The 72,089-nt window shown below is 35.8% G+C and overlaps 1 protein-coding gene and 2 long non-coding RNA genes across 3 annotated transcripts; 1 reads left to right on the top strand and 2 right to left on the bottom strand.

Moving 5' to 3' along the window:
* Positions 1-25,549: 25,549 nt before the first annotated feature.
* On the bottom strand, positions 25,550-26,672 carry LOC110699965. Its single transcript, XR_002507053.1, has 2 exons — positions 26,070-26,672; positions 25,550-25,734 (listed from the first exon to the last, which is right to left on the bottom strand). It is a non-coding gene; the product is annotated as an uncharacterized LOC110699965 (long non-coding RNA).
* Positions 26,673-28,667: 1,995 nt separating this feature from the next.
* LOC110699966 lies at positions 28,668-29,773 on the bottom strand. The gene is made up of 3 exons (XR_002507054.1): positions 29,535-29,773; positions 29,365-29,431; positions 28,668-28,888 (listed from the first exon to the last, which is right to left on the bottom strand). It is a non-coding gene; the product is annotated as an uncharacterized LOC110699966 (long non-coding RNA).
* Positions 29,774-45,214: 15,441 nt separating this feature from the next.
* On the top strand, positions 45,215-57,216 carry LOC110699943 (phosphoglucomutase, cytoplasmic-like). The gene is made up of 18 exons (XM_021877434.1): positions 45,215-45,476; positions 47,139-47,220; positions 49,197-49,252; positions 50,445-50,558; positions 50,639-50,701; positions 50,802-50,921; positions 51,359-51,462; positions 53,347-53,406; positions 53,503-53,602; positions 53,691-53,848; positions 53,920-54,015; positions 54,380-54,443; positions 54,611-54,692; positions 54,784-54,959; positions 55,251-55,327; positions 56,420-56,552; positions 56,659-56,775; positions 56,864-57,216. The coding sequence occupies exons 1-18, from the start codon at positions 45,396-45,398 to the stop codon at positions 56,933-56,935; spliced, it is 1,755 nt and encodes a 584-aa protein (XP_021733126.1). The 5' UTR covers positions 45,215-45,395; the 3' UTR covers positions 56,936-57,216.
* Positions 57,217-72,089: the final 14,873 nt, after the last annotated feature.

Below are 72,089 nucleotides of genomic sequence, written 5' to 3' on the forward strand. Positions count from 1 at the left end.
AGATGCTAACTGTATGGGAAAGTATTATTTTAAGAAAAGTCAAATGATGGTGACTCTTAGGCTAGGTAAGCTAATAATACAGGGAGCAAGCCCCCAAGTCTAGCTCTAAATGGATAGGGATGAGCATAGGAGATCCCTTGATATGATCAATTATGAAGGTAAATATGAATGCATTTTTGTTACGGTCGCACCCCAATGGGAGGTTGCCTACGTATCTGTTAAGAATCAGGCCAAACGTAGCTCTAGCCAAACCTCGCACAAGTATGTGTATACCTCAAAGAGGTCCTTTAAGGGTTGTAACGTGGTTAGGCTAACGGTTGAAGAAGAAGGGGATAAAAGGCTCAAAACCCCAGATAAGCCCCCAAGGTGTGCAACCTTGGTTTTAAATCTTTGTATTGTATGATTGAGGTTTTCTTATTTTTGAATTCGCTTTTTATATTTTTGCTCTTTTTTTTCGCTTTATCATTTTTTTATTTGGATAAGTCTGGTCAATCCAAATCATGTGGTCTATCACTCACTTGGCATTCATGTTTCTCATACACGGTACCTAGTACTCGATAAGAGACACAATCTGAGACATGTTCTTATCAAAGACATCTTCATGTCAATTACATTAGAACACTTTCCCTTTTGTACACTTTTATTATTTTTGCTTTTTTGAAAAATCACTCAAGCTTTTATTCTTTGAAAACTGCATAAATTGCACACCATCCCATCCCAAGGTTAGGTATATGTGGGTCGAAGAAAGAAAGGTCTATTGTTAGACGAAGCTCGAAGTGGTTTATCAAGAAAGGATTATATTCTTTGAAAGGGTGAAACTGATATGATAGGCTACCAAGGGTGCCTCAAATGATTAGTATATCTTGTGCTTAGTTCGACATGGTTTTTTTTTTTGTGCAATGCAATGATCATATGCAAGGAAATAAATGCTCATTTTATTAAAAGAGAAAAAGAAAAAACCTACAAAGTAAATATAAGAAAAATGCAGGGTGCCTATGATAGACTTATTGGGGAAAGGAAGAATGAAAAATAAATAGAAAAAGAGGTCATGAAATCTTTTTGTTGAAGCCCGCCTTGTGTCTTGTGCTTATCATCACCCGGTCTTCTTGCTAACTAGAGGCAATGGGATCTTGTTTGCTTCTATGAGATCTTGAATGAGATTTTAAAATCTGTAACATTCATCGGTGGTATGACTATTTCCTTGATGGTACTTGCAATAAGAATTGGGATTCCATCTTGAAGATCGCTTTTCTGGCATCGGATCTTTCGTAGGGCTGTAGGCGTCGCTCAAAGTGCGCCTACGTTAAAGCATGTGTGAATATGCTTGACACTCATAGGAAGTGGGAATTGACATTACTATTAGGGACAAGGAAAGTAGGGAGCCGCCAACAAGTTTTTAAGGAACTTTTAAACCGTTCACGGATCATAAAAGGCAACCACGATAAAGGGACAACGAAGACAACAACGATTGACCCGTGAAGGTTACACCCCATTCATAATCCATGAGATTACTAACTCCATATGGTTTGGAACCACAAAAGGAGGATCGGGGATGATGGTACGAAGTGAGTCATGGAGTCACATTCGCCCGTATTGGCCTCTACTCTATTCTTATAGTGAAAAGTGATTCCTACGATCTCAAAGGCATACAAACAGATATTCAATTCGCTCCAAACTATTATTAAGCTAAATTGGTTTAATATTAATGCAACATATAATCTTAACATTAAACCAATTTAGCTTAATAATAGTTTGGATCGAATTGAATCTATGTTTGTATGCCTTTGAGATCGCAGGAATCATCTTTCACTATAAGAATCGAGTAGAGGCCAATACGGGCGAATGTGACTCCATGACTCACTTCGTACCATCATCCCCGATCCTCCTTTCGTGGTTCCGAACCATATGGAGTTAGTAATCTCATGGATTATGAATGGGGTGTAACCTTCACGGGTCAATCGTTGTTGCCTATCGTTGTCCCTTATCGTGGTTGCCTTTTTATGATCCGTGAACGGTTTACAAGTTCCTTAAAAACTTGTTGGCGGCTCCCTACTTTCCTTGTCCCTAATTGTGTCCCTAATCGTATGTCAATTCCCACTTCCTATGAGTGCCAAGCATATTCACAACATGCTTTTACGTAGGCGCACTTCGAACGACGCCTACAGTATCATGCCTAGGATCTTGCTAATATTATTATGCTTTGAAATTGATTATGATGATGATGATGATTTGTTGTATCAATATTATTAATATTGTTTTTTGATAGTATATATTATTGTTATTGGTTGATCACGCCCTTTCTTGCAAGATTAAAGGGAATTTGTACTTGTAATCACGCTTAATAAGGTAATTAATAATTTTATTTAGGCCAATGTGATTTTAATTCAAGTGATCGCCAATAATAGTTTTTTTTGTGCATTAATATTCAACCAACATAGATTAAAAAGATTTAGAATTAATTTATTGATTATATGGTAGTTAGAAGCGCACATGAATATGAGAAGAATAAAGTAGAGGCCTATTATAGGCAGATTGAATCTCTTTATCCAGTCATGGTTCCTGACCACTATGGAGTTAGAAATCTCATGGATCGTGAAGGGGTGTAACCTTCACCCAGTGAATGGTTTACAAGTTCCTAAAACTTGTTGGCGACTCTTTTGCTCTAGATTCCTTCCCTTTGGACGCCACCATGCTTAAGTGTATGATCACAGTGGGGCTCGAGTGTGGGATGCTTGAAATATTCTCTACACTAATCATATTTTGGTATGCAGGGTATCGCTTGGGTACCAACTGAAGGAGTTTATAAGTACTATTAAGCGAAAAATCATGAATCATATTCAATTAATCACCTAATCCCATGATCGCATGCATAACACACAATACACATAATCATACCTTTGAAGCGTGAATTCCACGTATCAATTCGACAAGAAAATCAGGGAGAGGATAGAGCCCTAAGCGTTTCTCCTCTACTTAGTCCATGAGCTTCAAACAAGCCGTCCACCAATACTAGATTGGTCGAGTGATTGAGGAAAACCACGATCACAACCTTTAATGGACTAACCGACCACCACGAACCACCACCATGGCCACCACAAACCACCACACTGGCGCCGAGGGAGGAGAGAGTGTCGTGAGAGAGAGGAGAGTTTGAGAGGGCTTGGTCTCGTGTTTTCTAATTAGGGTTTGATCACACTAATTAGTTAATTGCTTGTTACATGCAAACCCTAGGCACCTAGTCTATTTATAATCATATTATAATTAGAGTAGGGTTAGGAAGCCCAAAACCCTCAACCTTACTCCATATGACCGACCACACTAGGGGATGAGGCCCATCATGGGCCTCGTCCTCTCGTGCTCGATCTAGGCCCTTTTTGTGGCCTTATAGGATCCGTCTAATTAGGCTTTGGACTTTTTTACTAGCCTAAAGATCGTTAGTACCCCTAACTATGATAAAACAACAACCCAAATATCCGAACTTAATTATCTCTATAATTTGATCCATTTATACATCTAGTAATTGCACACGACAAAGACATAAATCCTTCAATCTCCCACTTGTCTGAGACAAGTGTGCAATATTCAAATTCCTTAAGTCAATATGTGTCGATTTGATAATATGATTGCATCACATGTCGAGATCATATTAATCTACAAATCGTTTCTTGGAATCTGAGTTAGAATTACAAAACCAAATGATTATTGAGTAATAATGCATTTAAACGCGGCCACGTATTTTATGAATTCTCCCTCTTTAAGCGGCCATGACACATTTCCTAATTTATTAGGTAGACTCAATCCAATCTTGTTTCAACAAGGCTCCCGTTAAACTTTTGAAATACCGAGGAAACACCCTTTATAATCTCTAGTTACGGGTAGACGTTTGAGTGTACCACAGTCATAACATCCATTGAATTAAATCAATGTTCCACTCATGTCAAAGGAATCCACTAATATATCCAGAAGCTCTTTACTTAAACTTCAAAGTAGGTCATTAGTTTGATCATGCATCATTCATGCGTATCCAAGTGATTAACCGAGCATCACTATGCCCCTATAGCCCATGAAACTGCGTTATCCAATCAATCTTACATGCTAGTCCATTTATTGAAATCATTTATGTCCACTTTAATGATTTCGAACTAGGAACTTAAATAATATATGAATTTTGTTCACCTGTGGGTTTCATTCACCAGGTCATCAACCCAATGAGCCCATCAATTCATAATTATTTTGGACATTTTATTAAATTTCCAAAACCATAATTAAGTAAGAGAAATGATAATTTCTGTTTTAAACATAATTCTACAAATTGATGCATTTCTTATGTAATATGTTTTCTCAAAATATACACAACTTAAATTACATAACTTGCTTCAATCCAAGTCTTTGATATGACTCTCATATCTTAGTCTATGAAAGGGGTTTAGTGATTTCTCACTCATAATAAAAACTTTGCATACCACGACATCCCGCTTGTCATTGATCTCATAAATGAGGTGATATCTCATATTTGTGATGTGACCCTAGCTCCTTTGTTTTGCCAAAGGTATCCTTTTATTCATAGGACAATTTGATCCAAACTTCCTCCTTAACTACTCTTGTTGTAGCTAAATACACATATTCTGATTTTGGGTATGCAACAGTGCTCTACTTTGAACTCTTCAAGCTTACTGTATTTCTCCATTCATACACAAAAATGTATTTAGATCAACATCTAAAGTCATCTTGCCTGTTTTTGAAAACTTGCATCTGTATAATCTTTTGACAACTTATTCACTTTTAATACCATAAACTAGAGAAATTCCTTTAGTTCTTCTCAAGTACTCAAGGATTTGCTCTTGGCAACTTTCAGTATGCTTATTATGAATTTACTTCAAACTTTCTACACATACACAAGTCATGTGTAAAATCTTGCTTTGTACATGACATGGACCCTTTTGCAAAAGCATAAGACACATTATCCATACAACTCAACTCTACTAGCTTTTGAAAGCACTGAGTTTTACTGAGCGTAATACCATGAACCATGGGAAGACATCCTCTCTTAAAGTCTTGCTTTATGAACTTGTCAAGATCCTTATCAACATAACTCTCTCGATGTTGTCCAATAATTCTTCAAGGTTCACTTCGTGGATCTTGATTCCCAATATGTACTTAACATCTCCTAAGTCTCCCATATAGAAACAACTCTTTAACCATTGCTTGAGTGATTCAAGCATTGATATGTCATTTCATATGAATTATGTCATCTACATACAAGACTAAGAAGACCAATTGCTCCCACTAAACTTCTAGTCTCTACAAGATTCATTTTCGCTCTTTGAGGAAGTCAAACTGTTTGATTGCCTAATCGAAACGAATGTTCCAACTCCCTGATGCTTATTTCTGAAGTTCGAAAAACTTTCTAGGATTTCTGGATTTCAAAATTCTTAGGTTGTATCATATACATATCCTCCATCTAGAACATTTCAAGAAGGTTATTTTGATATCCAATGCTAAACTTTGTAATTGAAATCAAAAATCACTAGAAGAATCCAAATAGGCTTACGCACTAATAGGTTTGACCCCATTAGTAAGACTATCATGGACTAGCACATCTTTACAGACATGGAGTCCATACTGGATTTCCTGGCTTTAAGCCATTTCCTAAGTTACACTTATCCAAAGCTTGCTTCTAGGCATGAATTTCAACCATTCCAATAGGAAAATTTTAGACTCTACCTTTTCTCATAATTTCAATAAACTGTTCATTTTGATCCTAAGTAGCCTACAATGGGTATGAGCAACAATAGAATTATTTTCTTCAACTCTTTGAAGCCTTTCATTCAAGTTGGGACGATAGAAGCCTCGCTAGTGGAATTAGCTTGCTTTGACACATAGTTTATCAAATTAGCTAATTTCATATGCCTTCAACTTTGATGTAGTGTTATCCACATCCATTTGTTTCTCGTCTCGAATCTCATCGAGATCTAACTTTATTCCCACTTGGCTTTGTAGGAAGAGAATTCTTTCTATAAAGACACTATCGCAAGCAACAAACACTTTGTTATCTTTGCAATTGTAGGAATAAAACCACTTAGTTTCCATGGGGAACTATTTGTCTGATTTAAGGTGAATTATGTTATCTTTGTAAACATTTTACATTGATTTTATGACCCTTAATCCTATTTGGAAAAGATAACTTTGGAACATTTCCAAATCATAACTTTTATGACATCTTTTCTACTGCTTTGGTTAAGTTTCTTGTTTAGTATATTTGCAATTGTTGCTGTAATATATGTCCTCAAAATGATATTTGAAAATCAATAAAGCTAAGCTAGGATTGAACCATGGAAAGCAAAGTTTGATTCCTTCTTGTAACATACATTTTAATTGTAATGTTTCTGGATTGTGAACTAATTCAACAATTCCTTTTAGATGATAAATGTTTTGAGTTAAATATTTATCACAACAATCATATTGTGGTGTTAAATTGTTTATCTCAAACTGATTTTATATTTCATTTTGGAATTTTGAACTTTTTAATGATTCCAAGCTTTAATTCATTAAGTAATTATCGATATATTTACTTAAATCGTTAGTAAAAACAATGAAATAGTTAAATCTCTTTGCTAATTCTTGAACTTATTGGTTCACACACATCATATGTTTGTGTTCCAAAAGGTCATTTTAGCTCTTTTACCCTTTTGAACTAAAAGGCAACGTGGTCATCTTACCTTATCAAGCATGACTTCTAATTCTCAAGTAATTCATAATCATATAAGAATAAGAGTCCATCTAATGTAACTTTGGATGTGCAAATAGTTTATATGTGACCTAACCTTACTTTGTTATAAGTAAGTTTATCTTTGAATCATCTAATTTTACTTTTGTGATCTACATATATCAATGTCATAAAGCAAAATAACTCATATCTAGCAAAATGAAAACAATTTATTACCTTGGTCATGGATCAACACTTGTCCAAGCCAAGTAAACCAAATCAGTATTCAAACAAAAAGCCAAAAAATTGTCTCATCTAACACTAGAAATTGTTCTAAAATCATGATAAACTGATCAGAAAATAAAACTATGAAGCTATTTTTGGCCACTCAAACACTTCTAGTGGCACCTTCAAGCTCCATTTCCATGCTATCCTGACTTGTTTGTAGTTCCCGTGTAACATTAATAATGTTAAGCACTGCAACTTGGTATCACATACCTAAGTGAAAGTTTAAAATGTTTGTGACATAATACATGAGGTTGATGCTCCATTCTTCTTGAGGAAGTCAAGGTATTTCTGGCAATTGTGTTTCCAATGCCCCTTCGTGCAGTAAAAGCATTCACTTTCACTGGCAGCATTGGGTTTATGATTTGCCTTAGGCTTCTTAGGAGCCTTGGCAGCTTGTTTGCCTTTGCTCTTGGCACTAGCCTTTTTCCCTTTCTTCTTGAACCCCTTTCCCTTTTGAACCATGAGAACCTCTTTCTTAGGTTCCTTAGGGATTTGCTTTTTATCACTAACCACCATTGCGTGCAATTGATTCATAGTCTTTGCAGTAGCAGTCATGTTAAAGTTCATGATAAACTGGTTGAAACTTTCTGAAAGTGAGTGGAGAATGATGTATGTTGTCATCTCATCACTGTATGGGTGCCCCAGTTTCTCCATACTTTGAATAAGGTCGATCATTTTGAAAACATGATCATGCACTATGACACCCTTCTCCATTCTACAATCTAGAATCTCACAATGAAGCTCATACCTTTCAACTCTAGCTTGTTATTTAAACAAAGATTTGAGTTCTTGCATGATTGTGTACGCATCCTGATCCTCAAATGTTTTTGAAGACTAGGCTCCATGGTAGAAATCATCAAGCAAGTGATAGGCACATCTCTATCATGAGCTTCCTTGTGCTTCTTGTCTTCTATTGTAGTTGCAGTTTCTGACAGAGGTCCTGGCAATGGGGTGTCAATGACATCCTCTCTACCTTCAGATTTCATAACGAGCCTTAGCATTCTTTCCCAAGTGGAAAATTTTTCTCCTGTCAACCTATCCTTCTCAAGGAATGGTAGAAGATTGTAAATGTTGTTGTCATTGTGATTACGGCTACCCATCTATGTCAAAATAAGACAAAGTTTAATAATTATGTTTAATTTAACATTAAGGAAAAATACACTTTATTAATCCCAACTTGAACCCGTTTACTTTAATTAATCCCAACTTTGGAATATTCCTCAATAATCCTAACTTTAAGGTGGGTTATCTTTCTTCAACCCAAAAAACTGGTAACCTGCTGAGTAAGTGAATGTAGAGTCAACAAACCTACATATTGACTTTTAAGTCCAATTCCCTCCTAATATGATGTCCAGTCAGCATCTTCTCCCAACCACTTCCCCTGCCAAAAAATAAATCCTGCCATTAATAATTCTCTCTATTCAATCTTCAGTTTCCCCCCAATTACAACTCATTGTACTACTGTCAGATTACAAAAATCGCAGAGGGAAGGCGTAATTGTGTTCTAGGGTTTCCATTTGACAAAAGGAACAACTCAGTTGATGAAAGCGAAGTAGGAGACGCTTGGAGCAAATGGAGGTAACCCTTAAGCCGTTTTTTATTTGAAATTTTTTGGTTAATCATCAATTAAACTCAAGTACGACATATAATTATGGTTTTGAGGTGAGTGAATTCATGTTTAAGAAAAGAAATTGCAATAAAAATCAAATCCTGAAATGTTGTTTGATTTGAAATTTACTGCTGTTTCTGAATGTGTGTTGGTTGAATGTTTGTTTGATGTTGCGTTTTGTGTAGTTGTAGTGTAATAGTGTATGATTGTTTCCAAATTGAAGTTTGGTACTGCAATTGTTTGTTGTAGGTTGAACATGGATAGTTTTTTTGATAAGATCGGGTTAAAGTTTTGACATTATGGATCTTTTAGTACTAGGTCTAATGGTGAATTGGTGTATGTGGGAGGGAAGGGTAAAACAAAGCAGGTTGACCCAGATGAGTTATGTTTATGGGACATTGTAAAGATAGGGACTGACTGTTGTGATGGGAAATCTGTGGAATGTGTGTTGTATTTGATTCCTGGACTAAGTCTGAGTAATGGTTTGAGGAGGATTAGTGGTGATGAAGATGTGAGGGAGGTAATTGAAATAGGAAAAAAATATAGAAATGTGAAGTTGTATGTACACCATGGTGCTGAGTCACCACTGCTGGACCCCCACAGACCCACCTGTTGTGCAAAGATATTTTCAATTCTTACCTCAAGAAGAGGAATCTGATGAGTGTGATTCCTCCAAACCTAAAACTCAGAAAAAAAAAAAAAAAAAAAAAAAAAAAAAAAAAAAAAAAAAGGGGGACCACCTAAAGGTAGTTTGACTCTAAATACAAAACAAAAAGCTACCACCCCCTCACATTTAATAGGTAAAGCTATTCCCATACTGAAAAAAACATTTTCTAGCTCACCTAAAGTTAACTTTGTTTCTAAGTAAGCCAATCTCCATCCCTCCACTACTTGTAATCTTGATCTAGGTTTAGAGAACCCTCTTCCTTCTCAACTTTCATTCCAAATAGAACCCCTAGTATATGAAGATTACAATTGGGTTGATGACAGACCTGATTCTCCAATTCCCTTAAATGAGGGAGTAGGAGGTTACACTGATAGTAGTGAGGACATAGACCCTCCTTATGACCCTAGGACTGACAAAGGTAAGGGAGTTGCTAGTAGCTAATGATAGGAGGGTGTTTGGTGATGTGTACACTGATGAGGACAGTGATGAAGAAAGTTATGATGAAGTGAATCCTGGTGCTACAGCTGCAGAAGAGTTGGATGTAGGCTTGGATTAATTAGATCCAGAGCTTGAGAAAGAATATGAAGATGCAATATTTAATAAGACATTACAGAAAGATTATGATGTGAATGATGAGGAGTACAACACAGCTAGGGAGAGGGTTAAGGCTTGTAATACACAGTTGTAGACACCCATTTGTGTCTCCCCAAAACCAAACCCGGTGATGAGTACCTTTCACGTCGAATCATAATCGAATGAAGTGAAAGTGTGGAAAGTCTAGTGATTGCGGATAGTTTTAATTTCTTTTCTCTTCTCTCTGTTTTTGAAAACCTATTTTAAGAAAACATCCAATCCAGTTTGGTTGGTCCATGATATGAGTCCATTAATAGTGTAGTTGGATGGGGCTTGAAAAAAGCTTTCCAACGATATATTATAAGCCCAATTTCAATGAACATTGAGGAAGTTATGGCCAAATTACTAAACTGGGCCCGGTTTGAGCCTTATATGCGGCCCAATGATCTAGGGGAGGGCCTAATATGGATTTATCATTCCTAATGCAATTAGGAATGGTTTTAGTCTTCTAGATTCTTCTAGAAGGTTCTTTTCATTCCTAATTCAATTAGCATTGATAAATTGACTTTTGTTGACTTTTGGAATTTTAATCTGAATAAAAGAGTGTTTTTGAGGAAAATACGATTTTATCCTCCTGTACGGTTAAATTCTATCTGATTTTAGAAAACGCGTAAAAAAACTAATTAGCGCCTAACGCCAGCATTAGCGCCTGGCGCTAAGCTTGGCGCCTGGCGCTAGAGTTAGCTTCTGGCGCTAACTCCATTTTTTCACGTCAGAACTATAGTTCGATTTTCTATCTTTTTGGCTGATTTTCTCTATAAATAGCCTCCTAAAAACTCCGTTTTGAATCATCTACAATCATCAATTCCTTAGTTCTCTAATTCTCTTCTCTCTCGAAGCTAAAGCTCTCTCTCCTCTCTTTTCTAAACCACCCTTTATACAAAATCCGCATTCACAAGACCTAGAAGCACCTAGCCAAATTCGAAGTTGCCTTCGCCCTAGACGTGAAAGGTTTTGATTTCTGAGGGTTTGGTCCCAAATCTCTCTTTCAATTATTTAATTTAATTGTTTGATTTATTATTTCCTTGAAGTTAATAACGCATGTATTTTGTTATTAGAAAGAGGTACGAGGCATCCAAGTAAGTGCTTTAATTGTTTACATTGTTATTATGATGTAGGAATCATGCTTAGGTTGTTATTATGATTCCTAGTGTTATGTTAGGGCGTTTTGATCTTCCTAGTATCATGTCTAGGGTAACTTTAATATCAAGTATGATTAAAAGTATGCTTCCTATTCTTTCCTAATATTTTTGTTAGTATCATGTTAGGGCTAAAGCTTTGATTTTTATATGTTTAGTGACATGCTAGGATTTGTTATTAATATTTTAATATCATGCCTAGGATCTTGCTATTATTATGCTTTAACATGATGATGATGATTTTTTAATATAATTATTATGATTATTTTTATTATTATTTTTTATGATGATTATTATTTTGATTATCATGTTGCTTGATTTATATTTATTGTTATTGCTTGATCACGCCTTTTATGCATGTTTAAAGGGAATTGGTACTTGTAATCACGCTTAATAAGATAATTAATAATCTTGTTTAGGGTTAATATGATTATAATTCAAGTGATCGCCAATAATAGATTTATTTGTGCATTAATATTCAACCAACATAGATTAAACACGTTTAGGATTAATCCTATTGATTGCATTATAGTCAGAAAGTGCACATGAGTACGATCAGAATAAAGTAGAGGCCTATTATTAGGGCAGGTTCAATCTCTTTTAGGTTGGATTTGTACCTTCATCCCTGAACTACCAGTCATGGTTCCAGACCTATTAGAGTTAACAATCTCCTGGATCGTTAAGGGGTGTAACCTTCACCCTGTGAACGGTTTACAAGTTCCTAAAACTTGTTGGCGACTCTTTTGCTCTATCTTCTTTCCCTTTGGACGCCACCGTACTTTAGTGTATGATCACAGTGGGGTTCAAGCTAGGGATAATGCTTGAAATATTCCCTACAACAATTAGTTCAGGTTGCTTCTAAAGTTATACATGAAGTAGCTGAGGGGAAAGTAGGTGTTCAAGATCCAGTGGCTGAAGGTTAAAATGTGAGCGAATATGAGGATAGTGATGAGGACATTGATACACCAGCTGAGAGTGAAGAAGAGGGAGGTGTTGGTTTGAGGAAGAAAATATTTGCACTGCTAGTAAGCCCAAATACAAATTTCAGTCAATTCAAGTGGAAAATGGGTTTAAGATTTGCTAAAAGAGAAGATTTCAGGGAGGCAATGGCCAAATATGTTGTTCTACAGGGAAAGAACCTAACTTTTGTTGTTAGGAACAAAAAGAGACACCAGAGGTTAGGAGTGAAATGCATTAAAGGGTGTCCTTTCTATGTTTATGCATCTTGGCATTCAAGAAAGGCAGCCATGATTGTAAAGAGGGTTAGTGGAGAGCATACCTGCCAGAGGAACATGTAGAAGAATAGGCAGTTGAAAGCTACTTGGGTTGCCAAACAATTCCTAGAAGTATTCAAAAGCAGACCACATTGGCTTGCAAAGGAAATAGTAGAGTGCATTAAAAGAGCTTTCAAGGTCATTGTGAACAGGGTCTTTGCTTATAAAGTGAAATATGCTGCACATACCCTCCTCCATGGTTCCATGCATGAGTACTACCTAAAAGTAGGAGCTTATCTTGCATCTTTGAAGACTAGCAGCCTTGTAAGTGCAACTGAGCTTGTTACTGTACAACAGAAAAAGGGTCCACTTGTGTTCCAAAGATTGTTTATGTGCTTTGAGGGTTTGTCTAAGGGATGGAAAGATGGGTGTAGGAAAGTGTTGGCTGTTGATGCAAGCTTCCTGAAGACTTTTCTAGGGGGTCAATTTCTTTGTGTTGTAAGAAGGGATGCCAATGACCAAATGTTCCCAGTAGCATGGGCAATTGCTGAGGGAGAGAATAATTTGAGTTAGGAATGGTTTTTTGTTCATCTACAGAAAGTGTTAGAGTTGGGTGATGGTGATGGTGTTGCAGTCCTCTCTGATGAGCACCAGGTATGATTTTAACTAACTGTTTTCACATATTTAAATGTTGATTTAGCTTAGTACTTACTAGCTATTGCATTTACTTTGATGTTAGGCTATTACCAATGTTGTGTCCTTTGTTCTGCCCAAAGCAGAACATAGGCATTGTGCTAGGCATATATCTGTCAACTGGCACAAGACCTATAGAGGACATGAACTTAAATTGCAATTTTGTAAGATTGCAAAGTGTTACAACATGCCAGATTATGAAAAGGCATTGAAGGAGCTAGCTGTAATGAATCCTGAAGCAGCTCAGGCATTCAAAGCCTATAAGCCTAGCTTATTCTACAGAGCTTTATTGAGTACTTCATTAAATACTAATGCAATAACCAGCAATATTGCTGAGACTTTCAATGGATACATAATAAATGCCAGAATAAAGCACCTCTTGTTCACGTTAGAAGAAATCTAAACATGCTTGATGTAGAGGCTACTCAAGAAAAGACAGGATATGGAGAAAGTGACAGGTGTTCTGTGCCCAAGAATTCAAGCAAAATTGGACAAGGAGAAACACAAAGCTACCTACTGTGATGTGCAGCCTTCAATAGATCTGTTGTTCAATGTCAGTCATTACATGGACCAGCTTGTTGTAAATTTGGAACAAAAAACTTACAGCCGTGGGAAGTGGGAAATGCTTTGCATTCCCTGTTGCCATGCAGTTGCTTTCATATTCTTCTTGAACAAAGAAGCAAAAGACTATGTGGAGAGGTGCTAAACAAGGGAAGCTTATCTAGAAGCTTATGCAGGTATAAACTAACTACTCTCCTTTGTAACACTAACTTACTTACACTTAATCTACTAATATACCTGATGTTACTTGTATAAATTGATTAGGACAAGTTCAATTCCACCCCTAAAAGGTGAGAGGTTTTGGCCAAAGTTGCATTGTTCCATGGACCCACCACCAATTAAAATTGGTCTAGGGAGGCCAAGGAAAAATGAAATTAGGGACCCTTTTGAGAACCCTAAAAAAACGTGGCTTTTTTACTAAGTCTGGTGTTGAGATGACCTACTACTTGTGCAAACTCAAGGGACACAACAAAAGAGGATGTCCTAACAGGACACAATACCCTCCCTACTGAACCACCCACAAAAAGGCCTAGGGGAAGGCCTAGAAAAGATACCCAACCACCTAACAGCAATATAGCTGGAAACCCTTCGAGTCAGCTTACAATATCTGCATCAGCTCCACACCATTCAATCACTGCCCATCCTATATATCTAGGGAGAGGTAGAGGAGCTATAAGAGCAGGGTTAGGATCAAGAGGAGGTGGTCAGAGTTCTGTTACAGCTGCATCTTCTTCTGGGAGAGGGAGAAGACAAGCTCATACATATGCAGGGAGAGGAAGAGGCCAAGCTGAGATCCCTGCAGGTAAAGGAAGAGGAAGAGGTGGTAGGTACAGTGGTGGTAGGGGAAGATAGAGAATTCCAAGAGGAGTGGGTGTGTACATTGCCGAGTATGGGAGTATACAGCCTAATGTATGTGTTTCATCTTTGCAAATTGGTTTTATTTTATTGGTGTGTTATTTTAACTATTCTAACTTATCCTACTTTTATATGTTATAAGTGCGTGGCCAATAAAATAGGAGAGGAGGACTGACACCCAAGCCAATCCATGACCAACCTGTGAATTACATAATCTCAAGTCAGCAATCAACCCGGCCAACTCAGTGAAAATTTATGTGCTCATGTTAAACTCAGTTTAGGGAAGACTAATTTCAAGTAGTAGTATCAGACTAATTACAAGTAGCTTGGTTCATTTTGGATTCGTGAACTTATTGGTTCAGATAGGATTATTTCCTTTTGTGTATCAAACTAATTGCTGCAGCTTTGTTTATTTTGGATTTGTGAACTTTTATGTTGGGTTGGTACATAATGTACCTATTGTAGTCATGACTTTGCATGATTATTTGTCTTAATTGTTTTCCTATTTGTTTATGCTTTGCAAACAAAAACATACAAAATAAGGCCTTGTTTTGGAATCAAAACATACTTCATTGCATTTCATATCAACAGGTTACAACCTAACACACCAATTCTACTTTAAGTACAACACCATTATGGCAAAAAAACCCAAGAAAATAATAGAGCCATAAACAAATTATTCTCATTCCTTGAACATTTGATGAGCTCAGTCCTCATCTCACTGAGTTCTTCTTTCATTTGGTGCACCGCCTCCATTTTTTCCCTTTGTCCTTGCATTATCTTCAATTTGTCTTCAAGAAATTTGTTCCGCATCTCCAATTCAGCAATTGTAGTGTCCCTTTCAAATATCTCTAATCGCAAAAAACATCCCCATTAGTACAGTCAACCCACTTCATAAAATTGCAATTGGTATCCTATACGAAAAAGACCCTTTTTAATCAAAACCCTAATTGCAATTTGAATTTCAAATTTGCCACAATTAACGCAATTAAAACTAATTCAAGCTTAATTATCTATATTTAAACAATTACCGGCCATTTTGGGCAACCGTAGAATCTGGATACAATGTTTTGCCCCTTCTTCACGGTTTGCACAATGGCGTCCAAACCACAGCTACATTTTGTCTTGTTGTACAACCCTCCATGCGAGTTCGAAGAAGACCTAGAAGAAACTCTACCTCCAGCCATTGATAATGGTTAGCTATGTGAGAAGAAACAAAAAAAATAGCTGAAAACAAAGAAAACATAGGGGATGGGGAAGGGATAATTGTAACGGGAAAAAAACAAAGAGAGAGAGTGGGAAATTAATAAAGGGATTATTTATTTTAAAGCAAAAATAAAAAAAATAATCAAATAACATAACGACTAGTGCCACGTAGGACTGCAACCTGCTACATTAGGTAAAGTGACCGGTTGGGTGAGAAGAAAGATAACCCACCTTAAAGTTGGGATTATTGAGGAATATTCCAAAGTTGGGATTAATTAAAGTAAACGGGTGAAAGTTGGGATTAATAAAGTGTATTTTTCCTAACATTAAAGTACCATATTCGAATTAATAATTAGGTAAATTTAAAGCACTTTATTCAATATTAATTGATCCCAATTGAATTTTAAGTGATTCCAAGATCCTTTATTTGTGTAATAGTTGATCGGACTAAGGCCCTACCATCAAGCATCACATTTTCAAGGTGAGTAAACTCTTTACTGATTACAACTCTTGTAATTCTTGGTTGAATAATTAATCATCACATGCTTAATTATTACCCTTTGCTTCAAGGTTCTAAATGCTTTAGGTAACCTTGTTGAGCATAACCAATTAAATATGTAGAACGTGATCTACCCCACAATGCCTAAAATAACAAGTGACACTCTACGGAGGCCGACCTATTACTCACTATCCAAGGATTGTTGGGTATCTAATTGGAAAAGCATTCTCAATATTACTGGGACCTAGATTCATTATGTTGTGATTATTTAGTGAACTCTAGCACATCATCAATCAACATAAATAAAGTCTAACATGCATAATATACTAATGCAATAATACATGACATATTATGGCCCCTTAGTCCTAAGAAAACTAGAAATGAAAAGCTCCAACTTGAATCATCATGGATCTCCATCCACCTTGCTCCTTTGGGCCTTCACTTCATGGGCTTCTATGGACTCAAACTATTTAAATAAATAATCTATTTACTTTAAATAAAAGTTACAAAAATACTTAATTGTTCGCAGACCATATTTAGATTACAAAAATACATCACGATGCGCAGATCTTATTTTAGAACCTATGGGCCACACTAGTCTATATGTAGAAACATAATATCATATATTTTATAAAAATGCCATATAATAAATCACTCAACATCTTGTCTAAACTACAATATTGAATGTTCATAATTAAGGCTACGCATTTCCTAAAATATCTCATATTTTAAATCATAATTAGATAAAATCATATATTATTCATGACCAAATATAAAATATCATATACAACCTCCGTTACAGGTTATGTGCAACGATCTGACATAAAGCAGAGAGGGAAAATGTCTATTCGTTGCACATAACTTGTAACGGATGTAATATTTTAATTTAGGCATGAGATAGAATCAAATCTTATTTTAATCTAGAAAAATAAATCATATTTAATCTTCCATGATTATCCTAACAAACTTAGAAGATTCTAGCCTAATTACTAGCCAATTAAATAATTTTAAAATCAATTATATCCTAATTTAACTATGGTATAATCACATTATTTAATCAATTATTATCCTTTTGGAATATGCTCAGAATATCCTAATCAATCTTATCCAAAATTAACCACTTTAATTATGGATAATTACCAATTGAACAACTTTAAATATGGATAATATCAAATATAACAACTTTTGAATATTTGATTTTATCCTAAAACAAAAGATTTTATCCAAAATAAAACCGATTTTATCCCAAACTAATTTTGTAATTATTTTGAAATAATTTTTCAAATATAGAATTTTTTTTTCGAAAAACGTGTTTGGCTAGCCGAGGTTGGCCACGGTGGCTGGCTGCTTCGCACCAGCACCCAGTAGCAGTGGCAGCCACGACAGCAGCGTGCAACCCTTGCACAGCTGCTACCCCAGCCACCAGGACCGCCGCCCTTCCTTCCCCTCCCTCTTGGACTGACCACCAGATCAGCAGCCGCCATGGCTGCGCCACCTAGCCGCTGCTGCCAGCCTTAAAACTAAAGAGAGGTGAACCCTAAATTATGAACCCTAATTTTTTTTTTTTGGTTTTTAATTTAATCAAAATAACTATTATTAAAATTAAATTGAATCAAATCAGTTCAAAAATTAAAATTAAATCAACATTCAATGTTAAAATTAGGGTTCATCATAAAATTAATCCCAATTTAATTCTAACTCTTTATATTAAATCGATGATCATACACAAAATATTTTTATGCATTAATCAATCTGATTAAAATTATGAAACATATTTAAAATGAAATCAACCAAAACAAGTATCAAAAATCAAATTTTTAAGGCTTACATGGTTCAAATTTTTTGAATAAATTAGGGTTAGGGTTCGAAAATTTCCAATACTTTAGGGATAAAATTCGGTCCTCTTCATGGCTATTTTGAGCATAATAAAATCACATTTAATCAATTCCAAATGTTTAATCATATTAAATATAGCAATTGAACCATAATTAAATTAATGTCTCCCTCTTAATTGATTATAAAATTAACATGGACTTCAAATTAATCGTAGTAATATGATCAAGCGCGTTCATGCAAGAGGCTAACTGATACCACTGAAGAAGTTTATAGGTACTATTAAGCGAAAAATCATGAATCATATTCAATCAAGCACCTAATCCCATGATCGCATGCATAACACACAAGACACATAATCATACCTTTGAAGCGTGAATTCCACGTATCGATTCGACAGGAAAATCAGGGAGAGAATAGAGCCCTAAGCGTTGCTCCTTACTTAGTCCACGAGCTTCGAACGAGCCGTCCACAAATACTAGATTAGTCGAGTGATAGAGGAAAACCACGATCACCACCTTTAATGGACTCACCGAACACCACGAACCACCACACTGGCGCCGAGGGAGGAGAGAGTGTTGTGAGAGAGGGAGAGTTTGAGAGGCCTTAGTCTCGTGTTTGCTAATTAGGGTTTGATCACATTGATCAGTTAGTTGCTTATTACATGAAAACCCTTGGCACCTAGTCTATTTATAATCATATTATAACTAGACTAGGGTTAGGAAGCCCATAACCCTCAACCTTACTCCATATGGCCAGCCATACTAGGGGATGAGGCCCATCATGGGCCTCATGATCTAGGCCCTTTTTGTGACCTTATAGGATCCGTCCAACTGGGCTTTAGGCTATTTTACTAGCCCAAAGATCGTTAGTAACTCTAGCTATGATACAACGACGACCCAAATGTTTGAACTTAATTATCTCCATAATTTGATCCATTTATATGTCTAGTAATTGCACACGACGAAGACATAAATCATTCACCAACCTTGATGTCTTTGTTATAGTATAAGTATAATATTCAATTTAAATTATTGATATTCATCAATATAATCAACATTTTTGTGAATTATTGTAGAACGCACTGAGATTGTAATTCAACATAAAGTTCTTTAAACGCACGAGACTTAAGCTAGTTTGACCTAAAAGGGAGTAAGTAGTTGTTGAATTTACTCAATATTAGTGTGGCGAATTATCAAGTTTTTGTAATTTTTAATAATATATAATTAAAAAACACTTCTTCGGTTTTTTAACTGCATCATGAGTGATATCACGCTTATCAGTACATTAATTTGACTATTAATACCTTTAATTATACTTTTGGTCAAAGAAGATTCCATATGAATGTTTTTCTTCACGTATAAATCACTATTAAATTATGGTCGAAGAAGATTATGGGAATAGTGTAAAAGTCTCTATGATGCAATAGAGGTGTCAATTCTAGTGTCCAAATCGCAGTGGTGGAACCAGGATTTTTAATCTGAGGGGACAAATTTCGGAGGTTTTATATTTTGACAAAAATCTCAAGAAAAAAAATTGATCACATAAATTGATTAATATTTATCCGAAATCACATTGACAATTATTCCGACAAATGAGGAGTAAAAAAAATTTCATTATATATTAAGAAAATTATCCAACAATTGACTAAATTTATGTTTGTAAACCCAATTCCAAGTTATATATGTAATTCAATAATTGATAAATACGAACCAATGCAACTACCTTAGCATCAAGTTAATTACATAGTTAAAAATAAACGCAACTTTCTCAAACCAATCTTATTATTTCAAATGTACTACTCCCTCCGTTCCTGAAAGTTCGATTCACTCTGCATTTGCACGATCTTTAATGAACGTCTTTAACCATCAATAACTTCGGCTATGTATAAGTAAAATTTTTATAATGTTGATATTTGAAAATTTTATTATAAGGGGAATTTAATAAAATCAACCTTATTAATTTATTTTGATTGTATAAATCATAAAATGTGGGCAAAGTTATTTTATTTTGACCACATGAATAATAAGTGAGTCGAATTTTTAGGAACGGAGTATAGGTAAATAAAATTTAAAACTTAGTTACAAACAATTATTTAATCGTAATCTATTAATTTGAAATGTAAAAAATGGAATTTAAGCACCTTTAGTTAAAGAGAATATATATTAAAATATATATATATAGAGATATGTATGTATTCATTAATAAATTGTATAAAGTAACCCATTAATAATCACAATATATCAACGGTTCAACAAAAGTATTACTTAATACAAATTATGAACTATAAAAGGAAATCCAACAACAAGAAATGGAAAAAAAAATCCTAAAATAAGAAATAGGGGAAAGAATCTAAATTAAAAAAGTTGTTGAACACTAGAGTTGACAAGCTAGAGTCGTATCACCTAATCAAAAGTATTACCTAAGTCCTCTAACTAAAGTAGATAGGGAAGTAGGGTAGAATCCACAGGCAAACAAGTCTTTTTATTCCTAATTAATTAAAATAATCTAACTATCAAGTAACTAAATTATAGATATTATGAATTTAACTAAGGAGAAATAAAGTAGGGAGAAATCAATAAATAAAAGCCTAGGGTATAGGTTCACCAATAAACAATATTCTAGGGTAAAACATAATAATCAATCATCAATGCATCAATTAATCAGATCATAAAGGGCTTTCACTACGTATTACAATCACATAATTAATATTGACTTAACCATTTATAAATTAACCTGCCTATTGAAACTAAGCCTAAACGTCAATTCTCATCTCGAATCAATATTGCATAACTCATACAATTAAATCTGTGCAAATCCAATTGCATATCATTAAATCAATCAATAGGAAATCAATCAAGCATTGACAATCAATAATAATAAATTAACCCTTCATATTATTTATAGATCCCCAAGAACCCTAGTATTAAAATACTCGTGCATACTTAAATCTAAACTAAACAAAGCAATTAAATTAAGCATGATTAAACTATCAGGGGTGAAGTCAAGAATAAAAACCTAAGGGGGGAAAAAAACGATAAAGTTAACCCAAAAAAAAAAGCTCATAGTGGGGAGTTGAACTTTAGACCTCCCTCTCCATACAAAGCTCCAACAACCAACTAGGCTATCACTAACAACATGATATATAGGGTAAATATTTGCTATTTATTTGTTACTTTAGGGGGGCCAAAATACATATTATATACGTCACCATTTGGGCCATGGGGGGTCGGGCCACCACCAGCCCCCTTGGCTCCGCCCATGTAAACAATAATAATAAAACAAATATGAAAACAAATTAACTAAAGTGAAGACAAATAAATCAATCAAAACTAAATAAAACAAAGTAATATAAATACAACTTGACAATAATAATAACAATATAGCTAAAGTGAAACAATAATAGAAGAATTAAAGAATATAAGTAATCAAAACTAAAGAATTCGACTAATGGAAAAGCTAATAATGAAAGCTACACTAAAGAAAGGCAAAAAAGAGCTACGGGAAAGCTAATCAAGGTTCAAGAAGTTAAATCAAAAGTCAAAACTAAGGGTTCGTTTGGCATCGATGTGATTTTCTGTTTTTTGGTTTTTTGTTTTTTAAAAGTGTATTATATATGTCACATAATAAATCAAAAAATATATAGACTTATTAAAATCATGATAATTTTGAAAACTGACAACAGAAAAGTGGAAACACCTTTTTCTTGTTTCCTGTTTTTGGTTTTTGGTTTTCAAAAAAGCAGAAAACTGAAAATCAAAAATGATGCCAAACAAGCCCTTAGAAATTTAAAAAAAAAGGCTGCCACTAATATTAATTCAAGAAACAAAGCTAATAATAATTATGAAAAGCAAGAACTTAGAACTATATTAAAAGCTAATCCCCCAAAATTGTGAATTGGGTTTATATAAGCAACAAAACCCAATTCCACTGAAACTCTCTCCAAAAGCTGCTCCTGTCAGATACGGAGTACTATATTGGGCCCAAATCAAAGAGCAAAAACCGGCTTAATGCTCCTTACAGCATACTCATCCGATCGGGCATTGGGTCACCCGATCGGGCCCGCTATTACACGCCCAGCACTTGGGATTGGGCTTCTTTGCACCTTGGATTTGTTACATGGAGTCATGGACTTTCTTGACTTAAGTCCAACTCCTTTATAATATTGTAGACCTTTATCTTCTCTAATCAAGCCTTATTCACTAAGTTAAATTACTTTAAATCGGTCTTAGGCTTTAAATATACGGTCATAAAATACGATCCGACTCTAATATCTTTGTAGTGGCTCAATAAACTCGAGAATTGACATAATTCTGCGAATTACTATAAAATAATACCAACTCTACAAAAACACTAGAAAACGTATATTAGTAATAAAAAATAGCTACGCAGAGCTCAAATAAGCACAAATATGACCGTGGGACGAAAGAATTAAATATATATAAAATAGACTCATCAAGAGTAATCCAAAAAGAAGAGGAAATACTGAAATAGGGAAAAAAAATTAAATTAAATTTTTTTTTTTGAAAAAAAAAAAAAAAAAAAAAAAAAAAAAAAAAAAAAAAAAAAAAACTTGTTGAACACTAGAGTAATCCAAAAAGAAGGTTTCGGAAAAAAAAAATCTAAAAACAAGAGGGAAAAAGGTGTAAAACGTTAGAGAAGGTTTTGAACCTAAAACCAAGGCTTATTCCCAAGGCAACCACTATACCATAAACATCATTGTGATATTTATTGTAAGTGTTTTTATTTATACAGTTTTACTGTATATTCTTAAAAAAAAAAAAAAAAAAAAAAAAAAAAAAACCTTTTTCCTTGGAAAATGGAGGGACAGCTATACCGCTGCTAGATCGGGTTCAGTGAAGTCACATCGGGTTGGATCTAGTTCAAAATTGAGTCATGAGAAATTATTATGTTTATGCGAGTCGAAATCTAAATTAGAACTTTTCGGATCAGGTGAGTCAGGTCAAATTTTGACACCTCTATGTTTCAGTAAAATAAGAACGAAGAAAGTATTAATAATATTTAAATAATTAAAAAAAATATTAAAACATGTCGATCATTATGAAACAGAGTAACCACAAAACACTACTACAAAGAACGATGAACCCTAGAGCAAGGATTACTCAACCCTAGGTTTATGATGGAGCATATCAAAAATAATTGTTCTCTTCCTTGCATTATGTTTAGATATTTTAATGAAATTATTAACCATAATGAAAAAGAGGGTCGGGGATGTTCCCGGAGTGAAAGGGTTATGGATGCCTTCAAAGCTCCAATTGATAATTGTAGTTTATGTGTTTTGGGCTACCATGGTAGTATTTTCACATGACACAAGGGTACTAATCCTATTACATATGTACGCGAAAGATTGGATTGATTCTTGGCTGATACCCAAATTATAATGGCTATTACCTCAAATTTGAACCCCACTGTGATCATACACTTAAGCATGGTGGTGTCTAAAGGGAAGGAAACAAGAGCAAAAGAGTCGTCAACAAGTTTTAGGAACTTGTGAACCGTTCACAGGGTGAAGGTTACACCCCTTAACGATCTAGGAGATCGTTAACTCTAATAGGTCTGGAACCATGACTGGTGTTCGGAGATGAGGGTACGAATCCAATCTAAAAGAGAAAGAACTCGCCCTATAAAATAACCCTCTACTTTATTCTACTCGTATTCATGTGCGCTTTCGGACTAACATGCAATCATTAGATTAATCTTAAACCTGTTTAATCTATGTTAGTTGAATATTAATGCATAAATAAATCTATTATTGTCGATCACTTGAATTATAATCATATTAGCCTAAACAAGGTTATTAATTATCTTATTAAGCGTGATTACAAGTACAAATTCCCTTTAAACCTGCATAAAAGGCGTGATCAAGCAATAACAATAAGAACAATCAAGCAAAAGTGTTTCTGTTTCCCAGAGGGCTAAAATCGTGAATAATATTCTTGGAGGTACTGAGGTGGAGCGACATAAAAAATATTTAGGGCTTCCCACAATCATCGGAAAATCTAATAAGGTGATTTTTGCTTGTTTAAAGGAAAGAGTATGGAAATAGTTGTAGTGATAGAAAGAAAAATTGTTGTCAAGGCCCGGGAAGGAAAATTATGATCACAGCGGTTGCCCAAGCCATTCCTACTTATATGATGAGTGTTTTTAGGAACTTGGATGGTTTGTTAGAGGAAATTCACTCCCTACTTGCTTGATTGTGGTGGGGGTCTTTGAACCCACATCGTAAGATGCACTGGTAAACATGGGAAAAGCTGTATAAACCCAAGGCCATGAGTGGTATGGGTTTCCGTGACTTTGAAATTTTTAACCAAGCATTGCTTGCTAAGTACAGGGAATATTTTAAGCATCCCACACTTGAGGCCCAATGTGATCATAAACTAAAGTATGGTGGTGTCCAAAGAGAAGGAAGCTAGAGTAAAAGAGTCACCAACAAGTTTTAGGAACTTGTAAACCGTTCACAGGGTAAAGGTTACACCCCTTCACAATCTATGAGATCGCTAACTCCATAGTGGTCCGGAACCATGACTGGATATTTGGGGATGAAGGTACAAATCCAACCTAAAAGAGATTGAACCTGCCCTAAAATGGCAAACAGCTTATTTAGGAAAAAGCCCACTTTTTAGCGACACTTAACACATGAAATGGGCCTTGGCTAGAATAGTATTCCGCCCCCTCCAAAAAAGAAAAGAAAGACAATAGGCCACTACTTTATTCTTCTCATATTCAAGTGCGCTTTCTGACTAACATACAACCAATAGGTTAACCTTAAACCTGTTTAATCTATGTTGGTTAAATATTAATGCACAATCAAATCTATTGTTGGCAATCACTTGAATTATAATCATATTAGACTAAACAAGATTATTAATTATATTATTAAGCGTGATTACATGTACAAATTCCCTTTAAACCTGCAAGAGAGAGCGCGATCAAGCAATAACAATAATATATCAAGTAACATAATAATAACAATCATCATCATAATAATCTCAATCTTAAAGCATAATAATATTAGTAAGATCCTAAGCATGATACTAACATGATTAATAACAAATTCTAGCATGTCACTAAGCAATAAAGATCAAAGCTTTATTCCTAACATGATACTAGCATGATAGAAGAAAATAGGAAGCAACCTAAGCATGATACTAGAAACATACATGATATTAGGAATATTAGTTATCACCCTAAACATGATACTAGGAATCATAAAAACATCCTAACATGATATTATCTAAGCATGATTCCTAAATAAATAGAGTAATCACTACTATAAAAAAATACAATAGAGAACGGTTGAAATGGGCCTTATATAACGCCTTAGGACCGTTCTTCTGCTAAGCGATGTGTAAAGTTTATAGAACGGGTAAAAGAGGCAATTTGTATGCAAAATAAAAGAGAGCGGTTATGTGAGACAACCGTTCTCTTTTCCCCTTAAAACATGTTAAAAAATTTTGAAGAAAAGAGAACGGTTCTTATACACAACCGTTCTCTTTTCTTTTTTATTTTTTTTAAAAAAAAATATACCACCTGCAATTTTGCAGGTCTACGAAAGTTTACATCCCAATTTCATATTGAAAACCAAACCAAACAAAAATGGTAGTAGTAGATATACAATATAGAAATACCAAAATTAAATATATTCATCTAATAAATTATAATATCAATACAAATTACAATGACTATTAATACAATGACCCTTTTTTTAAAAAAAAAATAATAATACAATGACCGAAGAACAAATTCAAGAGATTAACAAAATGTATGACTGAAGAACTGTGAGAATATCTTTCTTCTTCCTCTTATATATCTGCATCAAAAAGAAAAGCAAAGGAGAAAATCAAGAAAAATAATTGAAATTCATGTATGAATAACTACAGCAATTTAATCAAAAATTCATATGATACAATTGTTAAATATCAAAAGTAGTTAAGAATATTCTAGCAATTTGAGACCAACATGATTTGCTCATTTCTTCACTAAAAAATGTAAATATGGTATCAAAATGCTGCCAAATCAACCAACAAGAAATTTCAACGAACATCATGTACAACAAAAACCCCCAATTCAATTTCTTGACTTTGCACGAGAAAAAAAAAAGCAGAATTTCTACTACATTTAAGCAAAATTTGGCGAAGTACTTACATTGATTGTGACGATTGAGCAAAAAACCAAAATTATAAAAGAGATTTGAGCAATATCGAGCAAAGGTGAACAAGCTTTGAGAGAAGAAGCAGCAAAAATAATTGGCGAAAACAGAGCAGCGGGATGAAAATGACGAGCTGCAATTTTTCTGGGTTTAAAAATCCAGAAAACACGATTAGAAATCTATATCCTCACCTCAAAGATTGCATCTTTGTAACCTTGAAAAAATTACCCAAATGATACATATTTTAATTGAATTTTGGGCTTGATTAGCGCACAATTTCAAGATTATTGAAAAACCCCAAACAACATTTTAGAAAAAAAATTTGAGATTTAATTTGTGGTGAGGGGTTCAAACGAAATTAAAAAGGGAAAACTGAATATATTAGGATGAGAGAGAAAAAAGAGATAGAAAGGGATGAGAGTGAAGATCTCATGATAAGAGCGGCTGGTAACTTAGAAAAAGGAGAAAGAGGCGACTAGACGATGTGAAGGATTTCTAGGGTTTGTAAAATCAAATAGAAACGGTTAGCTAAGTAGGGCGTTCTATATTGTAAGGTCACAATTTGTTAAAAAAAATCAAAAACTCAAATTGAGCGGTTAACTTGAAGAGGCGATCTGTATGCTTCATCATACAAAATGTTCATCTAACATAGGCGATCTATATCATTCTAGAGATCGCCTATCTACTTTGACAGTTGTGTATCATGTGTTCTTTTTTCCACTTTTTGGTGTAGTGAATAAAACAACTTACTTTGTTGCCTCGTATCTCTTTCAATCAAAAGAATACACACGTTAGTAACTTCAAGGAAATATTAAATCAAACAATTAATTTAAATAGGGATTTGGGACCAAACCCTCGAAAATTATCAACCTTTCACGTCTAGGGCGAAGGCAACTTCGAGCTTTGCTAGGTGCGTCTAAGACTCGTGAAGAAGGAATGTTGTATTTGAAAAGGCAAGACTTAGAAAATCAAGAGAGAAGGAAAGCATAAGCTTCTAGCTTTTAAAGACAAGAGAATAGATGATTGTTGATGATTGTGAATGAATAAAAATGGGGAAATACGACCCTATTTATAAGGAAAAAACAGGGTCGAAGGAACAGAAAAGAATCCGAATTCGAATCGAATCGAAATAAGACTCGACGGTCAGCAGTTTTTGCGGATTTTGTTTTTTATCATAACTTTTTTATCTAAAAATCCATTAAATAAGGCATATAATATGTTATTGGAAATCTTTTGAAGTCTACTTTATAATACAATTAAAATCAAATTAAAATATTTTGTATAATAAAAGACATGGCCGAAATAGTGGGACGGTGTCAGTTTTGGAAAGAGTTTCGTATTTCTTTCATATCTTTTTCGTTATAAATCGGAATTAATATTATAATATATCATTGAAAAGATAATTTCAAGATCTATCCAACCATATAAGATTTTGATAAAAATTATGAGGAACGAAAATAATATATGATCATCTTTGAACGTCTTTCATTTCGAAAAGAATTAGGACTTAAAAAAGGAAAGTTTTATCCAATTCTTTGATCTTATCTTCTTAAAAAGGATAATTAAGATCTTTTAGAAACTTATAGAAGCCTCTAATAAATCCTAATTAGTTTAAGAATGAGATTAAACCTTTGGACCTTCCACATGATCATTGGGCCGTAGGTAAAATTCCGTTTGAGCCCAATTTAGTATTTTGGTCATAACTTACTCATTATTCATCGAAATTGAGCTTATAATATATCGTTGGAAAGGTCTTTTCAAACCCCATCTAACTGCACCATTATTGGACCCTTATCATGGAGTAAAATAAAATGCAATGGACGTTTTTCATAACTAGGGTACGAAATGAATGATTTTTTAAAACAAAAAGAAGTATTTTTTATTAAAACAGAGGAATCATGAGACTCTTTCACATTTCAACTTGATTGATAATCAAATTACATGAAAGATATTCATCACTGCCTCACTGGGTTTTGGTTTTGGGGAGACACAATCAGGTGACTACACTAAGTAAATGTGGCATCTTCATACTTGTCCGACTTCTTTTACACACAAGGTGTTGAAGGCAAGGTATTTTAAAGAGGTCCTTGAGGCTTATCGGGTTCATGATCCGAGTTATACTTGAAGAAGTATGTGGGGGTCAAAGGCGCTCCTTCTTGAGGGCCTTGTGTGGAAGATTGGAAATGGCTCTAATAAGAAATTTAGGATAATTTAGTGTTGGCTCCCTGGTGGCTAGGGGTGTTTAAATTCGGGTACCCGGATATTCGGGTACCCAAATATCCGGATACCCGGATCATCGGGTAATTGATAAGTCGTCCCGTGTCCCGTCCCAGATAGTTCGGGTACCTGAATATCGGGTACCCGAATTATCCGGGACGGGTCACGGGTACCCAGGTTTTTCTTATATTTTTTTATTCATTATTTTTTTAATCTTAAATTTGGTGATGCTCGTTGTTTTTATTTGTAAAAACCTGCTGAATATTATTTTTTTACTGAAAATCTGCTGTAATTTATTTAAAATAACCTGCTGTAATTTTATTTTAAAAAAATGTTGTATTTATAGCATGCAATACCTTTTAAACTACGAATCAAAGTAAAACAAAATCCAAGCTAGAGTTTAAGGACGGAAATACAAAGTTTTTGAGTCTATAATTACATAACTTCAAAACATATAAATTACAAATAATGGCACAAAGACACACAACAAAAGAAATGGGAGGGCTTCAATTCATTCACTTGTGAGATCCGACATTTCAATTGTCTCATCAATAACAATCGTCGGACGTCGGTTGTTCCAAAACCAATTCTTTCATTCCTACAAAACACAAATAATGCAATAACATATCACATATAGATATAAACTGGATATAATTTAAATGAAAAGAGAATGATAAAACAGAAGGGAAAAAAAACAGAATAATAAACTAGAAACAGGAAGTTAAAAAAAAAAATCATATGAAATTAAATTAGCTAGAATTACAAAAATAGAAAAAAAAATCAATAACCCATTCCTATTCAGATAAGCATTAAATATTTATATTGTCATAGAAATGATAGATCTATTAACAACGACCATTTTCATTTTCAAGAAATTACTCGCAGATTACAAACAATCAAATAAAACTATACACATAATCAAACACAAAATTATTAAATTCAAGAGAAATCAAACACAAACTCCATTATTCAACCCGATTACTTGAAAATTCACATAAAGAACAAGACAAATTATTAAATAAAATTAACAAAAAATGGTAACATTTTGGGGAGAAAGAAAATGTTTTGTTATACCGTTGTAGAGTGGTCAGCGGCAAGGAGTCAAGGACAGCGGTGATACAGAGGCATTTAAGGTTTAGATCTAGCAATTGATGATAAAACAATAATTAGATTAATAAAAACTAAAGTAAATACCATGAAAAAAACAACAACAATACCACGAAAATAGTACAAATAAAACTAACCTGAAATCGACTGATGTTTGATGATGAATGTGGTCGAATTTCGAGTGAAGAATTGATTGAGATGATTTTTTGATAAAGGAGATGAGGCGCAAGAAAAAGGAAAGAGAGAGAAGAAATCTGACTGAGTGAATGATGGTGGCTTTTTTTTTGGGGTGAGAAAAATGAAACCCTAAGCGTAAGTGGGCCGGGCTAGTTGAGGGAGTAGCAAAATTTTATTTTCTTTTAAACGGATATCCGGGTACCCGAGAATAGCAAAGCTTGCCCCATGTCCCGGCCCACAAAACTATTATTTTAGCGGGACGGGTACCCGACCCGAAAAAAACAGAAAAAATTGTTAATTTCCCATCGGGTTTTTTGCGGGTCATCGGAAAATCGGGACGGGACAATCGGGTCGGGTTTTTTTTTAACACCCCTACTGGTGGCCATGGTATATGTTCCCCACACTCAAGCCTGGCGTGACATAATTATGATCCCACGGCTACAGTGGCTTTGTGCATTGATTTTGACAAGGGTTCTTGGAACTTGGATATTGTGAATGATCTTTCACCCCCGAAGACTGTGGGAAAATTGAAAGGAATGGTGTCCTTCGAACAAGTGTACTATTCCGTTAGTGGGTTCAGAATTATTAGAAAGCTAATATATTCAGTGAGGTCAAGTGATCGGAATGCCTGGGTGGAGGCCGCTTCCGATCAGTAATATTAATGAATAATTAATATTACAGCTTAATCTTGACTGAACCCTTCGGGTCAAACCAAAGCATTCAACAAACCGAACCGACGAATTAATTCAGAAGGAATTAATGAGTCGACCGAGTAATATTTATTTAGACGTCGGAAATTCGAGCTTAGAGCGTCGAAACCGAGCGTCGGAAGTCGAGTCGAAAATAGTGAAAGACGAGACGAGAAATAGTAATAAATCAACAAAAGACCAAAATACCCCTAGCATCGGAATGCCCAAGCAAACCGAGTGCTAAGGGCGTATGGCCTAGCATGGCGGCTAGCATGCGCACCAAGCCGAGCCTAGGCTGGCTGGTGCGTGCTAGCGCACCCATGCTAACATCGCAAGGCTATGTGCTGCCTAGTGCGTGCTAGCATGCTATGCACAGCCTTGTGCGCGCAATGGCTAGCAAGCCATGCCGCAACAAGCTGCAGCAGCTAGCACGCTAGGCGTGCCAGCTCGCCACAGCTAGCAGCAGCATGGCTAGGCCATTGCTTGCTGCCTAGCAGCGCTGGCCAAGGCACAAGGCCAGCAGCAGCCCGCACAAGCATGCTGGGCTTGCTGGCCAGCAGCGCCTGGCAGCCCGCATGCGAGTGTTGGGCCTGCTGGGCTTGCTGGGCGTGGCTGCCACGGACAGCAGTACATGGCAGCCCACCTTGGCTGCCTTGGTGCCCAAGGGTGGGTGCCATGTGGCTTGTGGTCCTTGAGTGTGTGTGGAGTGAGGTGGCCGGTTATGGGAGAGGGAGTGGGGAGCAAGTTTGGTCCCCCCCCCTTCTCCAAGTGGTCCTCACCTAACCACTCACATGAGCTTGCCACTTGTTGATTTATTACTAGCTTGATTATTGATTTTATTTTAGCTTTAAAATAAAATGGAAAAATCATACTATCCCACATTGATGGGAGAGTAAATGATACTCCCATCATTTCCTATAAATACCCAAGTATGGGCATTGGGAATGATGCTTGAGTAAGAGTTGAAAAAGGCATCACAATTAGTGAAAACCTTTGAACTCAATATAATTACTCGGGTTTTATTGGTCGGGTCTTGCTAACCCCAAGACATTGGACCTAGTCGGTTTTGTTGGTGCTGGTGGACTTCGTTGGAGGTCTCCGTGTGAGCGGGACTTGAAGCTTTCAAGTAAGAGCTCATTTTGGAGCGAAGCACGCGTCAAAGGTAATTAGCTTATCTTAATCTTGTGATTAATTTAATTATGTTTATGGTTTTATTTATTGCGAGTGCGGTCTTGTTTTTGGGTTTGTTTCCGTGGTGAGTCGGACTCACCAAACCCCAACAGCGGTATCGGAGCCTCGCTCGTTTATTTTTAAAATCATAATATTTTCAAGGTGTTTTTATGGCTTAATTTTTTTGGTTTTAAGTTGCTAATTAGATTAGTAACTCGTTTTTCCAATTTTTACCTCGTATTAGAGCTGTCTTCAGCTCCCGAACCCAGATTTCGACCCAAAAATAGTGAATTTTTGGTGGAAAAGGCGTTTTGGAAATGGTTTTACCCTTTCAGGACTCTGTTTTTAGCTAAAAAAACGACCAGAAATGCATTTTTCGAGGGATTTTTCATTTTGACGAAAAATTTTAAGTCTTTCTAACCTTGAAAATTGATTGCATATTTATGGTGGTTATGTATTTGGTTCTTTCCTTAATTTATATGCAATTTTAGACCACTTTAAGCATGATTACTTGGTAGTAATTGGTGCTTGAAAGTTTGGTTTTATTTTTTCACATAATTGCAAATTAATTGCATTAAGTGTGAAATAGTTATTCTTTGTTGCTTCCAAGTACTAAAGATTCAATCTTTATTTATGATAAGTGATTGAAACTTTGAGTTACTAAATTCCATGAATTTTGGTTTAACTTTGTTGATTTAATCATTTTTTAGTTGATTGGAATCATAAAGTTTAAAACTTGTGATTGAAATTGGTTTATCTTCATATTGGAAGATATAATTTTTTCATGGAGTCACAAGTATTAAAGTTGGAGTCTTTATTGAACTTATGTTCATTTTTCCAACTCCCTTTTATTTTGTCAAAATCTCAAGATTAATTCTAAGTGATTAAATTAATAGTGAGAATTGCCCTAATTTATTTTATTACACCAAGTTAAACCAATTTTATTAAAGAATGGTTCTTGAAAATAAATTTGGTTAATTGCATTTGGATGAATTATTTAAGTTGGACTTGTTATTTTTCATTTTTCCTTAAAATTGATTCTAAAATTAATTTAGAATTGATTTATAATGTCACACACAAAATCGATAATTTTCGAAGCATTAGCACACAACACGAGGCCTAAGAGCCCCGAGCTAGCTCTCGGCTAGTTGGGCTACTCACGCAACCCATATGTGGCTACCGAGGCTGCTGGGCACTTCGTTCGTAGGTGCTTGGTGCTGTGCGTGTGTGTGTGCGAGGAAGGGCGTGGGCTGCTGCTCGCTGCCAGCAGCAAGCAGCAGCATGGCGCAGCAGCAGCATAATGCTGTGCGCGCTGTGCGTGCTGCTACGCTTGGCTGGGATGGGCGTAGCGCATGCGAGCACAATCAGCCCACATGCATGCTTGGTGTTGCGGGGGTGCGCATGGGCATACTACGTGCTTGTTGTACGGTACGTACAATCCCATAATTGGCACAATAACCCCGGGTTATTAAGGCGATGCTCTTTTAAAGTTAATTTTAGCGTTGCTTAATATGTAAGTAAAGGTAATTTTTGGACTCCAAGTCTTAGTGCTAGGCACTTAGACATTTTGGAATACGTATTTTGCTTAAATTGTCGTTTTAATTAATTATTTTAATTATTTTGTTTATTTAATTAAAATTTTTGGAGGCTAGGCCTCGATTTTTGAGCGACATTTGCAAAAATTAATTTTGGCAAATATTTGGGTTCACCGACTTAATTAATTGGATTAGTTAAGTTGGATGCGGAATTTAGTGGGAGCGTCTCTAAGTTATTACCATAACCGGTTAAAACAACTTTGACTAGTTTAATTAGGCGTGTTAATTGGATTAACCACCTAGATTAGTTACTAGTTCTCACGCGTTTTATGCATTGTTAGTTGTTTATCGTTGTAAAATGCATGGGCCATTCACAGATAGTGAATGGATGAATGGAATGTAAATTCTCTCACGGGTTTTATGAAATGGCAACTAGTGGGGCCCGATTAGGATAGAAAATACGGACTGTGATCCGTGATGTATTTTTGTAAATCTAAATACGGTCTGCGAACCGTTGAGTATTTTTGTACCTTAATATTTAGATTAGTCCTAATCGTAGATACTAGCAATTGTAATATTTTGGTCAAGTCTTGAAGACGGGGTTCTTAGAAGACAAAGCCATGAAGTTGCAAATGAAGACCTTTTGAAGACTTGAAGATCTCAAGGGGTCATGCTAGTTGCCAAATGCATCTCTATTTATGTTTTCGATATATATTTATGTTTATATATATATGAATTATATGTTAGATGCATGTTTAGGATTTCGAATGTTGAGATGATTAATTAAGTTCACTTAAATCAACCAACATAGAAACCCTAGGTCCCTAAAATATTGAGTAAAACTTGTCATTCCAAAACACACTTACCAACCGAACGAGGGTAGTGGTGGGCTACGCCAAAGCGAGGCATCACTACTTCTCCAAGGAACGTAAGGCATACCGGGTATGCAAGGTGGTTTTGGTTATACTCAACGATATGAGTGATGGAGTCCTAACATGTCGTGGCAAAGTGAATAAATTGTTTAGAGAGCATTGGATGCGACGATTTATTCAACCAAGAGTGGCTTGGAGCCATTAGCAAAGCGTTGCTTACCTTAGGAGATTGAGTGTTAAGACAAGCAAAATCATGCTTAACCACTCTTTGTTTCTTTGGATCTTGGAATCGACTTATTCTCACCTAAAATGGGGACAATCTTTAATGTGTGAATAAGACGTTTTAAATAAGTTTGATTAAAATGCATGAATTCAATCTTATTTAAGTATAATGAATGGTTTTTTATTTCAAATTCTTTCAATTGTAGAATCATGTCTTCAACTAATGTCAACGACCTTATGCTCCCGGAATTGCCCGAAAAGTTGCCAATTTCTCTGAACTTGGTAAACTTTAAGGAATGGGAAGAGGAACTCCGAAAGACCCTCCGAAATTGCTACCTAGAGCACATTCTGGACACTCAAATCCCGAGTTTCTACTCAAAGGGGATTATGAGTGATGAGGCACATGAGGTATGGAGTGTGGATTGTAAAAGAGTTTCCAGACTCATGGCAAACTCCATCCCGGTACAATGGAAGGGGAAGTTCTCCAACTATTTTCCGGACATGATGCTCAAAGCTCTAGAAGATGTAGTCAATTTGAGAGTCACCAAAAGTACCAGAGGCAACTATGATGGACTTGTGGAAGATGTGACTAGGTCACTCTCGAACATGAGGATCAAGCCACCGCAAGATGGGTGTCTCACGAAAGAGAGACAAGAAGTATGGGCTAAGGTCTATAATGCAAGACTTAGACCCGGGATGCCACTTCAAGCTCATGTGCTCAACATGACAAGGCTATTCACCCATCTGGAGCTAATTGGCAAACTAGTGGACGATGAGCAAGCGGCTCTCATGCTACTAAGCTCACTCCATTCGGGGTATGTTGCATTAAAGATGCGACTTACGGCCAAGCGGAACAAACTGTCCTTGATGGAAGTTGTTCAAGAGCTCCAGAAAACCTATTCTTGCAAGAAGGCTAAGGTTGCTCTGAGACCAAAGAAGAAGGAGTTCAAGAACAAAGCTAAGATGCGCTGCTTCTATTGTAGTAGACCCGGACACTACAAAAGAGAATGTAGCATGTATCTAGAAGATGAGGCGAAAAGAAAAGTAACCTCAATCTCAGGTATCATCTTTACACTTGAACATAAGCCATTTATAAGGTATTAGATACCGGAAAATTGGCTCACTATATGCTCCTGTTTCAGGAACAAAGTGAGCGGTGCTTTTCAAGTGGATATGAGTACACAAGTGGAAGAAGAAGATAATCTTTCAAAGAAAGCTTGTAATCTCATATTTTGTCTAGATTTAAAACTTATTTAGTTTTATCTACCATATTTTGATTGTGGCGTTGGACCTCATTTTGAACTTGATCACAAGACATATCATCTTGTTTACATTTATGGAATGACACGTTTGTGTCTTTGGACAAATTGTTTATAATGATACCAAAAGAGCTAAGACCATAGAGTCAAATCAGTCTTACTTGTGGCATTGTCGTCTTGGCCACATCAACATCAAACGCATCAAGAAACTTCTACAAGAAGGTGTTCTTGACTCTTTCGATTTAGAATCGTTTGAGAATTGCGAGGGATGTCTATTAGGCAAGATGATTAAACAACCATTCTCCAAGTTGGGAGAAAGGGCAAGTGACTTATTGGGTCTTATACATACCGATGTATGTGGACCAATGAGCTCAACCACAAGAAATGGACATCGATATTTCATCACTTTCACAGACGACTATAGTAGATATGGCTATGTCTACCTCATGTCGCATAAATCTGAATCATTTGAAAAGTTCAAAGAATTTCAGAGTGAAGTTGAAAATCAGCTTGGCAAGAAAATCAAAGCCCTTCGATCGGATCGAGGTGGTGAATACTTGAGCCAAGAATTCGATAACCATCTGAAATAAAAGGGTATACTTTCAGAATTGACACCTCCAGGAACTCCACAATGGAACGGAGTATCCGAAAGGAGAAATCGGACCTTGTTAGACATGGTACGATCAACAATGGGTCTTAGTGATCTTCCTATCTCTTTCTGGGGACACGCACTTCTAACTGCGGCACTAACACTGAACCGTGCTCCATCAAAAGCTGTAGAAAAGACTCCATATGAATTATGGACGAAGAAACCTCCTAGGTTATCTTTTCTAAAGATATGGGGATGCGAAGCATATGTCAAGAAATTGATTTCTGACAAACTTCATCCCAAATCTGACAAGGTTTACTTTGTGGGCTACCCAAAAGAAACCAAAGGGTATTACTTCTACAACAAATCGGAGAACAAAGTGTTTGTTGCTCGCGATGGTGTCTTTTTGGACAAGGAGCACCTTTCCAAAATGACAAGTGGGAGGAAAATCGAACTCGACGAAGTTCGTGAGGATGAGCAACAAAATCATAATGACAGTCAAAGTGCTCAAACAGCATCTGTTGACGCAGGTCAAAATGATCAAAATGTGCAAAGTCGAACCGACAATGCAAATGCTCAATCCATTACCCTATGTAGGTCTCAGAGGTCGAGATCTCAACCTGATACATATCTTGGTTTAGTATTAACCGAGAATCAGGACATCCTGATTATGGATGGAGATGAACCGGCAACCTACAAGCAAGCGATGGCAAGCACCGACTCTGCTAAATGGCAAGAGGCCATGAGATCTGAAATGGATTCCATGTTTGAAAATCAAGTCTGGGACTTGGTTGACTTACCCGAAGGTTATACACCTATCGGATGTAAGTGGATTTTCAAGTTGAAAACCGACAAAGATGGAAATGTATTCATTTACAAAGCTAGATTGGTGGCAAAAGGTTACAGACAAGTTTATGGTATTGATTACGATGAAACCTTTTCACTAGTCGCAATACTTAAATCTGTTCGGATCCTCCTAGCGATTGCTGCATATTACAATTATGAAATATGGCAGATGGACGTCAAAACCGCCTTCTTTAATGGTTATTTGGAAGAAACTGTGTATATGACACAGCCTGAAGGTTTTGTCGACCAAAACAATGCTAGGAAAGTTTGTAAGCTTAAGAAGTCCATTTATGGACTAAAGCAAGCAAGCAGAAGTTGGAATCTGCGATTCGATGAAGCCATCAGTAAGTTTGGTTTTATCAAGAATCCAGATGAATCTTGTGTTTACAAGAAGGTTAGTGGGAGTGACATCGCCTTCCTAGTCTTATATGTCGATGACATATTGCTCATTGGAAACAGCATTCCGTTGTTAGAGTCTGTAAAGGCCTGGCTTGGAAAGTGCTTCTCAATGAAAGACTTGGGAGAGGCTCAGTACATACTAGGCATCAAGATCTATAGGGATAGATCGAAAAGGATGATTAGATTGAGTCAGAGTACTTATATTGATAAGGTACTTGCTCGATTTGGCATGGAGGAGGCGAAGAGAGGTCACCTGCCAATGTCACATGGCATAACCCTAAGCAAGAAGCAGTGTCCATAGACACTTGATGAGCGGGTAAGAATGAATCAGATTCCATATGCTTCGCTTATTGGATCGATCATGTATGCCATGATATGTACTAGGCCAGATGTATCGTATGCCTTGAGTGCTACGAGCCGTTACCAATCAAACCCAGGAGAGGCGCATTGGACTGCGGCCAAAAATATCCTAAAGTACTTGAAAAGGAACAAGGATAAATTCCTGGTGTATGGTGGTGTAGAGGATTTAGTTGTGGAAGGTTATACCGACGCAAGCTTCCAGACAGACAGAGACGATTACAAATCGCAATCTGGATATGTGTTCTGTCTAAATGGAGGGGCGTTTAGTTGGAAGAGCGCAAAGCAGAGTACAACTGCAGATTCTACAACTGAAGCCGAATACTTAGCAGCTGCTGAAGCAGCTAAGGAGGCTGTTTGGATTCGTAAGTTCCTTGGTGAACTTGATGTTGTACCCTCTATAAAGGGTCCAATAGCCCTCTATTGTGACAACAATGGAGCTATTGCTCAGGCCAGAGAGCCTAGGGAACATCAGAAGGTCAAACATGTCAAGCGGCGATTTCACATGATTCGAGAATGGAAATCAGAGGGTGAAATCAGAATTTGCAAAGTTGGAACGGATGACAATGTAGCCGATCCACTTACTAAACCTTTGCCTCAAGTGAAGCACAACAAGCACGTTGAGGCAATGGGAATCAAGCATGTAGGAGACTAGCTTTGATTTCCTTGTTTAGTGTTTTAGTTAATTTTGAAAAAAAATTAATGTAAGACGCTAAGGAAAACCATTCAAGTTTTGGAGTAACATAAAATTTCATGCAATATTTTATTACTCCGTTATGCTATTTAATTGTGGTTTAGGATTAAATAATGAGTCCATTCGATTCTGAGAATATTCAAAATAGGGTATCAAGACCAATCTTGGTAAGAAACACCTATTAAGTGAACACTGAATATTATAATCGAAAATTATCCCTAATCAAGGTCATTTAAACGATGGACGATTAATGACCGATTGAGATTAGTGTGTAGTTTGATTTATAGCACCGTTTCATGTGCTACAAGGACATGATTGTCATAAATCATTTGCACAGGTATTGGTTTAGAACCATACTGGATCGACCTATGAGAATACTTTAAGAAATTAAAAATTTGTCATAAGTATACTTCTCATTATGGCTATCGGAACCTATTTCCTCGACCATGAGTATTGTGAGTTCTCTTGTTTGAGTACTAGTTCGCTTTGATGTTGTCAAACGTCTGCCGTAATAGGGGATTATAACGGCAACACTCGGGCGACTAGGTCCTCTCAGTAAGAGAAGCTACATTACAAGACTGGGAATGTCCCCCTACTAAAATAGGGAAGATGTCTTTGTTGTATACAAGGCCTCTCGTAGAGCGAGACTGTAAAATGCATGGCCGTGCTCGGATGGATTTTAGAAATCATCTGTTTATTGACAGTCGGACTCGGAATCGGGAAACACTTCTGGACGTAATAAGGATGACAAAAAAATCTTACCTTATAGTTCATGAAGAGACATTAAGCGACATAGGAAAAAGGTTGTACACAAAATGCGCACTTGTCCGGAAGGACAAGTGGGAGATTGAAAGGAATGGTGTCCTTCGAACAAGTGTACTATTCCGTTAGTGGGTTCAGAATTATTAGAAAGCTAATATATTCAGTGAGGTCAAGTGATCGGAATGCCTGGGTGGAGGCCGCTTCCGATCAGTAATATTAATGAATAATTAATATTACAGCTTAATCTTGACTGAACCCTTCGGGTCAAACCAAAGAATTCAACAAACCGAACCGACGAATTAATTCAGAAGGAATTAATGAGTCGACCGAGTAATATTTATTTAGACGTCGGAAATTCGAGCTTAGAGCGTCGAAACCGAGCGTCGGAAGTCGAGTCGAAAATAGTGAAAGACGAGACGAGAAATAGTAATAAATCAACAAAAGACCAAAATACCCCTAGCATCGGAATGCCCAAGCAAACCGAGTGCTAAGGGCGTATGGCCTAGCATGGCGGCTAGCATGCGCACCAAGCCGAGCCTAGGCTGGCTGGTGCGTGCTAGCGCACCCATGCTAACATCGCAAGGCTATGTGCTGCCTAGTGCGTGCTAGCATGCTATGCACAGCCTTGTGCGCGCAATGGCTAGCAAGCCATGCCGCAACAAGCTGCAGCAGCTAGCACGCTAGGCGTGCCAGCTCGCCACAGCTAGCAGCAGCATGGCTAGGCCATTGCTTGCTGCCTAGCAGCGCTGGCCAAGGCACAAGGCCAGCAGCAGCCCGCACAAGCATGCTGGGCTTGCTGGCCAGCAGCGCCTGGCAGCCCGCATGCGAGTGTTGGGCCTGCTGGGCTTGCTGGGCGTGGCTGCCACGGACAGCAGTACATGGCAGCCCACCTTGGCTGCCTTGGTGCCCAAGGGTGGGTGCCATGTGGCTTGTGGTCCTTGAGTGTGTGTGGAGTGAGGTGGCCGGTTATGGGAGAGGGAGTGGGGAGCAAGTTTGGTCCCCCCCCCTTCTCCAAGTGGTCCTCACCTAACCACTCACATGAGCTTGCCACTTGTTGATTTATTACTAGCTTGATTATTGATTTTATTTTAGCTTTAAAATAAAATGGAAAAATCATACTATCCCACATTGATGGGAGAGTAAATGATACTCCCATCATTTCCTATAAATACCCAAGTATGGGCATTGGGAATGATGCTTGAGTAAGAGTTGAAAAAGGCATCACAATTAGTGAAAACCTTTGAACTCAATATAATTACTCAGGTTTTATTGGTCGGGTCTTGCTAACCCCAAGACACTGGACCTAGTCGGTTTTGTTGGTGCGGGTGGACTTCGTTGGAGGTCTCCGTGTGAGCGGGACTTGAAGCTTTCAAGTAAGAGCTCATTTTGGAGCGAAGCACGCGTCAAAGGTAATTAGCTTATCTTAATCTTGTGATTAATTTAATTATGTTTATGGTTTTATTTATTGCGAGTGCGGTCTTGTTTTTGGGTTTGTTTCCGCGGTGAGTCGGACTCACCAAACCCCAACAAAAATACTCCAAATTCTTCACTCTTTATCATTTTCTACAGAATAAGTTTTTTGGTGGCCTTCGAAAGACAGGGGGTACAATGTCAGGTCCGGGTATTGGCTTGGTGTCCTTGGTCGCTCACGTATTGAGAACACATGATAGTTAAAGAAATCATGTATCGTCGCCATATTGCTCAAGACGAATTATGTGTGTGCTATGGAGTGGAGGTAGAGTCTATTTTCCATGTTCTCTTCGAATGTGACAAAGCTAGGATGGCGTGGGACAACTATAACCTTGCTGATCTTATTTCCAGTAGCCCTCCTGTGTAATACCTCGTATTTTTATACGTATTTAAATTAAAATAAGTATTTTGAGATATATTTAATTAAATTGAATTGTTTTATTTAAATTATTTAAATTATTTATTTTAATAAATATTTATAAAAGGGAAGTTTATTTAATTAACTAATTTAATTAAGTTAGTGTTTAATTTAAGGAAAGTTTTATTTTAGTAAAGTTTTATTGAGGATGGAATTAGGAAAATTAAAAGAGGAAAGTTAGGAAAAATGGGTTTTCTAGAGAAGGGGTATAAATATTCCACACATGAGGCAAATCAAACTTTGCCCAGAGTAGAGAAAACCCAAGGTAAATTTCTCTCTCCTTTCTCCTTATCTTTCTTTCTTTTTTCTTTCTCTTTTTCCCCTTCCCCTTCCTCTTTGGCACGACCGGCCACCACCCACACACCACCGATCACCACCGCAGGCCACCGGCGCACGGCCAGCAGCCGCGGCGGCACAGGCGAGGCGCGACAGCAACCCAGACGTGCCGTGGTGGCTGCTGTTGCCATGGTTTCGAAAAAAAAAATAAAAAAATTAAATCTTTATTTTTAAAAATGAATTTGTTCCTAAATCTAATTGTTAATTATGAGTTTTGGGATTTGATTTTGATGTTTGATTATGAGTATTATGTTAATTAATTTTCAGATTATGTTTTTAATTAAAAATCCCCAATTTTTTAAACCCTAGGTTCTTGATTTATAAATTATTGAAGGGTTATGATGTATAATAGGTTAGACATTTGATTAAAGTGTTTTAAGGCTTAATTACAACAAGTTTTAATTAAAATATAGTGCTGGAATTTTTGGTAGAGCATTTAAAAACAAGTTTCTTTAAGGAATTTTAATTACCCATTAATTGGGATTAAAGTATGATTGTTTAAACATAATTTCAACTTGTTTTAATTAAATTATGAGGGGTTTTATAATAGTATATATTGCTGGAAATTTGTGTAGAGAGGATTTTAATACTCTTCTATGATTTTAAATTGTAGGAGACTTTGAAGTGAGTGATTTCTATTAGTCGTGGCGATTTTAAGATCATATACAAGGTACGTTCGCGTACTTAGCATAATTATATTGATGTAGTAGCATGCTAAATGTTTTTGGTTGATTTCAAGTAGTATCATGCTTGGTTTGGATTGGAAATTATGATTTGGATGTTATTGGTGATTGGATTATGAAGCATGATTTATTTGTGATGGATTATTGAATGGATTGGAATATTATTTATGAATCACATATTTAATTTTGGCATGTTAGAGAGCATATTTAATTAAATTAAATGTTTAATTTGGTTTGGAATATTGAAAAGGAATTTTATTATAGTTCATATAATTTTTATTGATGCTATAAGCATGAGGAAAGAGCCATATAAGTGTCTATGTACACGAGGAATAATTGTATGTTGGTGCCTTAGTGCACTTAAGGTGTTTCTAACACCGAGGGATAGGAATTGTGGCGCTTTATGCGTTTAAGGTGTCTTTGACACCGAGGTAGATTTAAAAAAGGTTCAACATTAAATATTGTGTGGTCACTAATTATTCAAGAATTAAATTGGTATATTTGATTGATTGAATAATTACTATTGATTGAATGATTATGGTTTGAGAGTCATCACCAAGTCTAATAATATGTAAATAATGTAAAGTGAAAGAGATTACGCACCAAAACTCTTGGAGGGTATATACCTTAAGTATGAACATATGGGGGGAGTTATGTGACTTTATATTTGATCATAACTTCTACTGGAGTACAGGACGCTGTACATTCCTTTTTTTATTATTACGCGCAGGAATTCCACCACCTATGAGTGGTTATTAATGCTAGCACGGTTAGCTCCCGTGTCAGTAACCTCAATTATTTGGGGGAGGTTGAGTGGGAAACCCGTTCGATGCGTAGTCAACATTAAATAAATTATGTAGTGTCTAGTGAGAACTTTTATTGAATGTTGTATGCTTGTAAAACAGGTGCAACGAGGTAAGTTGTGCGTTGATATGAAATTGTATGCTAGTGTGTTGATTTCGCTTATGTACTCAGCTTTGCTGATTGTGTGTTTTGTGTGTTGTTGTCCTTGTCTTTATCTTGACCCTATGATGACCCATTTTTAATGGAGAGTAGTGGAAACAAGTAGAGAGAAGCTTTTCAGGTGATGAAGCATTTTCATGAATGGGCATGAGTGAAGAGCGAATCATGCTAGTTTCTATAAGTATATGATGTGTTTATTGTTTTATTTATTTATGACTTATTATTATGCGTGACTAACGAGGGTTTTGAATTCGGTTTTGGTTTTAATAAGGGCCTACAATGGTTCAAAGTTGTAGGTTGATTTTATTTTACTTCGTTTGACTTTGGTTTGACTTTACTTTCGTTATTGACTTTTTAAGTTGACTTGTTTTGAATGGTTTTGAAATTAGTCTTCTGCTGTGTGTCTTTGATAGTTGCCTTAACTGTTTTCACTGTGGTGGTAATGTCTTAGATATTCCTATTTAAAGTTTTAAACATGGCGAAACAGATATTTTAAAAGAAAGGAATTTTTAGGGTGTTACATCCTGGCTCCTTTGCTTCAAAGGTGTGTTGGTTTGCTAGCAAGTTGGACTCTAAAGAAGTTGGCAAAATTCTAACGATTGCCTGGGATTTATGGTTCTACCACAACAAGTTTGTGTATGAGCAAGAGGTCTTCAACACATTATCGGTGGTAGAAGGATTCATTCGTCGCCTCGTTGAGGATTACTGCAACTACGCAAGAAGAGTATTTTCGCCTTCTATTCGCATAGGGCGTGTGCTTTCAGCATCTTCTTGGACCCCTCCACCTAGGGGAGTGGTGAAAATCAATTTGGATACCCATATTTTAGACGACTTGTTTGTTAGTCTTGGGGTGTCCATTTGCGCCAAATTTGGGAAACTTGTTGTTGCAGTTGTGAGAAAGATGAATGTGTTGTGGGAGACTAATGTCGCGGAGGCAGCATCAACCAAATTCGGAGTTCAGGTGGAAAATCACCTTGGTTATCAGAATGTTTGGGTAGAGGGAGACGCAGTCAATGTATCGAAAGCTATTGACAATGCCGAGGAAGGTCGTGCTCCAATTTTTGTAGTGTATGATGATATTAAGCGCTTGTCTAGTTTGTTTGATTTTTTTTCGTTTGTTCTCATGTTAAAAGGGGCGGGAATACATTGGCTCATCTAATTGCTAGATGGGATACGAGGGGTAATGATGAACTTATTTATATGGATGCATTTCCCTCAAAGTGTTTTAGCTTTGGTGGAACTTGATTTGCAATAATAATTCCCATCTTCTCATTTAAAAAAAAAAATAAAAAGGAAAATTCCCATTGGTATCCCCGTGGTTTTGAATTTTCCTATTGATACACTCCTAAATTTTTGCCTTCCCATCGGTACACCCATGGTTTGGTCTTTTTCCCAACTGTGACTAACACCGTTAAAAAGTTATCATTAAGTTAAAATAATTAAGGAAAAGACTATAATACCCCTTTTAAACATTTAATGTCTTGATTTGCGTGTCGAAAATTGTTCGGTTAAAGTTTTGGGAGTTATGTTATATCTTAAGGAACCAAATTAACCTTGAAATTAGCAAAAAAAAAAAAAAGCGCAAATGTCTCATATGCGTGTCAAAAAATGTCTCGATTTGCGTGTCGTTACTTTTTTGTAATAATTATTGTTCAGCTAAGATTTAGGGGTCATTTTGACCCATTATGAATCTAAATCGAACTCGAAATTGTCTAAAAATTAACGAAAATATCTCGTTTAGCGTGTTATGACAAAAAAAATGAGAAATATTATGACATGCAAAATGAGATATTTTCGTTAATTTTTTGACAATTTTGAGTTCGATTTAGATTCATAAAGGGTCAAAATGATCCCTAAAACCTTAACCGAACAATTACTATCACAAAAAAGTAACGACACTCAAATTGAGACATTTTTTATACGCATATGAGATATTTGCGTTATTTTTTTTGCTAATTTGGGGTTAATTTGGATCATTATGGACTAACATAACTCCCAAAACTTTAACCGAACAATTTTAGACACGCAAATCGAGACATTAAATGTTTAAAAGGGGTATTATAGTCTTTTCCTTAATTATTTTGACTTAGTGAAATACTTTGTAACGGTGTTAGTCACAGTTAGAAAAAAGACGAAACCATGGGTGTACCGATAAGAAGGCAAAAATTTAGGAGTGTATCAATGAAAAAAGTCAAAACCACAGGTGTACCGATGAAAATTTTCCCCCCAAAAAAAAAAAAAAAAAAATTGAAATGGAGTAATTCTCATTGACTCGTATTCCATCACCTCGCAATCTGGCATGGATAATTAATCGTTTATTTTAAGAACCATATAAAAAAATAGAATAATAGACAAACCAAATTTGTCCGATCCATTTTATGCTATAGTTTATACCTTTACATAATCAAATCAATGAACTACATGTGACATCACTATAATTTCTCCTTCTGCCACCTCTCGAAATCATAAAACTGTAATCTTACGTTTTCTAGCTACTTCTCTCTCCTATCTCCCATTTTCTCTCTCTAACCTCTTCATCATCTCAGTGAACTCATCAATGGCGATCTTCAAAGTTTCTCGCATTTCTACCAAGCCTTACGATGGCCAGAAACCTGGAACTTCCGGTCTTCGCAAGAAGGTCTTCTTATCTTTTCATCTTTGATTTTTTTTTTATTTTTTTATTTTTTTATTTTTTGTGATTTTGTTTGCTTAATTTTGGAAAAATCAATTTCGATTGAATCCAATGCGTTTTTGTTTTTGGTTTGTTTTGCATTGTTCGATCTTATTTGTTGTAACATCCGATCAATTTCAGATCCATTTTACATCTGAATTATGCTGTGATTTTAGCATTTTTGGTGTTTTTGATTAGTGGCATTGTTTTGTGTCGATTGATGATGTATTAAATTATGTATCATTTAGAATGTTATTAGGACCTGGATTTGACTTTTAAATAATTGTCAAATTAGCTTGGATTGATTGACATCATTTGACTGTATGATTATGGTGACATTTGATGTCTGTGATTGTGTCATTTCTTATTGACCTGATTATTTTATCTGATTTGTTGCATCTCCATTGTTAAGAGATCGTAGATCGCGTTCATGTGAACCTTCATTGAAATTCGTAATGGTGGGATCGACATGTGTTTGGATAGTTGGTGTCCGCTGCTATCGATTTCGAGTTCTGTACTCATAAATACCATTTGCTTTATCGAATCTCTATTTCACCTTAAGTATCAATATGCAGAAATATTATGGGGCTTTGCTATGGCTTTGTCATGCGTATGGAGTATCCTATGTATCGTGACTAATCTAACAGACACAAAGCAGAAAAGTATAGCTTAATAGCACTTCATTCTTACATGAAAGAAAATTATAATGAACGTAAAAGCCTTGAGGTTTGTTGATTTTAACTAGCCTTTTTGACCTTTGCGATGCACGGGCCGTTAGAAGTAAAATCATGATAAGAATTATATGCTTATGTAAAAAAGCATGTCATTAGATTCATATGAAGAGTCCTGAATATGAATTTATTTATAAAAGAAAAGGGAAAAAAAAGAAAGATCAAATGTGGATGAGATAAGTACGTTACTGGTTTGAGTTTTTATATAGATGCTTTTTAGTAATGACTTATGAAGAATTGTTTCTGTTTTCAAAATAAAGTAACACTAGTATGGAGTAGTAGGTTAACAATAATATTGATAGCTTAAGGTACGGAGCATTGCCTTCATGTCTTTCATTTAACATAAAGGGGTTCTTTTCAAAAAAATCTGTTATAGCTATCTCGTTCAAAATAAGTGTCAATATCTGTTGACCCTTAGTATACACAGTACTTGTTAACGTACTTCATGTTTAGTAAAATGATTAAACTAATACCCTTTGTTTATGTATTGCTGAAATTAAAAAAATGTGTATTTGAAAAGGGGTAAAGTTAGGATTAAAATCAAATTTTTGCATGATATGATTCAGGTTATAGATTATATGAGAAAAATAATTGAAACTAAAAGAAAATGCTTCATATTTTTATGTTCCTTATTTTTTATGCCTGTTTTGATATATTCACATTGGTCTTTTGAACTGATGTAAAACACTTTCTTTAGTGCTAAGAGTGCCATTATATATTTCATCCATAGGAGTTGTGACCTTTCCATTGTTTTATGTGTAAAAAACCAAGTGTTGTGAAGTTTCTATAGAAGAAAGTTCTTAGAGTAGTTATTATAGTAACTACTGCTCGGGGAAAAGAAGTTGAAAGTTTACTCTTATTTGATGCCCTTCTTATTTTTTTTATGTCTATCATCCAGGTCAAAGTGTTTGCACAACCTCATTACTTGGAAAATTTTGTCCAGTCCACATTCAATGCCCTCACAGCAGAGAAGATAAAAGGTGGGTTCAATAGTTCCTTTTATGCTGTTTACAATGTGGCTTGACTTCCTATTTTTGAGTACTAGATTATCTATGCATTATTTTTATATTATTCTGATGATGCTAAATACTTAGCATTGCGGTGTTACTGTCATATTATGAAAATAATCAAATTTTGTTTTCTTCAATTTTATTATTCTAATGATGCTAAATACTTAGCATTGTGGCGGTACTGTCATGTTATGAAAATGTTGTGTAAAATTGAAGATAACATAAATCTAGGTAATATGGGTGAACAATTATAGCAATATCATACTAATAATAGTATTTCCCTATTACCTTGGTATTTGACAACAGCATTTCCTTACTCAAAATTAAACTCCTTACTTTGTGTTATCCTCCCCAAACTTACACATATCAATACCTAATGTTGTCTGTATTTATGCTTAGTTTTCTACTGTTGCACAATTCCATGTGGTTATTAACATCTTTTAGATTTCAATTATTTTTACTTGCATTTTGTTGAGGTTCAGCTAAGGGTAGCTAAGAGTGATTAAAGTAATTGTTAATCTTTTAGATTATTGTTCTAGATGAAACATTGTGAAGGCAATATGATTAACTTTTGCTAATTACCACATTAGAGGTTGAATTAGGTTAAGAGACGTTCATTTTAAAATTTACCAATGGTTCGACAACTTTGTTGGGAAGAAAAATAAGTGTATAAGTCGAGCAGCATAATGACCTAATGCTTTGATACCAATTTCCACATCAAAGTATCAAACAACCAAACTTACTAGTTTAGTTGGTTGGGTTTCACCTTGTAACCTTGAGATTACAAGGTCAAAACCTCCCAACTTAAAGGTTACAAGGTCGAACCCTTCCAACTCATGATATTGAGGTTAGTTGGTTTAGGCAATGCTCAGTTCACCTGATGTGCGAGATCTGAATATTCTCTTGAGCCCTAAACTAGTTATGTAAAATTTCATCTTATAAAAATCTGTAAAATAAATGACAAACTTAAAATAAAATAAAGAATCCTGACTGGCCATTTTCCAATAAACAACCAAGAAGCTTCTAGTACCTTCAAGAATTTTCAAGAGAGTTAGAAGAACCATCCATGAAAAAAGGTACCATGCATGGAACACATCAATGTATCACCTCATGAGGTGCGATCTAGTGTGTTGTTTTGAAGGTAGAACGAGGTACAAGTTATTTGGAAAATGATACTTATTAATACTGTTCTCGAGGGAAAGTGGTTATGGCTTCGTAGTAAAATAATTCCAAGAGAAAACATATTTGCATAAAAAAGGGTAGGATGTTAGACTGTTATATCCTTTATGACCTGTATGGTAATCGGTAAGATGGTAATAAATGTTGGTAATGGGAATGAATCTAAGTGTAATTTGGCAAGGACTAAAGGGTGTTCTATATAGTCACCTTTTCATCTAATACTCTAAGAATATTAAAGAGGAGTGATTTATTCTATGATTAATACAATAGTCTTCATCAAATCTATCAAGAGTTCAATAGAGTATTTTATATTCTGGTTTCTTTAACTGATATAGGCTCCGTTTGTTCTAACGGAAAACAATTTCAAGGGAAAACACAATTGTAAAAATAGTTTTCTTTTGTTTGTTTCCTTAAAAGAAAACTTATAGAGGAAGGGGAAAATTGGAATGGAAGGGAGAAGATGGATGAGAGGAGAGGTGAGGGATGTAATGAGTAGGGAGGAAAATGTGGCATACCTTCTTTTAAAAAGGAAAACATTTCCCACTCTTGGGAGAACTATTTTTCACCTTTGAAAAAATTGTTTTCCATCCTTGCTAACCAAATAATGGATTATGGGAAAATCATTTTCTTGGAAAATGTTTTCCGTCAAAGCAAATGGAGCCTATCTGTTGTTTGTCAACATAGGTAAAGTCACAAATTGAATGCAGAGTGCATATGGTGCTTTTTGTATAGTCAGCTGATTCATTGGTTAATTCATGTCAATGCAGGTAAAACACTTGTTGTTTCTGGCGATGGACGCTATTACTCTGAAGAAGCTATCCAGGTTTGCTTGCTAACCATATTGTACTGACTTATTGTTTTTAATGATCTTTTGTCTTCTTCTCACTGGTCTTGATCTACATTTGGTATTAAATACATATGGAATAATACATATTGATTGTGCCAAATTTCTTCATAAATTTAATATAAACCTCAAGCCAGATCTTGCTTTTCCTTTTTTTTCTCCTTCTCCTCTTAGGTGCTTAGTAGTTATCTCCTGGAAGGCTTGAATAACCTACTACTTTCACTAATGTTTTAGTCATAACTTCTACCTGATAACTATATCATTGATCCTTTTTTTTGCATGTATCTTGTCCTAGATTTTGACAAATAGTAGATTAAAAAAAAAACAGAGAATAATTTTATTTAGTTATAGGAAGAGCTTATATGATTTCCTTTTTCCCTACTTCTTTTCTTATATCCTTGTCTCATACATGATTCCAATTTTTGAGGAAAAGCTTAGATAATTTGTTGTTGTTTAGGTCAGGAAAAGAAAAACAATTCCAGGAAACAGTTAACCATTGTGAGGATGCAACTACTAAAAAGTTGTGCATCTTTTTGAAGCTTTGGTTCATTGTACATTGTTTAGCTGTTTCCTTGGATGAGTTCTTAAAATGAAACTATTTTGTTAACACTAGGCTTCTTGTACACAAGCTTTAACAGAATTTAATTTCGGTCAAAGGAAGCCTTTAAATTCTCTTCTGCTCGACCAAAAGAAAATCCAACATATCTTAATAAGATTATTTACTTGGAAGTATGTAGCTTTATTCCTCATTCAGTAAATTTCCTTTGCCTTTAAGCCTTTCCAAGAAAACCTATTGTAGTCATTGAGAAATTTTCTAGCCTGTATATTGAACAGTGTTGTGTAAAGAAATCAGGAATGAGAATTCCTTAAGTGTCCCTTGCTCTTGCTCTTGCTCATACGCCAACTCTACTCCATCTGTGGTATTCTGGTAAATGAATGATAAAGTACCATATGGGGCGTTGTATGATTTTCAAAGTATGTTAATCTGAAATTCTGAATCACTTCAGTTTAGGCTTGTTTATGTGGAGCTTAGATGATGTTATAATGTGTATGTCTGTCATCTGATTCTTTGTGAAATGTGAATGCCTTGCGTTTTTATTTTTGGAAACAGTTTTTGTAACATAATATATCTTTGTTTGATGTTGCTTCTTCTTGCTGGGAAAAATGACAGATTATAATAAAGATGTCAGCTGCAAATGGAGTTAAACGTGTTTGGGTTGGTCAAAACACACTGCTTTCAACACCTGCTGTGTCAGCTGTGATACGTGAAAGAGTTGGGAAAGATGTAAGTTTGACTTATTTGCAGGCTGTCTGAGTTCTTCGAAACAGTTCATGTTATGTTAATTCTTTGGATTTCTATTGTAGGGATCTAAGGCATCTGGGGCTTTTATATTGACTGCCAGTCATAATCCTGGAGGTCCTACTGAGGTTTGTCTTGTCCTACAGTTGTAGCATAGCTCATTGTTGGTGGATTTAGGAATCTAGAATTGTGCAATATTTATTGTTGTTTGATATTCCATTTATGCAGGACTTTGGGATAAAGTACAACATGGAAAATGGAGGACCTGCTCCAGAAGGAGTTACTGACAAGATTTATGAGAATACAACTACCATAAAGGAGTACTTGACTGCTGAAGATTTGCCTGATGTATTGTTTTCAACTTATTGTACATGACAAAAATGGTTTGAATGTTCCATTGTTAGGTGGATTTAAATGGGGAAATGGTAATGGATTTCTATGTAGTTTTGTGAAGAAAGCCACTTGTCAACGTCCATGGCATTAAAACTTCAACCCCATACATTTCTTTTCTTGTATAAACATCCATTGTCATTCAACAATGGGTAATTTTGAAAATTGGTGAATAAAAATAGATGTTTAGGGGTGGACAAGCGCTGCCATGTACTGGCTTGGGACTATCCTTACAAAACTCCATATCCAATACCATTACTGCCTTTGTTTTTGTTTTTTTTTTAATTTTTTTTTTTTTTTTTTTTTTTTTTTTTTTTTTTTCTGCCAACCAAACAGTACATTAGTTTAATAGCTTGCTATTTTAGCATATATCAAATTGTTCCTATTCTTTCCAGGTTGATATCTCTAAAATAGGCACAACTAGCTTCTCCGGCGGGCCTGATGGTGAATTTGAGGTTGAAGTCTTTGATTCAACTGATACCTATGTCAAGTTGATGAAGTAAGTCTAAAGCTGGCTTTCACAATCTGCATGTGCCTTCTATGTTTTATTTAATGTTTGCTCTTGTTATCAATGGGTTTTCAATGGATTCAATTGGCAGAACAGGAAATTGGTTTTACAATTTTAATTTTCTGTAAAATACTTCTTCAGCTTTCTTTTAATTGCAACATAGCCTCAAGGCACACACTTTAGGAGGTAATTAGAGAAAATAAATGAACGACTTTATCAATGTAATATTTAAAACAGGGAATTGGGAAAGGTTAGGTATTATGTGTAAAAAAATATTTTGATTTGTTTGTCCCTTTGCATCATCTAATCTCTTCATCAAAGAGCGTTCCATGAGGCTATGTTGCAACTCTTGCCAGTAAAAGAAAACGGGAGTATCTTTTAAAATCAGCTATATGAGCTTTTGTATTACTGTTGTCTTTAATGTATAACACTATGTTTGGATGACACTAGTGAAGCGATAGGGAGGGGAAGGCAAAAGTGGGAAAAGAAAGGTAAGGTGGGATAGAGTGACCTTCCATTTTCCTTCCAAATCTCTCTCAAACAATAGAGGGATTCGGTTTATTAAGTGGAAAAGAAAAATGGACCCCTCCATTTCCTTTCCTTTCACTTGTCCTATGTCTTATTCAAATAAGGAATTTGTATCCCTCATTTTCTCTCCATCTCTTTCCTGTCAAATATCTTTATCCAAATATAGTATAAATGAATTTTAGGACTTAAACTTCTTTGCTTCAATTCACTTATGGTGAACACTTCTGGAGTTACAGACAGTATGTCTGTTCTATCTAGGCATTAGGGAGCTATTAAAAAGTGCTTTAAGCTTCTAAATGCTGTCTGGGAAGTGGGAACAGTTCTATGCCCTGCCTTTGATATGCCAAATATAATTCTAGGTGAGGGCCTTATCCTTGCCTTAGGTGCATGATTGATGAAGTCTTGAAGGTTAAAAGGTTGGATTCCAAGGATTCCAACGAATTGAGTTAAATTCTGGGGGTGTGAGTGTGAAAATTATCCACTTCATTGAAGATAAATTGTTATTTCAAGGCTATCTAATTGATAATTGTCTCAGTTAAAGTTATAATTTGAAAAAATATATATTTTGAGATAGGAGCTACAATTTTTTGAATGGAGGTCTGCATGCTTAGGCTTTTGGTTGCCGGCTGATGCAACCTCCTCCCATCATAGCCCTACATAAATTTGTGTTAGACTTGGGGAGACATAACTCTGAATGATAATTGGATGGCCTATCTGCTATCATGAGCTTTATGTATTGTAGTATCTGTGGATTATTCTAAATTATCATAGTCTGTGGTTTAGGCCTCAGGGTGAATTAGTGCTTTAGGCCTTCAGCTAAACAAGTTCTAAAGTAAATTACTTCTATGTTACTTAAAAGGTTTGTTTTTATTGTAAAGAAAACTCTTCTTGTGTTTGAATATTCTATCAGCTGTAGGATTAGTTTGAAATTTTTTTCTCTTTAATATATTATATTACTTCCTCCAATCTAAAATTTCTGCAACATGGGAAGTGTACAACTTTGTAGAAATTGGGTAAAAGGTGAGAAGAAACTACAGAATCCATGCGAATCACCCTAAAAATGTAAGTAGGTTATTTACTTAGGTGTTTACAATAAGATTATATTGGAATTTATTGTGTGAAAGGAAGCATTGGATATCACCAAATGCATATGTTGCAATATTTGTGAAACTTCCTTGAATGGTAAATAATGCAATATGCGTGGAAAGGGCCAAAGGGGTTGAAACGGGGGAAGCATTAATTTTCGTACTTTTATTATTAAATTGGCTGTCTTATATAAAGCTAGGTTCTAATGTCTTTGAACATCAACTTGGATAATGATGTATAATCTTTGTGTTGCATGAGCAGGTCAATATTTGATTTCGAAGCTATCAAAAAGCTGCTCGCATGTCCAAAATTCTCATTCTGGTAGGAGTACTTAGATCAATGTCGAAGCACTTATGTTGTAAACTTTTGCTATATCTGTGCTAATTTGTGTTGGGATTCCCCCTGCCTATTTTCTAGCTATGATGCCCTTCATGGAGTTGCTGGTGTTTATGCTAAGCGTATATTTGTTGAAGAGCTTGGTGCAAATGAGAGTTCACTGTTGAACTGTACACCAAAGGTCAAATGGTTTTTGTGATATATGTCTTTATTGAACTATTGTATCTAGTTTAAGTAGATTATATAACATACGCTCTTTCATCCGATAGAAAGATTTTGGTGGAGGGCATCCTGATCCCAATTTGACTTATGCAAAGGAATTAGTCCAACGTATGGGTTTGGGAAAAACAGACACAGAAGGTGAACCGCCTGAATTTGGTGCTGCTGCCGATGGTGATGCTGATCGTAATATGATACTGGGTAAAAGGTAGACTCTACATCTTAGAGTGAGCAGATATCTTGTGAAAACTTCTTTATCTAACTTACCTTTTTTCCTAGGTTTTTTGTGACCCCCTCGGATTCCGTTGCCATTATTGCTGCTAATGCTGTAGAAGCAATTCCATACTTCGCTGGTGGTCTGAAGGGAGTTGCTAGGTATGCTTAAGGGTGTCTAGTTCTGCTTTGTTCATACAGTTTGTTCTTGACTTCTTGCATCTTCCTCCAGCCTTTTTGGTTCTGTAAACTTGGCCCTGTGGTTCTAGCATCGTTCACCTGTCTTTTCATCTTAAAAGGTCTTTAGTTTTTTTTAACACGGTAAAATCACTCACTTTAAACCAAGTACCTTTTCTCTCCTCTCCCATCTTCTATGGGTGATGACAACAATGACGTATTATTAAGTGTTGATACGTTGTAAATTTTTTTTTTTTTTTTTTTTTTTTTTTTTTTTTTTGTTGAATTGGTTGTACAATGATGCACCATTATGTTTGTTAAAGTATCTGTATTTGCATTGACTTTTCAGGAGCATGCCTACTTCTGCTGCTCTGGATGTTGTTGCAAAAGCTCTTAATTTGAAGTTCTTTGAGGTGACTGTGAATCCTTATCTTTAGTTCTTTAACTGGTTTCTGTCGCTGTTTTCTTCTTTTTCCTTTCTTCAACTTCATAAAATTTATAGGCTCTTCAATCTCTAAAGTAAATAGTGAGCATTGTCTTTCCTTTAGAAATCATTTAATGGTAATTCACTAAATTCCAGGTGCCCACTGGCTGGAAATTTTTTGGTAATTTGATGGATGCTGGATTTTGTTCAGTATGTGGTGAAGAAAGTTTTGGAACTGGTATGCTTTTATCTTCTGCAGTCCTTGTTCATATGTGATGTCTAATGAATTCATAAGGAATCAGAATGATTTCTCTGAGCTTCCTGAATAGGCTCTGATCATGTACGTGAGAAGGATGGAATCTGGGCTGTTTTGGCATGGCTATCTATTCTCACTCTAAAGAACAAGGATAAACTCAATGGAGAAAACCTTGTGACGGTTGAAGACATTGTTCGTCAGCATTGGGCTACCTATGGTCGGCACTATTACACTAGATATGATTATGAGGTACTTTCTCTATTCCCAATTGTTTGCCAGTTTGACCACTGCTAACTTTTCTCATTTTATACTAGTATTATTTACCACTTAAATGTCAAAACACTAGCTTTTAAAATACCCCTGCAATAGTTCTTGTGTAGGCATTAAATAAATACCATTTTAAATTACTAACATAATTTTGAACTTGCAGTGATTAAATTTGATAGGAGGGAGTATTATTTATACATTGTATAAGCTTAGCATTACCAACTTGTTTATCATTTTTACATCAATTATTAATACTGAAATTTTCTTCCTCAGAATGTTGATGCTGGTGGTGCAAAAGAACTTATGGCACATTTGGTCAATCTGCAGTCTGATCTCTCTGAAGTTAACAAGTAAGCCGGTGTTTACTGTGTTTTAGTTCAAGTCATTTTAGAGTTTATTGGCTTTGATTGGATTTAAAGGCGTTTATAAAAACATCAATGTACCACGTAGACTCCTCCAAATTACGCCATGTCACTTTACAAACATTTCATGACGCCATGTCACCTACCCAAGATAAGGAGATTCGAACCGAGAACCACTTATAATTAAATTGACTTTTCAACCATTTAAGCCAATTATTAAGCATGTTACAAATATGAAAATATATATATAAAACACATGGTTTAATTATTTTTTTTTTAAAAAAAACACACATTCATTCAAAGGAAAAAATGAAAAGACAGGTAGGCGTTATACGAACGTTGCTATTTCATTTCTGTTTACAATTGACATTGACAATTTCAAAATACACAATCCTTAACTTCAATTGTAAAATTGCAAAATACAAAATCCATAAAAAAAAAAACTCTCGTTGTACAATTACAAAAGTAGCAACCCGGAGTAACGCCCGGGCTACTCACTAGTTGATCTATGAATCAAAAGTCACTTTGAGACAACTTTATAACCATCTAATGAAAGTACCAAATTCGTTACAATTGTCTGTTGGATTTGACCATGGGGAAAAGATGGTTATGGGGCTCTATACGTTCATTTGAATATATGGAAATTATTAGTATGGAATGCAGTATTGCATCTAATTGTTAAGTCATCAATCAATGGAGAGTAAGTCACTACTTATTTAATTAAGTTTCCAGTATGAAGTATATCAATTTTACTTCACAACTATTTTATGGCTTTATCATCCCTCGGCCTGCTTTTCATATTAAGCTGATTGACCCATACATAATCTAACCATAAATTTTGCTAGGATATTTATTTGCGTTCAAGAGTATACATTTCTAAAAGTATGCTTAACTTTTTTTTTTTTTTTTGAAGGAAAAAAAAAAAAGTTATTAACATGATGAATTTTTGTATAAATCTTAATATTCTCAAAACGTTAGAACCGCTGTTGAAATGCTGTGCATCACCTCTATGATTATTGATGTTCAAGGTCTGGTTATGTTATATGAATTCTGAATCTTCTTAATTCTTGGTCTGACCAGGATTGTGAAGGGAGTTAATTCCACTGTGGCCAACGTGAAGGATGCTGATGAGTTTGAATACACTGATCCTGTTGATGGTTCAGTTTCAAAGCACCAGGGTATTCGCTACCTGTTTGAAGATGGCTCGCGATTGGTAAAGAGCTTGTTATTTATTTATTATTAAATTGAATGGTTTCTGTCTGCTCCCCACAAAGTCTGATGCCTTGCTTTGGTTTTTATTGTGACCATTATTAATTCAGGTATTCCGCCTCTCTGGAACTGGCTCTGAAGGAGCCACAGTTCGTGTGTACATTGAACAATATGTAAACGACTCCTCAAAAATCAGCAGAGATTCACAGGAAGCACTTAAACCCCTTGTGAGATTGCTTAACTTTTTATGTAATTTTTGGCCACTACATTTTCCCCTTTTTGTTATTTTAAGATGTACTATGCACTCCGTTGCAGGTTGATGTTGCTCTCAAGCTTTCTAAGATGCAAGAATTCACTGGGAGGTCAGACCCAACTGTTATTACATAAGCGGGAAGTGTTTCAGCTGGATGTCACATCCCTTGCAATTTGAGTCATCTCTAGTCTTCATAAGAGGCAATATTAATTTTGTACTACCATATTTTCTGGCTCAAATTCAGCTTTTATGGTTGAGGATATTTTTGTAAGAAAGGAGGGTCGTTGTTGAACTTGAGCTCAGAGTTGGCAACAGGCAACTCCAGTAGAGATGAATCCTCTCGTGCTTGAGCTGAGCTCATAGACGATCACTCCGAATAAATATTACTTATAAAAAACCTATTATATTTTTTCTATCCTGGCTTGAGATCTTAAAATTTTTCTGGTTTTTGGACCATGATTAGTTTTGAGTCTTTTGACCTCATCCTGCAGATGTGCAGAAATTGCTAAAATTAATCAAGAAATTCACTAAACGCCCATGACTATTGAGATGCCTCTGAGAATGGAAATTCGTTTGCATTAAATCCTTCCGAACCATAGAATTCCCACGGATAGAAAGATCACAAGATAGGGATCGAGTTCTTCGATGAGGGAGATTAGGACAGGGATCAAAAATGATTTCTTCACTAAATTAGACCCATAATTGCATTTTACTATTCAGATTGTTGTTTGCTTGCGCTGGGATAGAGTGACATTCTTGTATCACGAACCATATATTAAACGATGGAGTGAGTCTGGGCGCATAGCGCGGTTAGCGCCTATGAGCGAGTTATGAAATAAGAGATAAGGAAGTAATTTCCGCTAATTCAATTTTTGCTTCTAGAAAAACTCTCTAGTGGTATATTATAATGTACCATTATGTATGTATAATGTACCACTAAAGTATAAGTTGTCTGATAGTACTTTTTGTGGACTATAACGAGTGTAGTGGTACATTTTAACATCCTATAAGTTCCAGCTTCTGGAAAAAGCTGACTCTCTAGTGGTACATTATAATGTACCGTTATGCATGTATAATGTACCGCTAAAATATAAGTTATCTGAATAGTATTTTTTAATTGCAAAATAGTCATCCTATATATGCTGAAATCAATAGGTGCTATGTGCCGAAACTTAACCCTTAAACGAAGATATGGTTAGTTTTAGTAAGAGTCGGGAAAAGGTTCACGAAAATCCCACCCTAAATCTCCACTAATGGGAATTGATCCCATAAACTTATGGATGTGATCGATAAATATTACTTGTACTATTGGTGTTGTACTATTTTTGTCTGTTTAACATTGTCAAAACTTTTAACTGTCGATGAAAGCAGTTATACCAAGGCCCACAACGCTAAAGTGAGAGTAGTGATAGACCACTACTAGGTATGGACTCGTTGGGCCCATACCAGGGACAAAAATGTATTTTTACAAAAAATTTACCCATGTTGTAAAAATGTAGTTTCTCTCCTCTCAATAATAGTATACAAGTTAACCACTACTAGGTATGGACTCGTTGGGCCCATACCAGGGACAAAAATGTATTTTTACAAAAAATTTACCCATGTTGTAAAAATGTAGTTTCTCTCCTCTCAATAATAGTATACAAGTTAAGAATAACAGTATACAACCCAAGAATAACAATACACAAACCAATAATAACAGTATAGAAATTAGTAATAACTGAGCACCGACAAACAGGTACCGTTGTCAATTTCGACCGAACTCAACGATTCCAGCAGAGAACTCGTCAATTTTAATGGCTAATGTTGTCAATTTCGACCGAACTCAACGATTTCCAGCATAAAACTCATCGATTTTAATGGCTAGAGCCATAAGTTTGTGTCTCTCATTTTTGGGTTATGTTTTTTGGGTAGTTTCCAATGATTTTTAACGGAGGTAGTTGCAAGGTAGTAGCTGGTAGGGTGGGTTTCTTGTTGTAGGAGGTGAAGGTGTGGTGGGCGGAGGTTTGGTAGACAATAGGAGCAATCCATGGAGGTGGATAAAGGGTTTAAAGGAGGAAGAAGACAAAGAAGAAAGGAAAAAAAAAGGGGGGGGGGGGGAAGAAAAAAATTAAAAAAATTATATAATGGTATTAGGTAGTATTACCCATACCTGGTAGTGGGTAATACTTACACCTAAAGTGACAAAGCGAGTGCATGATATGCCGAGATTAATGGACTCTTTCTCGAGATTATATGCACCCTTCAATGTTCATTTTACCATTAGAAAGTCAAACAGGTGACCAAGTAGCAATAGAGGGATGATTGGAAATATCAACAAACTCAACATGATCTTTTGAGCTAAATCAAAGTGTATAAATATTCATACTAATCAAATTTTCACCAAAACATACTAATTTAATATTTTAAATTGCGTTGAATATTTCCTAAAAAAAAATAATAATAAATAAATAAATAAGTGTTGAATATCAACTACACATAAGTTGATATATAAATAGTATGTTGAGTTAGTCTCAATATCTTTTAAACATCATTTTTTTTAGAAAATACAAGTAAATGTACTAGTAGATCGATAATTTACAATATTAATGGTCAAAATTGTGTATTCATAAATGTGAAAGTCAATATGGTGTAACTATTTTTTTTAACAATTAAGATTACTTCTCAATAAGAATGGTATATTGTTGAAGTATATCTTACCAAATACAAGTAAGAAGTCTCACACTGATAAAAGAAGAGAGAATTAAACAATTTATAAAGCTAAGTGGCTACTCCTCCTATTGTCATATGGTTCTTGGATGGAACCCCCTTGGACTTGTGAAATAAATGCTCTATCTTAGTTTGCGGGTGCGGCCCAAACTCGTATTTAATATGGTATAAGAGCCAGGTTCACGATTTGGGACCTTTAATGGCATTAAGTATTCTGGGCCAAATTGAATTGGGTCATGTGATTCTTGAGTTAAAGGGACCTTACATGTGAGGAGGAGACGGGGAGTGTTGAAGTATATTCCACCAAATAACACATGTAAAAGGTCCCACATTGATAAAAGATGAGAAAGTTAAACAATTTATAAGGCTAAGGGGCAATTTCTCCTATTGTCATATGGTTTTGGGATAGAACCCCCTTGGACTTATAAAGTAAACTTTCTCTCTTACTTTGCGAATGCGGGCGACCCAGAACCGTATTTAACATATATGCTCGAGTGTCATTTAATAATCTACCTTGAATCAGTCTTATTAATAAGAATCTGCAATCTTCAACTATATTACTCACAAAATTTTGACTTTTTGTACTATTTACATACTTCACTTTGACCATTTTTTTTCCTTATATATGAATGCAAGCAAATATTAGTATGTAGAATGTTGTTGAGTTTATCAATGTATATTTTTCAAATATATATTAACTGTTTCTAATTTTTACAAATATACAATCAATGATATCAATAGCTACATTTGTGTATTAATAATCATGTTTCGTAAAAAAATTGCAAGTAATATCGGCAAATACAAGTTTATCTGTCAGATAAAGGAATTTTTGTTAATCTGGTGGCATTTCTATAAATATATTGAAAAAATGTGGTCATTTATTCAGTACTTTTGGTGAACTGTCCAATTACTGTTTACAATTTGCTTTTACTGTTTGGTGAGGAAATTACACATATACCCCTCAACTACTACATGAAAAGACGCATGTACCCCTCCACTGGTACTTGAAAAGATAATTATACCCCAAATAAATAAAACTTGTTTATTTGGGAAATTAACAGGGCACAACTCAAGTTATGGAATAAAAGTACTCGTAGTAGATATGGACATAGCTACATAGGGCAATGACCGTGTTTCAGCTTTGAAATCATAATGATGACGTTGGGGTAACCAACCTTGTTGGCCAGACATTACTAGTGAGTTGCCTCAACGGGCGTTCATATGAGAAATCCTCATTTACAAATTACAACTCAGCGGGTTTTGTGTGTGGCTGGCCCACACAAGTAATCCCTAATCCTCTTAGTAATTCTTGACTAAGTAACCCTTCTGACCTATTAACCCCTTCGTCCTAGTAACCCCTCAGACCTAGTAACCCCTAAAATAACCCCTAACTGAACTAAAAACCCCTAACTAAGTAACCCTTCCGACCTAGTAACCCCTGACCAAACTAGTAAGTCCTGACTGAACTAGTAACCCCTCTAACCAAGTAACCCCTGACCCCTTAAGTAACCCCCGACCAATTAACTCCTAGCCAAACTAGTAACCCCTGACTAAACCACCAATTCCACCGCTAAAAGCAACCACCAAACTACCAATTCCAACATACGACCACAACAATCGTCGATTGAGGTTCTCGAGGAAGGAAGAAAAAGTTTACAATCAAAATAACAAAATAACAACAGCTTTATCAATTACCGCAATTTATCAATACCAATTCCACCACAATTTATCAATTAGCAAAATAAAGTTGACAATAAAAAAATCAATTGAAAAATAAAAACAAAATTTAACAATATATATATATTTTTTAAAGCTCTAATTTAACAACAGCTTCCTCATTGGCCAGTAACATTTCCTGAAGATAAATCTTTGCTATTAGAAACATCAAAGGCAAAAGTAACCTTTATATCACTAAATCTGTTGAAATTTGGGGGAAATTTTAGGGTTTGGAGCTTCGAAATTTAGAGGCTGAGTTGGTTTGATTGACTAAGACGACGTAGACGGCAGAGACGAAGACGACGGCGTAAGTCGATGCTCCAGCCATTGATAGTTAGAGAGAGAAAGTTAGAAAGAGAAAATGAGAGGAGAGGAGAAGGAGAAAATTAAAAAAAATAAATAAATAAATTGTGGCTGGCTACACCGAATGACCTGCTACATATGAAAGCTTGTGATTACAATTAAGGCCCCGTTCTTCAGAGCTGCTCTGCTTAGCTCTGCTCTACTCAAATCAAATCTGCTCCACTCAAAAGAAATATGCTCTTCACTACTTTGCCTGTTCTGCTCTATTTTCAAATAATAATTAATAATAACAATAGTAATAATTAATATTCAATAATAATAATAATTAATATTGTATTGATGATAATAATTTATTTTTTGAATAATTATAATAATTACTAATATTAAAAATAATTTTAATAATTATTAATATTAATAATAATTAATATTTATTAATCATAATAATAATTAATAATAATAGTTATCATTATTAATATTTAATAATTCAAAATATTAAGAATTAATATTTAATAATATTATTAATTAATAATTTCTAATTATTATAACAATTCTTTCAAAATAATAAATAGTAATAATAACAATTTCTTTTATAAACATTTGATATTAGAATCACAATGTGTAGAAACATTATATGTATGAGGGTATTGATTGTTAGTTCATTGAGTTGAATTATTTTTCAAATCTTTCCATTCAATTTAAAAATTAAAAAATAAAAAGAGGTTGTTTTCAAGTAGTACTTTGTATATCATTATTATTTTTAGGGTTAAAAATATATATGATTAAGAAAAATTTGTAAGTAAAATCATTATTACTCATTAAATCATTTTATTATAAAATTTTTGTGAAATAAGTATAAATCTTTTATCTTTCTAATATTAACATATGTTAAATATGGTATACATATATTTATGTTTTCACTCAACTAAATCAATGGTATATGCACTTAGTAATAGTAATAGTAATATTAATAGTAGTAGTAATAGTAATATTAATAGTAGTAGTAGTAGTAGTAGTAATAGTAGTAGTAATAATAGTAGTAGTAATAATAATAATAATAATAATAATAATAATAATAATAATAATAGCCTATACCGCTGCTTTCTTGTCTTGTTGGTTATGCGCATTTGTACTTCCACAGTGTGATAGTAAATCGATAAGACCCACAACCTTTGCATCGCAAAAGAAAGCAACAAAAGAAGAGGAAATCCAAGCATTCAAAGGGTAGAAAGAAGGCAAAGGAGGCTAGCAAGCAAAAGGTCCTCCCTATAGATTTGATTGAACAAGAGTCGTTGTCTCCTGTAACTTTGGAGGAATATTTCCCGGAAGACTAATTTACTGTGGTTACGGCGAATATGGTTTCCTTTGTGGAAAGTGAGGAGGAACAAGTTGATGATGAAATATCAACAAAATCAGTTGTACAACCATCCGAGGTGGTAGTAAACCCAAAAATATCTACTGTCTTGGATGCTCTTCCTTCACGCATGGGATGGAGGCAAATTTTTCATTTGCCTAAAGAAATGTGTCAACAATTATCTCTTGCTCTTCAACACCCAGAGTTGTATGCCGATAAGGTGAAAAATGTTGGAGAACCTACGAAAGATACCGCAAAATGTGTGTCGTGCAATGCAGCCTTGGCTTTCACAGATGATGATTTGTTGATGGGGTCAAAACCCCACAATAGACCCTTGTTTGTGTCGGGGTATGATGGGCGTTAGAAAGGTCGCACATTCCACACTTAATCAAACTCATTTATTAGCAAACACCTTACAAACCAAGCATAATGATAAGTAAGAGTTCGGTCCACAAGGAACGAGATATGGTTGCTAAAGATCTTAACACTTATGCTAATTCGAAGTCTATGGTCAATTGGGGGTTCGTCAAGTAGCATAACAAACTATGATTCTAAATCGATGGATTAAAGACACTAGGGAATGGGATCCACTCAACCAAGGCAATTAAGCAAACGAGGAGTAAAATAGACAAGGTATAGCAAGGACAATATGTAAAATCAACCTAATGCAATTAGAGAACAACTCACACTACTAAACTTAGATTCCTCATTAGTCTAGCAATAGATGATACACAATCAAATTGCAATAAGTAATGACATACTCAATTAACATTCCCATGTCAAACTAAGCATATCATGCTATCAAACTCCCAAGTCAAGGGTAGTTAATCCTATCATGAAGAACTAACAAGCAATCTCATATAATCAATTTAATTGCAATATAAAAATCAATGCTTCTCCCACATTTGCATAATTAACCCAAAAGGTTGAGCTTCACCCAGCTCCTAGCAAGAAGACTACTCACAACTCATGTTTATCAACATGCAAACAAGTATTAGGATTCTAACTTCTTCAATAATTGGGGAAAAGTGATTAACAATTAAAATAACTATCATCCAATAAAAAATTATCAAGAACTAATAAGATTTAAATATCATGAAAGAACAAATAAAATCAGAAATTGAATGGAGAAAAGTAAAAGGAAGTTACTAATTGAAGCTTGGAAATGTTGAACACAAAGTGCCAATTCTTGAGGATGAATCTTGAAACCAACTATTACAATGATTAATTTGATGAAAACTAAGCTAAATTAATGTTTCAAACTAAGAGAAGTATCTAGAAACTAGGATATTTCTGTCTCGGTTACAAATGAATTAAAGGGGAAGTATTTATACTCCCCGAAACACATAGGGAAATCCGTCAAAAGAAAGTAGATTTCCCAGCGAGGAGCACCCGCTCCAAAGTTAGGAGCGCCCGCTCCACAGCCAAGAGCGCCCGCTTTGGATCGATGCGCGCCCTCTCCAGCTGACTTTAGAATTTTTGCAGATTTGAAAAGCAGGGGAGGAGCGCCCGCTCCTCACAAGTGCACGCCCACTCCTCACAGGGTGCACTTGGCAGAAGGTTTGGAGCGCCCGCTCCTGAGGGGTGCACGCCCGCTCCAGCTGGAGCGCCCTCTCCATTCTCTGATTTTCTTGCCTTGAACACAAACCATGCAAAGAATGCTTGCCAAATTGAGTTAATAGACCTGCAAAACATGGAAAAACACAAACCAAGAGGAGGTAAGGCCGAGACAAAACATTTTCATTCAAAAACGGGTTAGAAAGAGGGGAAATGAATACAAAATCGGGTTTAAATTAACACAATAAGTGGTCAAATAAACAACTTATCAAATCCCCCCAATCTAGCCAAATGCTTGTCCTCAAGCAATTCACATTGCCCAAAAACAAACCCCAAGATCAATTTGCTCAAAGAAAAGCACATGCATAGATTCAAGAATCCTTAAGCAATAAAACTCGAGCATGAGGTATATGCCTAAGATCAACCACGGTCATGACTAGCCAAGGCCTAGCTAACCTTCCCGAAAATACTCAACTCAAGCCTATTCAACACATCTTACCGCATCCTTATCAAAAAGTTCAAATCCCCCCTAATGGTAGTGCCTCGTGACTCCTCGAAGGAGCCGAAAAAACATAGATAAAGCGGGTTTCAAAACACTTGACATCTCAATGAAAAAGTACCCTCTCCATATGCTTGTGAACCAACTCCCTCCACCGACAAAGGATTCCACTACTCTCCTAATCATTGCAAAACTCATGGACTACGACACGAAAGGCATATATAGAACTAGAAGTGTTTTGCAATTTGAGCCAACTAGAATGTATCATTAAGAGCAAACCTTAAGAGACTCCTAACCTTGACCCAAGTTACAATCATGAATGGACTTTTAAGAGTACACCCCCAAGCTTGTTTGGTTGCTAGGGAGGTGACAATACATTACTTCTTGGCATTTCGCCCCCCCTTTTTTTTTATTCTTCATTCATTTTTTTTTCTCATTTTTTTTTCTCTTTTTTTTTTCCTTTTTTTTTTGAATACAAAACTTGGGTATTTACATCACTATCTACTAATTACAAAGAACTAAAAAAAAATTAAACTATGGAAATGGTAATAAAATAAATAAGGAAAAAAATGCCTTAACCTTTTGTGAATAAACAATACATGACACATTTTATCAATACTAAGAGTAGTTTAGGCCACGGTCTTGGGAGTTGAGACTCAAGTTCTCGATCTAGATACTAAATTAAAGAGGATCCTTTCCACTCATGCAAAATGTAGTAGGCTTGAAAAATATTAAAACCTCACATTTTTAGAACAATGTGGGATCAAATACTACCTTTCGGGGATCAAATTCCTTTGAGATACGCGACACCATCTTACCACAAACCTAGACTTTAAGTCTCGTACATTCGGGAAAGTTATTCTCGCACTAGCCTAAACTAGCCAATTCTATGTTCAACCAAGGGCATCTAAACCATGCTCGAAATTTTATTACAAAAAGAAAACAAGCATCCACTACATACAATCCAATATCATCATTGCAAATAGAAAACTCATTTTTTTAATTTTTTTTTAAAGCTCGTTTTTCATTTTTTTTAGAAAGCTGAAAATGGGGGAAAGGAGAACTAATTAAAGAATTTGGATATTAGGGTTTTGGATATTAGGGAATTTGGATGTTAGAGGGGTTAGAGAATAAGAAAAAGAAATTTGGATATTAGGGAAAACCATCATCATTAATCCACACGAATCATCATAAAAAATCATCATCAAGAAAGACCAAGAGCAATACCAATCAACCCATGATACCAACCCTCATACAAACCAACCAAAGCATAATCATATCAAAGCTATAGATAAGATGCTCCAAATAGCACACACATAAGGAGAAGTGAGACAAAAACATCAATATGCAATTGTTCTAGCCTAGGCATGCCATATAATCGTGAAAAGGGCAACAACCAACCTAAAATAGGCATGCAATCTAGAACATAATACCATATGAATCCTACCACAAGTCCTAAAGGCTAAACTAAGCCTTTCATGCCAAACATACCACATACAAACTCAAAATTCTCCATACATAGCACATAAAGCATCACAAGAAAGCACATGTCCTACCCAAAACCTACTCTTAGGCACAAAACCCCCTAGACTTCCCCCCAAGCTAGACATTTGAATACCGTTCCCACAAAAGATAGACACAAAGAGGACAACTCTCATCCCCCCCTCAAGCTAGAACTCGACACCGCCCTCGGTGTTACAAATGACGGGAAACGAGAGAAGGGAACGGTAAAATCAAAAGTCTAAGCCTAAGGTTTAAGAGGGAAAGTGAAGTAAGCTTGTTTAAATCACCTAATCATGCAACTAATCACATAACATTCATGAAATAAACAAATTCAGAGATAGATTGAAGAAAACCCTAAGGTTTAAAAGGGAAAGTGAAGTAGGGAAGAAGATTTTACCAATTAGAGTATGAAAATACTCTAAAATCCTCCAATTTACCCAAATTTCCTCCTTCTCTAGCAATCTTGACCCTTTTCCTTTGTTGTTCTTCAATTTTAACTTGTGGGTCTTCAAAATTTTTGCCTAAATTTGTGAAATATTGTGGTTTTTGGAGAGAGAATTTGATGGAGAATACGAATTTGTGAATTTTGAGTGAAGAAAGTTAGGATTTGATGATGAAAATGAGGAGAGAAGTTGGAGAAAATGAGGGTTTTTAGAGTGAGAAGTAGATGGGAATGAGGAGAGAGAATATGAATGTAAGAATGATTGGTGAAAATGGGTGAAGGAGATTAAAAGGAGGAGTAAGATTCTCTTTTTTTTTTACCCGGACAGGTGGAGTGGGCGTGCAGTAAGGAGGAGCGCCTGCTCCAGACCTGGGCAAACATACTGACCATATATTTTTTTTTTGGTTTTCGATGAGGAGCGGGCGTGCACCATGGTTAAGCGCCCGCTCCAGCTGTAGGAACGGGCGTGCAGGGACTTAGAGCGCCCGCTCCTATTCTTCTGCCAACCTTTTGCCCATTTTCAAAAATTTCACCCTGTGAGGAGCGGGCGTGCAAATGGTGGAGCGCCCGCTCCTGGTTGTAGAGCGGGCATGCAGTTCGTTGGAGCGCCTGCTCCTAATCGTTGGAGAACCTACTTTTTTTTTTTCTTCAAAAGGGTTCACCCTATGAGTAGCGGGCGTGCAGATGTTGGGGCGCCCACTCCTGGTTGCGGAGCGGGCATGCAGTTCCTTGGAGCGCCCGCTTCTAATCGTTGGAGAACCTACTGTTTTTTTAGCGCGGGAAAATTAGGTCGTTGACTAACCTCCTCAAGACCAAACAAAATTTATTATAATCCTAAACTAACCCCTAAACAAGTCTAGTGGTAAGTTCAGAGTCGAACCACAAGGAACGATAATGTTAGATTGTTCTCGATCTAATGCTTAAGCTACGCCGAATTCGGTTTATGGATATTGGACACTACAACTACACTAACACACACATAAAGACCAAGATATTATAAAGTCTACTAGGGACAAAGATCCACTTTGAACAATTAACAAGTTAATGAGAATCCAATTGATAATAAATCATGCAAAGAAAGAATTAAAATGGCAATTAATTACACTTAAGAGTAATTCCTAGCCTAGATCCCTCATTGACTAGGTGCATAGAAGAAATTTACCCAAAATGCAATCAAATATATAAATTCTAATTCACAATCCCTTGTCAAACTAGAACTAATATGCAATCAAGTTTGCTATCATGGGAGATCATACCAAACTAAAACAAACAACATGTCATCATCAATTCAATCAATTTAATCACACAATTATCATCAAATTAAATTTATCTCAAATAACTCAATTAACCATTACAAAATTTCACTCAACACCTAGTAGAAGGAAATCTACTTAAACATGATTAATAAAGCAATTAAAGAAAGTATAAAGAGAAAAGAGAGTAAGAATGCTCATTGATATAAGATGGAGATCTTCAAATCATCAAATTCCTCCTTTGATTATCCAAAATCTATGAAAATCATTGTGTTTCTCACTTTCTCTCTCCAAAATTTGATAGTTTCTCTCTCTAAAAACCTAAAACTAACCTAAAAACTACTTAAATATGAAATCCCCCCTCTAAAATGAGCAAAAAATCTATTTTTAGCCCTTACTAAATTGCCTAGGAAGCTCCGCAACAAGTCGAGCAGCGCGTAGAGGAGAGAGCGCTCCAATTTTGTGCACGGGCGCTCCTTGCTGCAGCAAAATACGGCAGAATCGTTCCAGAAAGTTTGGAGCGGGCGCTCTTCACAAGTGCGCGCCCGCTCCTCTCGGACTGGACAAACTACTCAGCTTCAAATAAGCATATCTCCCACGTTTTACATCGGAATTGGGAATATGACCAGTAGTTGGAAAGCTCTCAAGATAAGCTTTTATCTCCAATTGGAATTGCCCCAAAATGTTTTGTAGATCAAAAGATATAGGCGTTTGAATTACGATCTTTGCAAATCAAGTGCACATTTCTTCATTACTTGTTCTTTTATGTTTTATATTTCTTCAATCTTGAGAAATGAACTTATCCAAGTGTTCCTAAACATAAGAGTAAACCAATAAAGTTTAATCTAATGTCATAAGCCACCAAAATATGCAAGAAAAGCCAAAATTGAGCAATAACGACATTTCACACACAAACATGACAAATGTGGTAAAACGTTATTAAAACCAAGTAAAAAGATAGAAAAACTATGAAAAACTAACTAGAAAACTCCTAAAAATAGCGACATAAATGACACTTATCAGGGTACATCCGTGAACAAAAAGTGAGTCGCATTTTTGTTGATGGTGGATCTGCTGTCAACATCATGCCAAAATCCACTATGACAGAGTTAGGAATCAAGATGGATGAAATCTCTAACAGTCGCATAGTGATCCAAGGATTTAACCTTGACAGTCAACGTGCAATAGGCATAATACGCCTAGAACTCACAATGGGAGAGTTAACATCATCAACTCTCTTTCATGTGATTGACACAAAGACATCATACAAAATGTTGCTAGGACGCCCTTGGTTACATGAGAATGGTGTGGTAGCATCGACCCTCCATCAATGTCTCAAGTACTATCGTGGGGGCGAAAAGAAGATAAATGGGGATGTCAAACCCTTTAGCAAAGCAGACTATTACTTTACTGACGCCAAGTTTATTGAAGAAGAAGAGGCTTCAAGTGAGATACTAACTTCCTAAGTCCTTTCAACAGGAAAAAGAGAAGTTAAGGAAAGCACAGCTTTGGTTTCAAATGACAAAAGACATCTCCTGCCAAGGAGAAGTCTCAATAAAAGGTAGAAGTGGATGAAAAGAGTGTCTCTCAGCTCGTCATAAAAGAAAAGCCAAAGTTGTCAACTCCTATTTTGCGATACATCCCAAAATCACGTCGCAAGGAGGGAGAATTGAATCACCTTTTTTGTGTCGAGAGGTTAACCTTGATGCTAAGGTAGCAAAGCCAATAAATGACACTACTCTCCAAAACTTGAAGAGAAAACAACTGTACCATTGGGTAAAGGCGCATAAAGCCAAATTTCTAAGTTATCAGCAGAGTTATCTAAGGCAAAAGAGCTTAATTAAGCAAAAGTCGGCCAAAATGCATACAAGCTATTGGCAAAGGCAGGATACGAATTTGAAAACCCAACACTCATGGGTAAGGTCGTAGACATTAAACCCAACGGACTCAATGATACTCAGAAGAAACTGCTTGACTATGGATCTAGTTATCAAGAATCCAAGGAAGGTTTAGGGTTTCAGCGCCCCAAACCAATCAAAATTGGTGTATGGTGTAAAGTAGACGCTTCTTCCTCACAGTACATTACTACCGAGGAACTCAAGGAAGGTGAAGGTGAGAACGATGTTCCCACACCCAGAACTTCTGTATTCGATCGACTTCAACCATCTACTATGAGGAATCATGTCTCAGTGTTCGATAGGCTTGGAGAATGTGACCATAGGGTGAAAGAAACTTCAAGTTCGCAACCCTTAAGACAAAAAGTATCTGTCTTTAACTGCGTAGGCATGACAAATGCCTTTAGCAAAGAACAAAGACAGTCAGCTTTTAGTCGCATAAAGAAAAGGGAAGACAATGTCATGAAAAATGATGAGTCGAAAAGTGTTGTTCCCTCTCGCATGAAAAGAAAGCAAGACATAGATATCACTGAGGAACAACCTTTAAAGGAAAGAGTTCGCACTATGGTTTTCACTAACCAAAATGAGTCGTCAGACCATTCTATAGAGGAACATAAGGAGATTGTTTCCACAAACCATGTGACGGCGGAAGAGGTGTCTAATCCTGATGAAGAAATAGAAACTGATGAAGCTCCCAAGACACTTGAAGACAGGGGGCAAGCAATAGTAGATGAGTTAAAAGAGTTAAACCTTGGCACTCTTCAAGACCCACACCCAATATACATTAGTGCTCTTCTTACCCAAGCGGAAGAATAGGAGTACTTCAAATTACTCACTGAGTACAAAGATGTCTTTGCATGGAGTTACAAAGAAATGCCAGGTCTCAACCCGAAAGTCGCCGTCCATCGATTGGCAATAAAAAAGGGTGTGAGTCCAAAGAAGCAATCACAAAGGCGATTCAGGCTAGAGTTGATCCCGGAAATTGAATCTGAGGTGAACAGACTCATCGATGTAGGGTTCATTCGTGAAGTCAAATACCCTACATGGATAACAAAAATTGTCCCTGTGAGGAAGAAAAATGGGCAACTGCGAGTTTGTGTGGACTTCCACGATTTGAATGAATCATGTCCCAAGGATGACTTCCTACTTCCAGTCACAGAAATCATGATCGATGCCACCACTGGACATGAGGCATTGTCATTCATGGATTGCACAGCCGGATACAATCAAATTCATATGGCGCCTGAAGATCAAGAAGCCACGACATTTCGCACCCCAAAAGGGATATTTTGCTACAAAGTTATGCCATTCGGTTAAAAAATGCTGGGGCTATGTATCAACGTGCAATGCAAAAGATCTTCGAAGATATGATGCACAAAATTGTGGAGTGCTATGTGGACGATTTAGTGGTTAAGTCTAAAAAGAGGGAGGATCACCTAGGTGACCTTCGCAAAATCTTTGAAAGACTACGCAAATGTCAATTGAAAATGAATTCTCTCAAATATGCGTTCGGTGTTACCTCAGGAAAATTTTTAGGTTTCATCGTAAAACATAGGGGAATTGAAATTGACCAAACCAAAATTAAGGCAATTCAAGAAATGCCTGTACCACAAAATCTCAAAGAACTTCGCGGTCTCCAAGGGCGCCTTGCATATATTCGGAGGTTCATCTCTAATCTTGCAGGCAGATGTCAACCATTTAGTCATCTCATGAAAAAGGATGCTCCATTCAAATGGGATGAGTCATGTCAAAAAGCGTTCGATAATATGAAGAAGTATTTGTCCTCTCCGCCGGTTTTGGGGACACCAGTTAAAGGAAAACCTCTAATCCTTTACATTGCTGCTCAAGAAAGATCGTTGGGGGCAATGTGTGCTCAAGAAATTGAAGATCACAAGGAGATAGCTCTTTATTACTTGAGTCGAACGTTGGTGGGTGCTGAGTTGAGTTATTCACCAATTGAAAAAATTTGTCTTGCGTTAATTTTTGCCATTCAAAAGTTGAAGCATTACATTTAAGCTCATACAGTCCATGTCGTCTCAAAAGCCGACCCAATCAAGTAC

The sequence above is a fragment of the Chenopodium quinoa genome, unplaced genomic scaffold (assembly GCF_001683475.1).
Source record: "Chenopodium quinoa cultivar QQ74 unplaced genomic scaffold, ASM168347v1, whole genome shotgun sequence".
Classification (NCBI taxonomy): domain Eukaryota; kingdom Viridiplantae; phylum Streptophyta; class Magnoliopsida; order Caryophyllales; family Amaranthaceae; genus Chenopodium; species Chenopodium quinoa.

Bases quoted from the DNA above. Each gene is read 5' to 3' on its own strand.
- LOC110699943 (XM_021877434.1), top strand. From the start codon at position 45,396: ATGGCGATCTTCAAAGTTTCTCGCATTTCTACCAAGCCTTACGATGGC. The intron at 53,849-53,919 runs GTAGACTCTACA...CTTTTTTCCTAG, and splicing joins AATATGATACTGGGTAAAAG to GTTTTTTGTGACCCCCTCGG. The intron at 55,328-56,419 runs GTAAGCCGGTGT...TGGTCTGACCAG, and splicing joins GATCTCTCTGAAGTTAACAA to GATTGTGAAGGGAGTTAATT.